The following is a 72,089-nucleotide window of genomic DNA, read 5'->3' on the forward strand; positions in this document are numbered from 1 at the left end:
ACCAGTCTTGCTCATTGGGTAACGCTTCGAAAAGTTTCTCGACAATCTCCTCCTGATCCTTTTTAATTCCAAATCTTTCCAGTTCAGCTTTCAGATGACAGAACCTCTCAATCATCTGTCGAACCTTCTCATTCTTCATACATACGAAAAAATCGAATTCTTTCTTCAGTAACGATTTCTTGCTCTTTATAATCTCTTCACCTCCTGTGCACTTTCTCTCCAAAGCAATCCACAACTCTTTCGCCGTATTGTTATCAATTAGGGAAGTAATGTCATCCCGTACTGATTGATGTAATAGTGCTATTGCCTTTTGCTCAGCAATGAACATTTCTTGCTCATCATCTTCCAAGTTTACATAATCAGTTACTGTAGACGTGTATCCGACTTGAACAAGTTTCCAACTCTCATATGCGAAAGCTCTTAGCCAGTTATCAAATCTTTTAGCCAATTGATTATAATCTTCAATTGCCATTAGCTTGGGAGGTTTATTGTATGTCCCATATGCATTATCAACACTGAGCAAATCCGAAATCGCTTTCGTTGCGGTTTTAGGGTTTCCCTCAGAAGACGTCGCTCCAGTGCTGTTGAAAGCATATGAATCAGAGAAAGGATTCAGAAATTCATCAGCCATGTTTGCAAGTACCTGAAAAATCAAACACAGTTAAATTTGGTTGAACACAAAATGAACACAAACACTGTTTGTCCGAATGACCAATCGTCCGGATGGTCAATAAACACAATCAATCGGATGAATGTGTTCGGATGGATGTGTCTGGATGGGATTTCGTCCGTATGGATGTGTCCGAATGAGACTTTCCGAATGGTCAAACGTTCGGATGGCTATCCGTCCGGATGGCAATCCGCTCGGATGGATAGTGAAGAACCAAGTTCAGAAACTTCAAACAGTAACAAATCTATCCGTCTAGATGGCTAATCGTCCGGATGGATGATGACGTCAGCAAAATGTGTACGAAAATTCACAGTTTTTCATAGATTTTGATATGATTTAGTTTGAATTGAGTTATGAAACTTTGTAGAATTGATTTTTTATACAAAACGCACAATATGTATGAATTTTAAGTGATTTTGCCCATGAAATCCGTGTCAATTTTGGATTTTTCTATGTGAAAGATAAGAAAACTAAGAAAGGAGTAGAAATCAGAGATGTAGATCTGAGAAATGGTAGAATCTCTGGTAAATCTGTTGTAAATCTCCTCCGAATCCGACCTCCATGCTCTGATACCACTTGTGAGGACCGGGAGTTCGGTTTGCTCAAACATGCTCAGGTCAGATTAGCAGCAACACGATCGTGCGGAATCCGAAAGTGAAGTAGGAAAGAGATATACAACATAGACACCATTAAACACATTCATTCTCATTGATGTTGATGATTCGTACAAAGATCCAGAGAAAATTTCAGATGGGCTCCGCCAGAGGTGTCAAGTCAAGTCTCAAATGAGGAGCCAAGACCCTCTATTTATAGGCGAACACATCCGGGAGAAAGCAACTAACCCATCCGTCCGGATGGGACTATGTCCATCCGTCCGGTGGACTTACAAAACATCCTAACTTTCCGTTTTCATCCGGATTTGATACAAAACATATAATAAACTGTACATTGACCACAAACAGGTAAATATAGACTCAATACAGATGAAAGCTACAGACATATGCATCTACAAGTTTGCATCAAAGTGACCGGATTTAAAGATCCGGAGATTACTTAACTATTTAAACAAGGATAATTGTCAATATTAAAATTGGTAAAGTGAGAGTAATCATTACAACATTAAAACATAAAAGGTGCATATCCCAAGATATTGAATATGTCCACCTACGTCATTCATCTTCATCAAAAATCGAAGGTGCATACCCCAAGGAGCTGGGCATGTCCACCTCGAAACTTCACTTATCTTCAACATTTTCTTCCTTGAAAATCAAAGCCTCCTGAATACAGGGAAGAGGCTCATCAACCAGGTTTGGAAGGCTATTAATCAAAGAGAAACTGAGAGTGTCAAAGCAAGCAATGGCGGTATTCAGCTCTGCTTCAACGTTCCTGTTCAAAAGGGGGACTTGACCATATGGAGTTTTGTTCTTCAGAGCATGCACGTACCCCTCATGGACACCGGAGTTAACACCAATGGCACTCATCGCATTGTTAACTGCGACAACCGCCTGGGTCATCTCCTGTCCCTTGTGGATGTGTTTTGCCAGAAGTTGCGCACCTTCGTTTAGCAACCATACTTTCGTCAATTGCAGCTCCTCCACCCTTTTGCTCAAATCAGCATTCTCCAATTTCAAATCTTTGACCTCGGCTTCATGATCCTTCTTCATGATCTCCATTCGTGCCTTCCGATCAGCTTCGCCTATTCTATGCATATCTTTCTCTATAAAACATGTTCGAAAAATACAAGGCAAAAATAAGACGAATTAGGAATGAGACCGAACATGCAAGCATCCGGTCATAAGCGGTACGAGCCTGAGTCAGCGACTCTTCCACCTTAGCAAGAACGTTTTTATGCTCCTCATCCTTCTCTTTCATGGAAGTTTTATCTCTCTCTTCGGAGGCAGAAGCAACCGCGACTTGGGCAGATTGGTTTAAAGCAGTTAAAGATTTTACCTTCTCACTCTGAGCGGTCAGATCTTGGGTAAGCTGGGCAAGCTTCTTCCGATATTCGGAGTCCTTTGCAACTTGCATTTCATAGAAAGGACTTCTTTCTCTAAGTTCTCCTTCACCGATTCGGCCTCCACCCATCTCCACTATAGCTCCACCACGTATACATTTAATTGGACCTGATTAGCCAACATCGCCATACCCAGATCCTGGCTCTTCATCCTTCGACTCCGAGAGTGGTCCACCGGAGTATTTAGGCTGAACATAAACATTTTGGCTATGAGAGCATCCATCATCAAATCCTTATTTTTTATATCCCAATCCGGGACAACTTCTCCTCGACCGTCGCCGGATCAACTTCCATCTCATCGGAGAACACATCTGCATACCGGAAAAGGTCATTACTTTAGGTCCGAACCACGATGAAGGAAGAGAGGAAACCTGATCCTCATCATCCTCCAAAAAGCAATCTGGACCTAAAGAAGAACCTAAAATAGTACCTGAAAAACTCACAACCTTTCCTTTTCCCATAACCTTCCCTTCGCCCTTACTTGTAACCCCTGCCTCCTCCGTCTCCATGACTTCCACTTCATCCACCAAAAGATAGCCACCAGAAAAAGGTCATGGATGGACCAGATCGGGCCCTCGCAGCCTCCACCCTAGAGGATTTCCCTCCGGAAAGATGCTCCTAGTGGTCTACCAAAACATTGTCAGAAGAAGATGAAGGGGTCTTTTTTGCTTTCTTAATCAACTTCGGAAGGGGGAGAGGATCCTTGGATCTGATTTGAAGGGTTTCAACTTTCCCTTCTTATGAACCAACCCCTTTAGCTCCAAGCTGGATGAGTACCAGTGCCTTTACCAATCGCTGCGGAGGATGGGTAAAGCAGCTCTTTATTTAAATCTCTTATCTCCGGATCACTATCTTCGGTCATCTCCTGAGGATCCTCTCTAACCTGAATACCTGAGGACCCTGCCGCCTCCGCTTTGGATTCCGGTTCGGACGGAATGATCGAAGCAGCTTTCGGATCAACCGGAGGTCGGATCACTTGAGCAGTTGAAGATATCTGCTTTATAAACGGCTCTTCACCCTCCGCAGCTTCGTCAAAATCGAAATCCAAGGTAGAAAAGTTAGGCACCTTTAATGCATCCCTGAGCTACATCTTGTCTCCTGCAAATCAAAAGAAAAAATATAAGCAAAGCACAAAAATTGCGAGGCACCGAAGGGAAGAAAATGGGTTGCGTTACTTACTTTCACCAATCTTACGGATGACCGGCCATTCATTATCCCCTCGACCCCAAAAGTGGCATACTTGGCCTAAAAGTAATATGTGCTCTGGAAGAGGACGGATTGGTCTCCGGTTGTCTATTAAGTCCCGGGCCGTGTTCTGATTGAAAACAAAATTTTCCCCAAGATCGAAGTCTATAGACTGATCTTTGAACCTCCATGCCATGTCGACCGGAAGGCAAAGATCATCCAACCAGAAGAAATGATCCTTCCAGTTCTTCAGGCTAGACTTCTCATCTCTGGCTGGACTAGGAACACCCTTCCGGTGAGCAAAGGTGTACCAGTCTTTGGCTGTTATAAACTCGTAAAAATATCTGAACACATTTAGGTCCTGCAGGAAATTTCGAAGTGGTTAACCCGGCTGAAGCCAAATGGGTTAACCTGACACAGATGAACTCGGAAAAAACTTGAGGACTTTCATCAGAAACTTCGTAAAAGGGACTCGATAATTGGCAAAGTTACAAACACGGGTATAAAAGGGAAACTTCCCCAGAAAGAAAAGGGTATATCGGTAGTCACTCTTACCTGGGAACTCTTGGGGTGAGTGTCCACTTATAGGCTAAAGCATGTCTTCACGATACATTATAAAGACCCATTTACATTGATTAGTCATTGTGTGTCGTTTGTTTGTTTTAAGTAACGAACAAATGACCACCATCCTTATGCTTCGTCAATATTTTAACATCTCATTTTGATTATCCAATATCATCTCACTCACTTTCTCTCATAAAACTCTTTTAGAATGCCTTCTCGTCGAAATGCTACTCAAGCAGATAACTGTTGTGCTACCAAATCTTGTGAATCAATTAAACCAAGCCAACAATAACAATGCACTTACTCCGTGCAACTTCAAACAATTTAATTCGGCTAAACCACTCAAGTTTAGTGGTTCTGAGGGAGCAACTGGGCTCCTACAGTGGTTCGAGAGTCTTGAGAGTACATTCCGCTATGTCCAGTGTCCAAATGAGCACAAAGTAGAATTTGCATCGAGCGTGTTCCAAAAGAGGGCGCTCACGTGGTGGAACGGAGTGGTGAGAGATAAGGGTGCTGATGTAGCGATAACTTAGACGTGGGAAGAGCTTTGAGCTCTTATGATGAAGGAATTCTGCCCACGTCACGAGCAAAGGGAACTTGAGAACGAATTCCATAATCTTAAATAATATAGTGGAAAACATCGTGCCTACACCGACCGTTATGATGAGTTGAGCTTGTTATGTCCTACCATGGTTATGCCTTTGGATAAGGCGATTGAGAAGTACATAGATGGCCTTCCTGACCTAGTTAAGGATATTGTCACTGGTAGCAACCCTGCTACGGTTAGACAGGCTATTGAGTTGGCTGCGACCCTAACTGGCTCACAGGTCAAGAAGGGTAAATTTCATCGCAGAGGCGACAAGAAAACATCTGTCAAGACCACACAAGAGAAATAAAAGGGAAACAAGGTTGAAACCTCCAGGAAGTCTAGGAAGCGTAAGGCTTCCAAGAACTTCATTATTGTTGCACAACCCAACCAAGCTGCTCCTAATCAGCCAGCACAACTTTCCGCCAAGAAACCATATGCTGGTATAGCACCTATGTGTAACAAGTGCAATTGTCATCACCAACCCCATCAACAGTGACGTCATTGTACCAACTGTGGAAGAGCTGGCCGTTTGGCCAACACTTGTCGCTCTGCTCCTGCTCCGAATCAAGTTGTTCAAAACCCCATTCAACAGCAAGAAAATCCTGCACGACCCCATTAATGTTAACGAGGCTCGTGCCGACAACGAAGTGGTGAACGGTACGTTCTTTGTTAACAACCATCCAGCTTCTGTTCTTTTTGATTCAAGTGCCGATAGAAGCTTCGTATCCCTAGCCTTTGAACCTTTGCTTTCAATGCCTAAAACTAAACTAGGAAATCCCTTTACAGTAGAGATAGCTAGCGGTGAACCCCTTGTACTCGATTCTGTCAATCGAAATTTCCATTTAAACCTCAATAACCACCTTTTTCTCATTGACCTCACGCCAATGCAACTCGGGAGCTTTGACGTTATAGTAGGAATGGATTGGTTAACCAAATACCATGCAGAGGTGGTCTGTTTTGAGAAGATTGTTTGTGTGCCTCTTTCGACTGTTGAAATCCTAGAGGTTCATGGAGAGAAACCCTCTAGTAACCTCAAACTCATTACATGTACCCAAGTCTAAAAATATTTACGAAATAACTATGTGGCCTTCTTGGCACATATCGTAGAGGAGAAAGGTAAGGGTAAGACTGTTCAAGACATTCCCATTGTTCGGGATTATCCTGAGGTGGTTCCGAAAAAGCTACTTGGTTTACCCCCAACACGTCAAGTTGAGTTTCGTATTGACCCTTTACATGTTGCCAACCCTATTGCCAAATCTGTTGGATCTGAGTTTGATTTTGATTGTATTTTGTGTTTGCAATTAAAGTGAAGATGGATGAGTGTGCAGCGGAATTAAGATGAAAACAAACTTTGCATACAATCAAACGAGAGTAATACTTTGATCAAACATCTTTGCACAGTGAACCGAAAGATTGAATTTATTTCAATAACGATTACAATGATTGATGAATGAATGCAAACTCCCCCTCAGCCAGAGCTCAGTTGTTTGTTCGTGCAAAGAAGACGATTGTGCAAAAGAGCTAATAGAACAGTACAAAGTACTGAACTATTTATAGGTACTTGCAAACTACTGAGCATTTTAGCTGACGTCACCATGAAAGTGACATCTAACCTCCTAACAAACTCTAACCTCTGATCTATACAAACACTGCTGTGTTAACTACTGCTACTACATTACATTACAAAACAGACTATTGATCAGCTGCTGCAACCTTCTACTGCTGTGAACCCAGCAGTCCTTGTCCGGATCAGCAGAGCTTGACTCAATGCAGTAGATTGAATCAGCAGGGCTTTAGTCTTTCATCAGGTCTTTACTTGAGCAGCAGTTGTAGGTCAGCATTTAGCAAGATCAGTAGATAGGAGGTCAGCAGATGTTGAATTCACTTTCAAGGGGAGAGATTTGTATGTAAACATCTGCTTATTCTGGTTCCACTGCTCTGATCCAGTTTTGGCTTTAATTATCTGTTCCTCTGATAGGGTTCAATCCCAACAATCTCCCCCTGGAACAGATAATGCCAAAACTCTTCATTATTGTGGATAATTATTGCCTCATCAACAGTTCCCTTATTTGACCTTTAAACTGTAGTTCAAAGTTAAGGGCATCTGTGTCTTCATCATCCCTGCTAAGTGGAAGATCAAGGAGATCCTGCAAATCTTCAAGACTCAGGCCAAGAGCTTGTTCCCTTGATATTTTCTCCACTTCTCCACCAGACATGAGCAAAGTCAATACGCAGGTCTGTTTGTCAGTTTTCCACTTTTATATTTTTGAGCCTGGGGGGTTTCTTGGGAGATGCTTATTTGCAGAAGTATTTGGTGAGGCTGGCCTGTTCATCACTGGCTGAGCAGCTTTAGCAGAGTTCTCCAGTTCAGATTCTTCTTTTAACTTTATCAACAAGCCTTCTTTCACAATGGCATTTCCAGTAAGAATCTCTTGAACTGTTTCAAATCCTAACTGGCTTTGTTTTCTTCTTTTGTAGAAGGCAGTACCTGCAGGGGCAGTGGCTCTCCTGAATTACAGCTTTGTTGGTCTTTTTGAAACCTCTGCTTCAGGATAGTCAGGCTTTTGAGGAACCTTTGGGTCTTTCTTTCTTAATTCCTCCAACCTTTTGTAGGTTGTCCTGACCACATCTTCTTTCCATCTAGCAACTTGTCTTTTGTTCCCAAAATCAACAGCAACCAGTTCTTATTTCATTCTCCTCAGTTCTACCTGTTTGTCAGGTACATTCTTTCTGAACTTTGCCCAATCAGGAGGAGTGTGAGTGACTTTCCTGTTTATCATGTCTTGAATTCTTGCTGCTTCATTTTCAAGCTCAGGAACAGTCCACTCTTTGTACATATATCTCTCTCCTTTGTACTTCTTGTGAGCCATAATGCTTTCAATGTAGTCTTTCTTAATTTTCAGCTGCTCTTTCTGAAATTTGTTGACTGACATTTTTTGCAAATCATTCAAGGGAGCTGACTTGTGTGAGCAGATATTGATAGTATCTTGAAATTTCTTTGTCAGATTTCCCTTGTGTGTTTCTCTTTGAGATATCCTCTGCTTGCTTGGCCTTGATCTTCAGATATTCATCAACATTTTTAGGCCAGGGATATCCTTTTATTGATGGCAACCTTCTTTTGGCAGGGTCATCCTCATAATAAAAAGATTTTATTTCTTCTCTGACAGCTTCTAGTTCAAGAGGAAATTGAACACCTGCGGGAGGTAAGGGCTTGTGCATTGGAACTGAAGAAAGAGGGACTGGTTTTGGTATTGTGACAAGAGCTAAAGATTTTGAAGATGTTTGGGATGGTGAAGTGTCATCATCTTTGAGAATTAGCCTTCTCTTCTTTGGTTGAGAAGGGACTGATGATGTTTTGGATGGAACAGTGGATGTAGTGGCAGTGGTTTGTGATAGACTAACAGTTGTTGAAACAGCTGGTGTTCCAACCACTGTTGTCTTTACAGCAGATGTTATAACAGCTATTGTCTTCTGCCTTTTGGCAGGAGGTGATTTTGTTTTTGGTGGTGATGGTGGTAAGGCAGTGGATGTAGTGTGTGTTGAAGTGGTGTATGTTGAAATGGTAGCAGATGTTGAAACCACTGAGGTACCAACAGTAGTGGATACAACAGGAGTTACAACAGCTGTTTTAGGTGGTGGTTTTGGAGCAGACTTTGAACGTCTGGTTGGAATGGATTTGGGTAGCCTTATTCTTCTTGTAGGGTTCTTCTTTTCATCAATAAGATTTTCATCATCTCTTGACCCTGAAGTACCCTGATCCGGATAATCCACCCTAGCTTTCCTTTTGGCCTCTCTATCCCTTTTTACACTTGCAACTGCTTCTGCCAGTGCATTTGTGGTCACATCAATTTTCTTGCTTCCATCTGGCAGAGGGATCTGTTTGGTCATATTTGAATTTTCTGGTGCAATGTAGAGACCATCCTCTATTCCCTTCCTTCTCCATTCCTGAATTTTCTCCCCCTTTTTGGCATTATCTTCGGGAAGTTGATCAATGAAGAAAACTGGTGGAGGAGCAGTGCCAGTGGTGTGTAGGATCTGAGTTTTGAGAGCCTTTAGATCAGCCTGAGTGTTCTTGAACCTTGACTCCATTGCATTTCGCAGCTGTTGAACATGTTTTTCATGTTGCTGATCTGCTAGTTGTGCTTGATGATGGAGAAAAGGTTGAAATAGATTCCAGAGCTCATTTGTAGCAGATGCCTGTGGTGGAGCAGGTGCTTGAGGTGGAACAGCAGTGGATGGTACCTTTTGTACTTGTAACAACTGTTGTAGCATATCTTTGAGTTCTGCAACAGAGTTATCAAGTTTTTCAACACGAGCCGTCAATTTCTGGTACTTTAAACCATCACCCAAATGAATGGGATCATCTGATTTCCCACTAGCAGTGGTTTTACCAGTGGTAGAAGTAGGGAGTTTACTCCAAACATTAACCGCTGATGCCCCTCTTTCTTGGTATTGGGGTCTTCTTCCTTCAACACTTGACAACCTTTTGATGTTGCCAGTAGGATAAATAAATCCACTGGTGGTTGGAAGAGGTGCTATAAAAGGAATTGCCTCCAAGGAAGTCTTATTGATGTAACCACTGTCCAACTGTAAACCAGTGGGTTCAACAGTTGTAGTGGCTGCTTCACTTGGATTACCACCAAGAGTTACTTGTAACTCAAGGGGTGTAACCTCCTCAGGTTGTGTTGGTGGGTTAGCAAGGAATAATACATCAGGCTCAGTCAGTTGTTGAGGCATATTCTCATTAACAGGTGATTGAGAAGGACTGAGTAATGCCTGGTTCAAATCGATTGCATCCAACAGAAGTTGTGTTTTTGGTGGAATTATGGATGTGATGGTGGGTGTAGAAAGAGGATTTGCCCCAGGCATTAGGCTGTGGATGATGGAAACGAGTGCTTCCAGAGCATCATAATGTGGTGGCCCTTTGTGTACAACCTGTTCTTTTTGTGAAGAAGCAGGAGGAGTTGTGGTTATGGTTGAGATATTTGTACCAACTGCTGTGAGGAAGTAGCAGCAGTGGTTTCTTGTGACATTTGTGTTGTCACAGGCAGTAGCGGTGCTAACATTCTTGAAAAAGTTTCAGATGTTAGGTTGTTTATTTGAGTAGTCTCACCTTGGTTTATTATAGCTAAATCATCCTTACTGAATTTCTTTGCAAAATAGTAACTTAAAAACCTTGGAAACAGTAAGAATGATTTTGTTTCAACATTATTAACCAAATCTTTAAAGATTTCCCGAGAATAGTTAAAATTTTCTTCTTGAAGAATTGCATATCCCAGATTTTGAATCTTTAAAGGGATTTCATTGAAAGAAGTGGTTTTGTTTGAAACACATAGTAGGAGGGTATGAAATAAAAATCTGGTTGCTAAAGGAAAATAACCTTTTTGTAAGGTAAGTTTCTTCATCATTGTGGCTTCATACCCTCTTTCAATGAAGTCAGTTTGTAACTCGTTTTTAGTGAAAGAAGTTTTACCTTCCTGGTCACCGAGTTGAAAGACCTCTGAAATGGATTGTGGCATGATTTGGACTTCTTTCCCTTTTATAGAAGAGTGTATGGTGGTTGCAGTGTCTCCTTGTTTGTCAAGGGTTGCATTCTTCCAGAACTCCCTTTGGGTCTCCAAATAGATTGGTGCATTGGCGGTGAACAAAGTTTTGTACTTTGATTTTGCCATGATGTTGATGATGGAATCGAAAACATCGGTGGTTCCTGGTTTTGTTAGAAGACCCAGGAGATTGTGAGATGATTTGTATGGAATTTCAGTGGAGATTGCCTTTTGAGAGGCTGCTTTCGACGATGATTTGGATGTGGGTTTTGCAGACTTCGATTTTGTCATTTTGAGTAGAGTGATCGAAGAAATTTGTGAAAGATGAGATGAAAAACTGCTTTGAGAAGAGAATTTTTGAAGAATTCAATTCGACAGTAAAACCCTGTTTTGGTGGTGAGTGGGGAATTTTATAGGGAAGAAAGTGAGTGCTGACGTGGCAGCCGTTACAAAAGGTCTGAGCACTATGTACTGCCCACGTGACAACCCCTGGTAAAAGTGAAGGACAGTACTTTGATGTAAGTGAGAGATGAAAGCAGTGGTAAGGAAGCAGTGGATGATTTTTACTATCAGTGGATAGCATATCAGTGGATAAGACACTGCTTTTGAACAACAGAGTTTATCAAAGGAATGAGAGAACAGGGGTTGACTTTCAGCAGTGGACAGACTTTTGAAGTAGAGCAGACTTTTGAACAATCAGTGGTTATGGCAGACTTTTAAGGATTTTAATGAAAATTTCATTTTTAGCTATTTTTAAGGATGGATTTTTGATTTTCTGAAAACATTTTGTTGCTTTTATTCACAGAAAAACAAGATGTTGCTTGTTATTCCATGTTCAGCATCCCAATTCTAGAGACCAAGCTTTCAAAAGTGGCTGTATCAAGTGCTTTTGTGAGCACATCTGCCAGCTGGTCTTTAGTTGGGACATGATGCAGAGAAATCAAACCTTTTTCATAGCAATCCCTCACAAAGTGATGTCTAATGTCGATGTGTTTGGTGGTAGAGTGAGAAACTGGATTTTTGATGATATTTTCTGCTGCCTGGCTGTCCAACATGAGTGGTGTTTTTAAGGCAGTGATACCAAAATCCAGTAACTGATTTTGAAGCCACAGGAGTTGGGTTGTACAGCTTGCAGCAGCAATATATTCAGCCTCAGCAGTGGATGTTGAAACTGCTGCTTGCTTTTTGCTTTGCCAAGAAACTAAGCAATCACCTAGAAACTGGCACCCTCCTGAAGTGGACTTCCTTGTGGTGTGACATCCAGCAAAGTCACTGTCTGAGAAACCTGAAAGCTTGATATTCCCATTAGCTGGATACCAGATACCAAGTGTGGGAGCACCTTTTATGTATCTGAAGATCCTTTTTACAGCAATGAGATTTGATTTTCTGGGAGCTGATTGACTTCTTGCACAGACACATGTTGCAAACATGATGTCTGGTCTAGATGCAGTTAGGTACAATAAAGACCCAATCATGCTTCTATAGAGTGTTTGGTCAATCAGCTCATCCTTTTCATCAGACATGACCAGCTTATTTGTTGCCATGGGTGTGCTGCATGGTTTACAATCATTCATATCAAATTTGGTTAAAAGTTCTTTAGCATATTTGCTTTGATGAATGAAAGTTCCATTTTGCATTTGCTGTACTTGGAGACCAAGAAAGCATTGCAGCTCACCCATTGCACTCATTTCAAACTCAGCTGTCATGAGTTCTCTAAACTCTTCACACATTTTGTTACATGTGCTTCCAAAAATAATGTCATCCACATAAATTTGGACAATCATTAAATCCTTCCCTCTCCATTTAAGAAACAGTGTTTTATCAATGGTACCTCTTTTGAAACCATTTGAGAGTAAGAAGTTGGAAAGAGTTTCATACCAGGCCCTTGGTGCTTGTTTCAGGCCATACAAGGCTTTGTTTAGCCTGTAGACATGATCAGGATAAAATGGATCCTCAAAACCTGGAGGTTGACATACATACACCTCTTCTTGAATTGTACCATAGAGGAAAGCACTTTTGATATTCATTTGAAACACCTTCATGTTGTGGTTGACAGCAAAGGCCAGGAACAGTCTAATGGCTTCCAATCTTGCAACAGGGGCAAATGTTTCATCATAATCAATCCCCTCTTCCTGTCTGTAACCTTGAACCACAAGCCTGGCTTTATTCTTGACAACAATGCCCCTTTCATCAGTTTTGTTCTTGAAGACCCACTTTGTGCCAATGGGACTAACCTCTTTTGGCAGTGGTACAAGCTCCCATACTTGTTGTCTTTTAAACTATTGGAGCTCTTCTTGCATGGCTTCTACCCAGCTGTTGTCTTTCAGTGCCTCTTGGTACTTGACTGGCTGATGGAGTGATAGAAATCCAACAAAAAGACAGATGTTTTGGGTTTGGCTTCTTGTGAGCACCCCTTCATTGATGTTGCCAATGATTTGATCAGGTGGATGAGATCTCAAGAAGATTAAATCTCCTTGGTATGGTATGATGGCATTTGTTGGTGAAGGCTGCAAATGTGTATCATCTGAGCTAACCACTACTGGTGACTTTAATGACCCAGCCGTGGCTTCAAAAGGTGGTGGAATAGGAGGTAATGAAGTGGACAACTGCTGACTTTTATCCACTGTTTGAGGACTTTTGTCAGCAGTGTTTGAGGATGTGGAAGCAGTGATGGATGGGCTACTTTGGTCAACAACTGTTGAGGTAGCAGTGGTTGAGCTTTGACAACTGTTTTGAACAGCTGGTGCTTTTCCCTTTATGGCAGACCTTTGAGGGATGATGATTTCATACCCATAGTCTGGTGTTGTATCCTCTGATGGACCTGCACTGTTAGTCTTGACAGCAGTATTTTCAAAAGTAAAATTTTCAAGATCAAACAGATCAGCAGGATTTGTTGGGATTTTCATTGAGGAAAGTTCATTGAACTTTACATTCAAAGTCTCCTCCACTGCCTTGGTCCGTGTACTGAACACTTTGTAGGCCTTGGCAGTGGCTGAGTATCCTAGATGATAACCACAATCAATTTTGGCTGCAAATTTTGAAATGGAGTCTTTTAAGTTCAAAATAAAGCATGGGCAGCCAAATACCTTGAAGTATGAGATCAGTGGTTTGATTTTATACAGAATTTCATAAGCAGTCTTTTTGTGCCTGGGGTTTATTAAAACTCTGTTCTGGACATAGCAAGCAGTGTTTACTGCCTCTGCCCAGAAAGTTAGTGGCAAACCTGAATCTGCAAGCATGGTTCTGGCAGCCTCAATCAAAGTTCTGTTCTTTCTTTCAACAACCCCATTTTGCTCTGGTGTTCTAGGGATGCTGTACTGCCTTACAATCCCTTTCTTCACACAGAAGGCATCCAACTCCTTATTTTTAAATTATGTGCCATTGTCACTCCTGAAGCTTTTCACTGGAAGGTCAAATTGCTTTTCAACCTGTGTCACAAAGTCTTGCAAAATGCCTGCAGTTTCATCTTTGGAGTGCAAAAAGAAAGTCCATGTAAACCTAGAAAAGTCATCAACAATAACCAAACAATATCTTTTCTTTTTGAGGCTCATGACTTGAACTGGGCCAAACAAATCCATGTGTAGCATTTGCAAACACTGGGTTGTTTTGGACTCTTCAATGGACTTGTAAGAACTTTTATGTTGTTTTCCTTTTAAACAGAAAATGCAATGTTCAGGACATGAAAACAATTTTTGTGGTAGGCCTCTCACCAAACCATTTTTTTGAGATTTCACTGATTGTCTTAAGATTTGTGTGCCCCAGCCTTTTGTGCCAAAGTTCTGTCTCTTTGTTAGAGGCAGCTGAGAACAGACAGGCATCAGCTCTAGGACACTCTTTTGACATATCAACAACATAAACATTGCCACTTCTTTGAGCAACAAGTTTAGTGTGACCAGTTTTGATTATTGCTTCAATCTTTTTGACCATTTCTGGTCCAACAATCCTACAACAATCTTTTGTGAAGAATGACCCAAACCCTTTGTCACTCATTTGTGATACACTCAGAAGGTTGAATTTTAGATTGTCTATGAGATTGACATTTTCAAATTTTACATTTCCAGATTGCACTGTGCCAGACCCTAGAACTTTCCCTTTACTATTATTCCCAAAGGATATATCACCCCCTCCATGGATTTTAAAGTCTTTGAGGAGGGCTTTACATCCTGTCATGTGCCTGGAGCCTCCACTATCTACATACCAAAGACTATCAAAGCATGCAGAAGCTCCCTGCACATGAAGTAAAAGGATTAGTTCATTAAGGGCTCCAAAGCCAACAGGGCTTTGGATGGGGATTCAGCAGTGTCTGGTATGGATGCAGAGTGATGGACAGTGGTTAGGTCAGGGGTTTGGACAGTTTTAGTACTGTTTCTTGCTAACCACTGTTGAGGGTCTTGACCAATCACCTGCTGATAACCAAAAGGATGCCTATTCACTTTAGGTTTAGAGGGCCTTTTGTAGGCCTCATAAACGTGTGGAATCCTTTGGTAAGACTGTTTTTCCTTGCCTTTTCTGAACTGATTGGCAGGGGGTGCATCAGTAACCTGAACATCTCTTTTGACAGATGTTTGGTTCAGCTGTTTTGTGACAGCTGTTTGAACTGGTACAAACAGTGGTTGTTTTTTGGTGAATTTGACAGGTGATGATGCTGATGGACTCAAGGCTGTTTTAGCAAGGTACTCATTCTTTTTCACATCAAAGTTTTTGAGATACACACATGCTTGAGTTTTGTGGTTTGTTTTACCACAAACAATGCAACTTTCAGCTGGAACTATGACACTTGTTCTGTTTATATCATAAGCTTTTAAGTGGAAACTATCTTTTGTTAGATGGTTCCTTTTCTCACAGAATTCACAAAACAAGTTATCAATTTTTTCTTTCTTCTTTCTCTTTTCAGACTCCTTTGCAGCAGAGGTTTTAACCACTGCTGGAATGTCCTTGAGAGGTATGACTTTAGCTTTTGGAGCTTTGACACCATCAGTTGATGTAAAGTCCATTGGCTTGAAATTTTCAAGAATATCACACTCATCAGACCATTTAGGTTTAAACTGATGATTTTCAAGCTCCTCAAAAGTAGAGGATCCCATTGGTCTGTCAAGTGTGATTTTGTTACCAAGTTTGTTAGTGATTTTCACTTCTTGGCCATTCTTGTTTGTGGGGATGAACTCAGTGGTTACATCAGTGGTTGAAACAGATTTTTCAAAAGCAGTGTTTTCATCATCATGTTTTCTATAACCAACCCCAAATTTCACATTGCTTTTTATCTGTTTTTCAAGCATAACCTCATACCCTTTGCATGATTCCACCCATCTCTCACATGTGATCTGGGTGGACTCTAACTCCTTTTTGCAAACTTGGTATTTTTCTACCAAAGTTTGGAGTTGGGTTTTGGTTATGCTCTGCTCTTCTTTCAAGCTGCTAATCTCTTTGTCCTTTTCAGTCAATTTGTTTTTAAGTTCTTTTAGAGATCTTTCAAATTTGACTTCATCAGTTAAGATTTTATCCCGAAGGTTTTCGTTCACCTCTTTGATGTTAGCAAAAGCAATAATGCAATTGTCAGAACACAGTTTTTCAAGAACTTGAGGTGTTACCTTGGCAGCAGCCATCATTGCACAATCACATTGAGGATTTTCTTCATCTTCAGCTCTTTCTTCTTTCTCACCTGCTTTTTCTTCTCTCTTTTCTTCCTTGTTCTCTTCTGACCATGGGTCTGTCAGTGGTTCAATCAGGGTACCTGAACTTTCTCCCAACAGTACTTCATTAGCCACAGCAGTAACCACTGCTTCAATCACCTCATCCACTGTTTTCAGAACCCAGCTGTTCCTCTTCAGATTCAACACCCTCCTGTATTGACTCTAAAGCCATCAAACAAAATTCATCATGAGAAGAAACATTGGTAGCATAGAGTGCAAAATTTTCATCACTGAGGTCTTCAGGCATACTGCTCCAGTCAACAAACCCTTGAGTGAAAAAACTTTGTTGATCTGGTTGTACTGCTGCTGGAGCAGTGGTTTGAGGTGCAGGTTGCACTTGTGCCTGAGGGACAAGGGTTTGAACATATTGGATATGTGGAACAGTGGTTTGGACATAATGCACTGGCACAGGGGCAGCAGCATAGTGAGCAGTGTTCACTTGAGCTGCTGGGGCATATTGGGCATAGTGCACAGTGCCTTGATTTTGAGGTCTAGGATTTGAGCTAGGATGAGTGATTATGGGACCAGTAGTTTGACTCCTACACTCCCTAGCGAAGTGTCCCAACCTATTACACTTGTAGCACTTGATTTTCGATTTATCCAGCCCAACCCTTAGATTCCCATGCAAGCCTGGGAACTTTCGCCCTGTTTTTTTATAAAATTTGCTAGTTCTAACACTTAGCAAGGCCAGTTGATGCAGGATGTCCATTTCCTCTAAATCAGTGGGGTCAAAATGCTGTAGATCATTGAGTTCAAAGCTTAGATTGTCTGACATCTGGTTTTCGTTTGCAGTGAATGCATAACTTGTAGAGTGAGGTTCAGGGTTGTTAAAATTTGCACCAGCAGTTATGTCAATGAAGTGATCATAACCCTGATCCTTACCACTACTCCCAGATTCTTCTTGACCCAGAAGAGCAGTGTTACCGAATGTATAATCATCAATGGTTTTTCCTGACTCTTGTAACTTCCTTTCCTTTTCTGGTTTAACTCCCTTTCGTAGGTCAGGAGTCGACCATGGAATTGGGTCAAGGTCAGATCCTTGAACTCAGGTGAATTTCGGGTGACAAAAGCTATGGTGTCCCATTTTTCTGGCAGTGACCTGAGGAACCTGCTATTTTGAGTTGAGTTTGTAAAAGTGGTTTTAACAAGCCTCAGTTCACCGATGAGACAACTGAAACGCTCAAATTGTTGCGTCAGTGATTCACCTTTAACATGACAAAAAGTTTCATACTGTTGGTTCAGGATTTCCCTATTGTTTTCTATGACTTCTTCGGTACCCCCAAACTGTTCCTTAAGCGCGTCCCACAATTCTTTGGCACTGTTACAGTGTAACAGTCCAGCATATATTTCATTGGGCAGCGCTGAAGCTATGATGCTAAACGCTTTAGCATCTAGTTCGATCTTTTGAAAGTCGGTTTCGGTATAGTTTTCAACTGGTTTTGGAACGAACTTTTTAGTATCTTCAGCGCTTGGCACTGTAGGAACATGGGGATCAAAGACGATAGACCTCCAACAACCTGTGCTTTGTTGAGCGAGGATGTGACCCATCCTCCTCTGCCAGATGTTGCACTCATTTCTTTTTAGCATAGGTGGTTTAAAAAGAGAGCCGATGTTTTTATCATCCTGAGATTGTGACGTCATTCTTGTTGTTTTACAGACACTGAGAAATCAACTTTAATGGTGATTAATCCTTGCTCTGTTTTTCAACAAACGAACAAACGATCAGTATCAACTGTTATGAGCTGAACTATTTACGTCAAAATGATTGTTAAATCAAATTTGACTGTCCAAGCTCTGATACCAATTGTTGGATCTGAGTGTGATTTTGATTGTATTTTGTGTTTGCAATTAAAGTGAAGATGGATGAGTGTGCAGCGGAATTAAGATGAAAACAAACTTTGCATACAATCAAACGAGAGTAATACTTTGATCAAACATCTTTACACAATGAACCGAAAGATTGAATTTATTTCAATAACGATTACAATGATTGATGAATGAATGCAAACTCCCCCTCAGCCAGAGCTCAGTTGTTTGTTCGTGCAAAGAAGATGATTGTGCAAAAGAGCTAATAGAACAGTACAAAGTACTGAACTATTTATAGGCACTTGCAAACTACTGAGCATCTTAGCTGACGTCACCATGAAAGTGACATCTAACCTCCTAACAAACTCTAACCTCTGATCTATACAAACACTGATGTGTTAACTACTGCTACTACATTACATTACAAAACAGACTATTGATCAGCTGCTGCAACCTTCTACTGCTGTGAACCCAGCAGTACTTGTCCGGATCAGCAGAGCTTGACTCAAGGTAGTAGATTGAATCAGCAGGGCTTTAGTCTTTCATCAGGTCTTTACTTGAGCAGCAGTTGTATGTCAGCATTTAGCAAGATCAGTAGATAGGAGGTCAGCAGATGTTGAATTCACTTTCAAGGGGAGAGATTTGTATGTAAACATCTGCTTATTCTGGTTCCACTGCTCTGATCCAGTTTTGGCTTTAATTATCTGTTCCTCTGATAGGGTTCAATCCCAACAAATCCCCTTACCGTCTTGCATCGTCTGAGATGCAAGAATTATCGAAACAGCTTCAGGAACTTTCAGACAAAGGATTTATTTGTCCGAGCTTTTTCACCTTGGGGCGCTCTTGTCCTATTTGTGAAGAAGAAGAATGGATCTTTCCGTATGTGTATCAATAATCGTGAGCTCAACAAACTCACGATCAAAAATCAATATCCCCTACCTCGCATTGATGATCTCTTTGATCAGCTACAAGGCGCTACCTGCTTTTCGAAGATTGATCTACGTTCTGGGTATCACCAGCTTCGTGTACTCGAAAAAGATATTCCCAAGACTGCTTTTCACACACGATACGACCATTACGAGTTCACTATCATGCCCTTCGGTTTGACGAATGCTCCTGCCGTCTTCATGGACTTGATAAATAGGGTTTGTAAACCTTGTTTGGACAAGTTCATCATTGTTTTCATTAATGACATTTGGATCTATTCAAGAACCAGAGCTGACCATGAACAGCATCTCCGTCTAACGATGGATCTCCTAAAGAAGGAACAACTTTTTGCCAAGTTCTCCAAGTGTGAATTTTGGCTTAAGGAAGTTCAGTTCTTGGGACACATTGTAAACGAACAAGGTATACATGTAGATCCCGCCAAAATCAGTGCGATTAGGTATTGGAGTATACCTATAACTCCTACCGAAGTTCATTAATTTCTTGGTCTTGCGGGCTATTACCGTCGCTTTATCGCAAACTTCTCCAAGATTGCGGTTCCTCTCACAGCTTTAACTCAAAAGAACAAACCTTTTGAATTGGGACCCAAACTGGAAGAAGCTTTCCAGACCCTGAAACAAAAGCTCTGTGATGCACCAATTTTGTTCTTAAATGATGGCAACGACAACTTTGTCGTATATTGTGATGCATCAAACTTAGGCCTTGACTGTGTTCTAATGCAAAGAGACAAAGTCATAGCCTATACATCAAGACAGTTGAAGATCCATGAAAAGAACTACACCACTCATGATCTTGAGTTAGGTGTTGTTGTTTTCGCCCTCAAAATTTGGAGACACTACCTTTACGGTACTAATGTGTGGTTTTCACTGACCACAAAAGTCTCCAACACATCTTCAATCAGAAAGAACTAAACATGAGACAACGACGTTGGGTCGAACTTCTGAACGACTACGACTACGAGATTCACTACAATCCTAGTAAGTCAAATGTCGTAGCTGTTGCTCTTAGTCGTAAGGAACGTGTCAAACTACATTGTGTTCAAGATCGATCTAATATCCAGACACGCATTTTTGAAGCCCAACACACTTGTGTAACCCAAGGTTTGTTGAAAAACGAACTACCCCATTGTCTTGAGTTTCAGCTGGAGACAAAGGAAAATGGATTATACTACTACATGAATCGTTTATGTGTTCCAAGTCAAGATAATCTCCGCACCTTATTGATGGACGAAGATCACAAGTCTTGTTATTCAGTCCATCCTGGTACAGAAAAAATGTACACGGACCTTCGTGCCCAGTTTGGTGGCCGGGTATGAAGAAGGACATTGCCTTGTACGTGTCTAAATGCCTAACTTGTCTTAAAGTTAAGGCAGAACATCAACATCCATCTGGTTTGCTGGAGCAACTAGAGATTTCGGTTTAGAAATGGGAAAACATTGCTATGATCTCATCACCAAACTACCACGCACACCTAGAGGTCATGACGCCATTTGGGTAGTCATTGGTCGCCTAAGAAAGTCAGCACACTTTTTGCCAATTCATGAGGATCTATCTGATGACAAACTTACCAAGATCTACGTAGATGAGATTGTATCTCGACATGGTGTTCCTTTGAACATCATATCGGACCGTGATGCTCGTTTCTCATCGCATTTTTGGAAGACCATGCAATCTACCATGGGAACCAAACTCACCCTGAGAACTGCTTATCATCCTTAAACGTATGGACAATTCGAAAGAACAATCCAAACACTGGAGGATATGCTTAGATTCTGTGTGATCGACTTTGGTGGTAGTTGGGATTCGCATCTACCGTTTATCGGATTCTCCTACAACAATAGTTATCACCCCCAGCATCAACATGGCTCCTTTTAAAGCTCTATACGGTCGAAAATGTCATTCACCTGTCTGCTGGAATTAGGTTGGTGAAGCTCAGCTCATCGGACCTGAACTCATTCTGGAAACAACAGACAAAGTCAAAAAATACGCGATAACCTTCTGACAGCTAAAAACCGTCAAAAGAGTTATGCGGACCAATGATGCAAGCCCTTGGATTTTATCGGTAAGAAAGCAAAAATGTCTATCGTTGCACAATTTCGGTCATTTTCGTGTTTGATAAAGTTTTATACTTTATTGTGAAACGTGTAACTATACAACCAAACGAACCGATATCCATGACATTTTCGGACAAAATCCAAGTTACACAAGCGTTAACACCTTTATATAACCTAAAAATTGGGTTAAAAGTGACAAAACGCAATAATACAAGTCCATGGGGCCAAATCTGCCAAAAAGCAAAATTTGGCCCTCAAGATGCTTGACGGACCGCAAGAGACACCCCTTACGGTCCGTAAGGGGTGCCCGGACAGAAACAATTTGCAGCCACTTGTTTCCTTCCTTGCTCCCAAGCACACGGAATTTCCAAGTTTGTGTCACTATTTGACAAGCGTTATGACCTCCCTCTGATCATAACACCTCATGGACACTTGGAATGATTCTAGAGCATGTTAAACACCATAAATAACAAGTGAATTCAACCATTTTCACTTGCTCATTTCATATTTCTTTCTCCCGTCTCTTTGGAGCTTGCTTCCAGACTGAGTTCTTAAGTGTTCCTCAACACAAGTAAGTACTCACTCCTAGTCTATTTCATTTATTTTAACTATTTTGAGCTAAAAGTCAAACAGTTTGACTTTCTGTTTGACTTTCGGTTCTGACCATTTTTGGTAAAGTTAAAGTTCAATTGAACTTTGCAACGTGATCGTAATCACGAAGGTTATAATCCCTTGAGATTGCACCTTCTAATTACAACATTTACTAGGCGAATTGACGAGTCAAAGTTTTATTTATTAAAAGTCAAAGATGCGCATTAGTGTATTTTACGCCGAAACTGTTTTCGGGTTTTAAAACTCAAAGTTTTGACACCAAATCAGCTTTAAAACTTAATTAGACATGTTCCAACATGTCTAACTCGTCATGTCTAGTTTAGTGCTTTTATTTGGGTCGTAAGTCGAGCGGTTTGACTACCGCTTTGACTTTCGAATCTGACCCCTTTGGTTGATCTTAGAATTCGACCAAGCGTATTTTTGTGACCATAGTTGTATAGGGAATAACCCTCTGAGGTTATACCTTATGGTCATGTTGTTTGATTAGTTATATGATGAGTTGATATTTATGTACTTAAAAAATGACCAAAACGCCCTTTTTGCGCATAAATTGGTTTTAAGCATATGTAACCAAACTTTTGACATCTAAACTGATGTTATAACAAAATCAAATATGTTTTGGCATATAAGACTCATCATAGGACATATTTAACCATCTGATCATATAATTACGCTAATAATCCGTTAAAGTGGCATAAACCAGTTTAACGAGTCATAACGGGTTAAAAGCACTTAGGATCTCATCTAAATCAGAATGTTAAGTTTATTAAACCATATCATATGAGTCCCAACACTCATTTGGTTTATAAGACTTCATTCTATCCAATCCTCCGATTAAAGTCCCGACACATTAACATAGTTATCCGATATTAGGAAACCATTGAACTCTTGATCCTTTGAGCTTTGTTTGATCACTTGAACAAGACATATACACAATCCTAAGTGAGTACATAGACCCCTCTTTTACGTTTTCAAATGTTTTTTTGGAGTGATTCAAATGTGCCTATCACTACTTTCTTGTTCTCATGACATTATACATGGTTTGTTTACTTAGCATACCTAGTACATGACTTCAAAGAAATTTTTGCTTCGTATGTTGACTTAGCATACCTAGTACATGATTTCAAAGACATTTTTGCTTCGTACGTTGACTTAACATACCTAGTACATGATTTCAAATACATTTATGTTTGGTATGTTGACTTAGCATACCTAGTACATGATATTAAAGACATTTTTGCTTCGTTTGTTGACTTGGCATACCTAGTACATGATTTCAAAGATATTTTGCTTGGTATATTGACTTAATATGCCAAGTACATGATTTCAAAGACATTTTGCTTGGTATATTGACTTAGTATGCCAAGTACTTGGTTTCAAAACATTTTCATGACATGCTTACATTGTACAAGAAATATTGATGCGTTGAATATACAATGATATATTCATTAACATTGATCGCGCCGACCAGTAGTATGTAACGGTACCATAGGATTGACAATCCCATTCCCGCTTCCTAGGTTTGTTTGGAAGTGACCTTAGGGAATGACAGAATCCGATGAACATTTGATAGACCTTTGTCTTTATAAGGGTCTATCCGACAGTCAACAAGGCTTGAATGTATTCGCCAACAATCCTAATATATGTTTTCACAATAAAAGCAATAATTTTATAAGAAAAAACCTTTGACTAAACAAGACCTTTCTTCATTCAAAAACATTGTTTTATACAAGACATTTTATTATATTACATATTGTAGCGTTATCTAAACCACTTCAAACAAAGACAAGACAAGACATGACATGACATTTCATTCTATTATTTAAAAGACATATTTTGGTTATTGAGTTAACCATGCATCATTCTTTTAAATCGTTTGATTTTCATATGATTTCATAAAAGAAACATTTTTTTTTGTAAAGGTTCATGGCTTCTTTTGTAATAGTTAAACATTTCTTTTAACATTCAAAGCCATAAATCATCATCACAAAACCTATGTTACTCTATATGTTTCAGGAGAGAATGTTTGATTTTGAGCATGCTACACATAGGATGGACTCGGGCCTTAGTGATTTTAAAACTTGAAAGACAATTATTTTACATTGTTATTCCATTGTGGAAAACAGAATTTTTTCTGAAGAATTCGCCATGATATATCTGATCCATGCATAATATCATGAGTTTATTTCCAAGACAATGTAAACAATTAATTGAATAATACAAAACTTTATGTACCATGTGTTGTGAAACAATAGTTTTGTGACATGACTCCTCGACGTTTCCACCGCGGTTTGTTATTTTACGTGGTCGGGGTGTTACAAAACCCTTGAGCTTTAACAGTGAAACCCATCTTGTGTTTGTGTGTTCTTTGCTTCGATTTGCATACTAACAAGGATTCCACACTTGTTTGTATGTTAACCAACAAAGAATAGGTTTTCTAGATCCTCCTTTAGGGACCTACAGTCTAAACATCTGATTTCCGAACAAGCAGATACTGCCACATGAAACGCGAGTGATGGTCAACACACTATAAAAAGAAGCGATGTCCATCAAGAGACATAGTAGGTAAAGGTCCCCAAACATCACAATAAATTAAATCCAAAATGTTAGGACTTTGAAAAGTAGAATTATGCAAGGTAAGTTTGGAGGATTTCCCCAAAATTGACAAGTAGTACATAAAGAAGAACAAAATTTTGTAGAAACGGGTAAGGAATTATTTGAAATAATCATACGAAAAACATTCATGATGATGATGGCCAAGACGTTGATGCCATATGGTAGAGGAAGCACGTTCCAGGGAAAGCCAAAGGTCCCTGGATGTAGTGCCCTACACATGTTGAAAGGAAGCCTCAGAGATGGAGGACAGAATAAGCATGCAAACATGCGCATCATTGGCAATCCACTGGAGGTGATTAGGGTTGTCAGTGGTGGAGGCTTCGCCATCTTTGGATGGTTCAATTGGGATTTTAGGATCAGTGACATAATCATACAAGTTGTTGATGATTAAAAAAGGTTCCTACATTGCTTTCCGGTGCCCATAATTTGTGGGGGTAAGAGTGAAGGGAAACTTGTGGCTGTTGTGACTAGCTTTCTCAGCAGAAGTGAAGGTGGCAAGTTGCGCCATGGTTAATTGAGAGAGAGAGAGAGAGAGAGAGAGAGAGGCTCTGATAGCACAATGAACAATATAGGGTTCTGTAATTGTTGTGTATTGTGTATTGTGTTGTTGATCAAAAGAGGATACAAAGGAGTCCATTATATAGGGCTAGAAGTTACAATTTAGACCCCTCTAGAATAATAAATATAAGACTCTTGGACTGACATTAATCCTGACTATAAGATTCTTAGTCTAACAAAGAAACGTATCATTTGTAACATTTAGATGAAGTCAAGTACTTTCAAAATTCATGTTTCAATAGAAAATATAGTGAAGATTATTCACTTAGTTACAATATGGATTCACATTTTTTCTAATTGGACATATGATGATGCACAATGGCTTGACTTGCAAATTTTACCTTTTCTGGAAGTTGAGTTTTGAGATGCAAAATGCAAATAGAGAAGCAAGAAGGATAGGATATAGTGCAAGAATAACAAAGGTGAGTGGTAATAGGTTATGATGATACCCAAAGTACTCTTTTATGAAAGCTTCCACAGATTTAGCTTCCCCAAAGACTAAGATATTAGTCTTCACATCACCATACTGAGAAGTAAGCATTGCATTAAGTGACCATGATGTAGGAGTTAGATAGTACAGCCAAATCCACCAATTAGGAATTTTCTGCAAAAAAGAAAAAGTAAAATAAAATAAAATAAAATAATAAAAACCTCATTCCCTTCTAGGAGATGTCCCATTGGTTTCTTCCTTAACCCCTTAAAGACCACCCATCTGCGTAATTTGCGCTTTATGTGGTCCGACTGAGGATATCGGTGGATCCCTGTTCCCTACGGGTTCTCATGGTTACTTAAAAAAATACCAAAATCCAGGTACTTACCGGTTTAGGGATTAAAAATCCAGCAAACAAGTTAAACATCGTGTAAAATGCAGACTCTAGAATGGCAGCTTCTGGAATGCTTGGCGTGACAGCAACAAATAGCATTCCCAAATAGGTAAAGTACAACAATGTGCACAAGAATGTATAAAAGTAGCAGAAAACCTTGTATGCTGACCAATAATACCCGATCATAGGATACGTGATGCACAGAAATGCAAGTGACTGGGCAAAGATATATGGGAACTCGATTGTCACCTAGAAGATAACAGAAACATTTTTTTTTACATAAAAGAATCATATAAATATTAAAAAGGAAAACGATAACTTCACTTATTCTAATCTCTTTTAGAATTGAAAGACTTTATTGATACCTGTGCAAGAGCATAAGCCCATGATGCATACATCCCAGAAAACCTTTCTCGATGCAGAACAGTCCGCTCCATGGAAACATATGGTATGGCTGAAGACGAGTTGTTTATGCCACAGGTAATTACAGCGGTGTACATTGAACCAAGAACATTGAATAAACTCTGCTGGTTATGTCTGTCACTCACACGCAAGAATATCATATTATAGGAATGGTAACAATCGAACGTTTTGGTATTCAATTTAATTTCTAGGATTTCAAGCAAACTAAAGATGAATGATTGTTACACAATGATGAACTCTTCAACTTTAAAACGCCCTTCATACATCCTTGAGTTCTAAATCCTTTTTTTATGATATATTTGTTGGTGTAAATGAAAAAATGTGCATTTGAAACATGTAGATTGTTCATTAGAATGGTTTTTCAGTGATTACAATCAAAATTATTGTGCCCAAGAGTATCTGTGTAAAAACAATGGCGGGTACCTCAAGGAGTGGTTGTTGGACAAACATGAACAAGTTTTCATATTATCATTGTTTGTGTTTGTGGAAGAGTTTACAAATTACGAAATTCCGGCGACTTTTCAACCATTCTCTAGATTGTCTTGCAATATCAAAAAACCAACAAGGAAAACTAACTAAGTGGTAGGATCATATACAAACTCTATTTTTTGTAAAAACAATAGGAACCATTCATAATCCGCCACATGTCATCCCTCTAATTTATGTATCAAGGGCATTTTTGTATTTTAGCTTAGAGTTGGTTTCTAAGAATTCCTAAAATCATGGAAGTAGTTTTAAGTTGATGTGTTGATTATACAATTGATGTGTTGTTCATATATATGTGCTGGTTATAATTATATATATATATGTATGTGCTGGTTATACAACCTCATGTGTTGCTTATATAAATTATGTGTTAGTTATAATTGTGTATGTATGTGCTAGTATATGTGCTCATTATAATTATATATGTATGTGTTGATTATATAAATTCATGTGTTGTATGTCTATGTGCTGGATTATCATCACCTTTATAAAACACTATTTCGTAACCTTTTTTAAAGAGTTAAATGCCATTTTAGTCCTTGTGGTTTGGGTCATTTTGCCAGTTTAGTCCAAAGGTTTGAAACGTTGCCATTTTAGTCCAAATAGTTTTAAACGTTGTCATTTTTGTCCAGTGGGTTAACTTCATCCCTTTATTTTGTTAACTAGAAGGGTATTTCGGTCACTTTAAATGTAATTATATTAACTAGAAGGGCAATTCGACCATATAAAATGATTGAATTACCCTTCTAGCTAACTTAAAAAATGGACGGAGTTAACCCAGTGGACTAAAATGGAAACGCTTGAAACTATTTGGACTAAAATGACAACATTTCAAACCTTTGGACTAAACTGGTAAAATGACCCAAACCACAGCACTAAAATGACATTTAACTCTTTTAAAAATGTCATTTTAATATATATATATATATATATATATATATCTCGGAATGAGAACCACCACGAGTTGTGAGAACCATGAGAACTCTTACTTCCCGCACGAGTTGGGCCACAATTTTTTGCACAAACATAGATGAAAATATTATAAACACGTCTGTAAAAAAACATAAAAAATTGTCGAGTAGGTAGTTTGCCTGATGTAAGTTTTGTTTACACGCTGATGTAAATTTTGGTACGACGATAAATATATTTTTTACACCCCATGAAAACTTGTGTATGCGGCATTTAAAAAAATTTGTTGCTGAAAAAGTGAAATTTTTAAGATTTTTGAGAATTTTTTTTTTTGGAAAAACCTTTTCGATGGCCTAGTTCTCATAGTTCTCACAACTCAAGGTGGTTCTCATTTTAACCTAAGCATATATATATGGAAAATGTAAAATACAATATCCCTTAACGTACATTGGGTACAAGATGAAATTACGCATGTTGAAAACATAATTACGCATGTTGAAAAACCATAATTACGCATGTTGAAAATCATAACCATGCGTAATTATGTTTTTTTTTCAAAAATGCATGATTTATGTTTTTTCAACATGCGGGTAATTAGGGTTTTGTGTGTTTATAACGTGTGTAATTTCATCTCGCACCCAATGTACGTTTTGGAATATTGTACGTTAACTGACCCCTATATATATATATATATATAGATAAATAGAGAGAGAGAGTGAGAAAAAGTGTATCGTACAAAATGACTTAACGTACAAAGCGTACGCTTTGGCAAGTTCACATCTTATAACCCTAGAAAGGAAATCTCGCATGGACCAAAGATCACATGTTAAAAAAAATTGCATGTTGATACTGCATCTCGTACGCAGCATACGTTAAGGGAATTTGTACAATAACTGCCTATATATATATATATATATATATATATATATATATATATATATAGCAATATTTTACTCAGTTAAGGGGGTGTTTGGCCTAGCTTTTTTATCTAAGCTTATAGCTTTTTTTAGCTTATTTTTACAAAATAAGCACTAGTGGGTGTTTGTTTTAGCTTTTTAAGCTTATGCTTATTAGCTTATATAAGCTAATTTCAATAAGCTTATGGGTTGATGGTTTTTTAGCTTATTTGAATAAGCTTATTTGAACAAGATGATTTTTTACTCATTTGCCCTCAAATGGTGGATTAACTCATTTGAATATGATACACACAATGGTATTATACCCATTCCCATAATACACAATGGATTAACTCAACTTGTAGAATATAAGCTAATCCAAACACTTAAAAATAGCTTATCAAATAAAAGAAAATAAGCACAAGCTACTTTAAAATATAAGCATAAGCTACTTTAAAATATAAGCATAAGCCAAAAAAATAAAAGCTAGGCCAAACACCCCCTAAAAGATAAAAACATTCTTGATTTTATGGTATAATCTATTTAATAAAATATCAAAGTATATAAAAGTTATTTTAGTTTTAAAAGCCGGGTGGAAAAAAATCCTAAGATCATGGAAGTAGTTAATAGAAAAATGAGAAAATGACTAACACACCCTTGAATTAGTTATTATTAATAATGATTTGTAATCGATCTTAGCCCTTAATTCAATTAATCAACGCTCAAGATTTGTTCTCACTGTTTATGATTAAATAAGGTTTGTATGGGATCTTAACTCTCCTAACATTCGTGAATAGCATCCATGCTTATGTGCTCTATCCAGCCCAAAATGTGACAATCTATAGCACATATTTCAAAATACATTAAAGAGCTAGGTTTTAAAAAGTGAGGCACCGAGGCGTTTAGGTCATAAAAGCAGAGGCGCGATGCGTGAGGTGAGAGCTTCATGTATGAGAGGCAGAACTCTATGTACAACCAAAATAAGCCTAATTGTGTACAACCAAAATCACTTCATCCTTTTGATCATTTTTACATACCATCCTCTTCCAGCCCCATGTACATGGCCCTGAGGTGCTCTTCTGGTCACCTCGTTCAAGGTGCGTTTATAAAACTAAGTTCAAGTGCAATAACTAAACCTAGAATTAGTTACCCAAAATGAATGCAAGGAAGACACGAAATGCGTGAGTACTTTTAACTTACATTTTCCTCCCTTGGTCCCAGAAGAGTAACCCGAAAATAAGCGCGGAAAAGAGCATATGCATGGAGCGCAACAAGTTGTATGTGGGACTTCTCCAATAAGACATGTGTTGTTTCCACAGGCAGGCCTTGAACTGACCCCAACCATTTTGTGGGAAACGTGTTGGAAAGTACAAGTCTTTTGAACCAGCAGGTGGTTTACTCAATGTGCTTACAAGTTCTTTATTGCTCCTGTTGTAATAATAAAAAATAGTAGTCAGGACAAAAACAAAATGCTCAAAGCAGACAAATGCAAGTTAAGAGTTTAAACGGAACAATGATCCATCTCCAGCAGAACTCATTAACCTTTACTCGTAAAGTAGAAGTTAGGAAAATAATTTATTGTATTGATCATATGCAATAACACATTCTGTTCTAATTAATGGGAACAGGTTGGCTACTAACGCAAGTAGCTAAAACCTTACTTTTCCGCACACATATGCATTGACCCACGTTTGTATATGTGCAGAGAGTGAAGTAGTTGTTATAGCAGCTGAGTTGCCCCAATATGATATCCTTGCACAATCATTACAAAAGAAAATGAAGTAGCTATCATTATCTTATGATAGAAATACTTTTTCACGGCACAACGGCATTTAACTTAGAAAAGAAGGGAGTAAACAAAGAGCTTTACACCTGCCAATATGTTGGGTTCTGTAAATTCAGTATTATCAGAAACTACACCAATTCTCACAAAGATGAGGAGATTAAAGGCGCAACTTACTCGTATAAAGTTGAAGTAGAATAGATTTGTCCAAAATCAAGTCCAATTTCAGCTTCCACTGAAGATGAAGTAACCTCTAACATCCATGTTGCTGGATTATAGTTGTCTCTAATCTTTGGCACCCCAGAGATGCTCTGGTTCAAAGATATTTCATGTAACTAGTTATGACACATGAAATTTTAATACTAGAAGCAAAAGGAAAAAAGCAAATCAAGCTTAAAAGAAGAGGGATTATGTATATCTAATATGTGCATCTGTTATGAGGTCAATGATACGTGCTTAAAAGTCTGTTAGTAGTTGTTAGAAAGTTAGTTACGAGTTAATTGGTTGTTTAGTCAATAATAGTCAAACTTGTAAAGGGTATAAGTGACATTGAGCTGGTAGTTGTAATACACTTTTGAAATCAGTAACAACTTTTCTCCATTCTTCTTCAATCCAATACCTAACTGACTCTCGAGAACTCTTCTTTTCCAAGTTCTCCTGACCAGTTAAATTGATTCAACCATTGTTTCAATCTTGAATCACATATCATTTTGAAACCATATCATTGGTATCAGAGCTGTCAATCCTTGGACGCTCTCAATTTCAAGCCCTAATTCGTTCAATTTGGGGCAAATTGCTGTTCGATTCAAAACTCTTGAATTTGGTCAATTGTTCGATCAAATTCCGTTCAATTCTTGTGCGATTCATTTCAATTCCGTAATTGATCATCCTTCGATCAATTCCAACTTAAAAATGCCAAGAAGACAGGGAAATCAAGATGGAGATGAAGCTGAAAGCAGTCAACAGCTTCAAATGAATAATAGAATAGAAGAGAATGCTAAAGCCTTGGAGGAAATGAGAAATATGATGACAGGACTGTCGATTCAATTGACACAAATAGTCAACAATCAGAGTACAACCAGAAATGTTGGTTACCAAAGGCAGGAAGTACAGAATGAAGGTGAAGGGTACAATTACGCAGCCAGGCTTACGAAAATTGAATTTCCAAAATTCAGAGGAGATGAATTATCTTCTTGGTTGTTCAAAGCAGAACAGTTCTTTCAATTGGATAAAATTTCAGATGCCACTAAGGTGAGGTTGGCTGCAATACACTTCGAAGATAAAGCGTTGCAGTGGTATCAATCTTTTACCAGTCAAAGAGACGAGGGCACAATTCTGAGTTGGGGGGAATTGGTGGAAGCTCTTAAAACAAGATTTGGTAAGTTGTTTGATGATCCTATGACTGAATTAAAAAATTTGAAACAATCGACTTCTGTTCAAGAATATCATGATGCTTTTGATGCAATTATAAGTAGATTACAATTGCCTGTTGCTTATGCATTGAGTTGTTTTCTTGCGGGGTTAGAAGAGGAAATACAGTTACAGGTTAGAATGTTTAATCCAAAGAATATTCAAGAAGCATTTTGCTTAGCAAAATTACAAGAAGCTACGATTAAGGCTAAGAAAACTAGGTTTGGGTATAAAGCACCTATTCTTCCAAATCCGAATGTTAATACTAGCAAAGCAATGGTGCCTTATATTAAACCAAGTGTTCATGAACCTAAAAAGAATATTAATAGGAGAACATTGACTAGAAGTGAGATGGATGAAAGGAGATCGAAAGGATTGTGTTTTAATTGTGATGAGAGATATTCTCAAGATCATGTGTGTAAGGGAAAACGGCCTCAGCTCTATCATATAGAAATAGAATGGATGGATGAGGTGTTAGAACAAGAGGAAGATAATCAGATAGAGTTGGAGTGCGCTCAAATTTCTGTTAATGCAATGGAAGGAAGTGACATGTATAAATCCATAAGAGTAACGGGATATTTTGGAAAATATGAATTACAAATTCTGATGGATACTGGTAGTTCGCACAATTTCTTAGATTTAACATTGGCTAGACAATTAGGGTGCAAGCTGGTTCAAGGACCTGCTATGTTAGTCAAAGTAGCTAATGGTCATGAAGAGGTATGTGATAAGATGGTAAGAGGGTTCACTTGGAAGATGCAAGGTCTCCAATTTGTAGCTGATGTATATGTGATGCCTTTAGGGGGTTGTGACATAGTTTTGGGGGTTCAATGGTTTACAACTTTGGGGTGTATCAAGATGAATTACAAAGATAGGACTATAGCATTTAAGTTCAATGGTCAAAAGGTGGTTCTAAGGGGTCAGCAATCTAAGAAGTTAAGTCAGCTTGCCAAGGGGAATTTAAGGAAAATAACACAACAAAGGGGTGAGTTAGCAATGTTACAGGTTTATGCCATAGAGGGACAGCCTACATCCACTTCTGTGATTTTACAAAATTATGATCAGCCGGCCGATCAAAGTCAGGATCTGCAACAGTTGTTGAAAGAGTATGAAGATGTTTTTATGGACCTGCAAACTTTACCACCCTCAAGAGCTTACTTTGATCATAGGATTCCCTTGAAGCAAGGAACAAATGGAATCAATCTAAGGCCATACAGGTATCCGGTATTGCAAAAAGATGTAATTGAAAAGATGACTAACGAATTACTGGAACAGGGTGTTATTAGGCCTAGTAATAGCTCTTTTGCATCACCTGTGGTGTTAGTAAAAAAAAAAGATGGTAGTTGGAGAATGTGTATCGACTATAGGAAGCTAAATCAGGCTACTATTCCTGATAGGTTCCCTATACCCTTGGTAGAAGATCTGATGGATGAGTTGTATGGTACGAAATTTTTCTCTAAACTGGACTTGAAGTCTGGATATTATCAGATTAGAATGGATCCTGCTGATGTTAATAAAACTGCCTTTAAGACCCATCATGGCCACTTTGAGTTTTTAGTAATGCCATTTGGTCTTACTAATGCTCCTTCCACTTTCCAGGGTCTAATGAATCATGTCTTTAAACAATTTTTGAGAAAATATGTTCTGGTCTTCTTTGATGATATACTAGTATACAGTCCTAATTGGCAAGATCATATGAGTCATTTGAGGGAAGTATTAGCATTACTGAGACAACACAAATTGGTTGCTAAAAAGAGTAAGTGTGTTTTTGGGGCCAAAGAGTTGGAATATTTGGGCCATATAATTTCTCAAGAAGGAGTTTCTACAGATCCTTCTAAAGTATCAGCAATACAGAAATGGCCTACTCCTGCAAATGTGAAAGAATTAAGAGGGTTTTTGGGTCTTACCGGGTACTACAGAAGGTTTGTTCAGAATTATGGTTCTATTGCTAAGCCGCTCACTCAATTGCTTAAAAAAGATTCTTTCCAATGGTCCAGCGAAGCTCAAGAGGCATTTGAATTGTTGAAAGCAGCCATGATACAACCTCCTGTTTTAGCACTTCCTAATTTTGAAGACACCTTCATTATTGAAACCGATGCATCGGGTTATGGCATTGGGGCGGTTCTTATGCAAAAAGGGCATCCAATAGCCTATATTAGCAAGGCTTTATCTTCGAGACACATGTCTCTTTCCACTTATGAAAGGGAACTATTGGCCATTATACATGCTGTTCAAAAGTGGCAACCTTACTTAGCCCATAAACACTTCATCATTAAGACTGATCAGCATAGTTTGAAGTACTTATTGGATAGCAAGATTACCACTCCTTTTCAACAGAAATGGCTATCTAAATTGATGGGTTTTAGTTTTGAAATAACGTATAAGAAAGGGGTAGAAAACAAGGTGGCTGATGCGTTGTCTAGGGTACATCATGGAGAATTATTACAGTTGGCGGCCTCCACTTCTCATACGGATCTATGGGTAGCAATCAAAGAATCATGGCAGCAAGATCCTAAATTGGTGAATCTTATTCACGAAATACAACATAATTCTTCTCCTCACAATCAATATAGCTGGAATAATGAGGAATTAAGAAGAAGGGGCAAATTGGTCATTGGTAATTCTGCAACTTTGAAACACCAGATTTTACACTGGATGCATGACTCAGCACAAGGTGGTCACTCTGGCATTCATGCTACATGCCAAAGGATATCTAGACTCTTTTATTGGCCTAAATTGAAAAGGGATGTTGTTGCATACATTAAACAGTGTTTGGTTTGTCAGCAATGCAAATCTGATAATGCAGCCTACCCTGGGTTATTGCAGCCTTTACCTATTCCCAAGGGTGTATGGGATGACATTTCTATGGATTTCATAGAGGGATTGCCTATGTCCTATCACAAAGATGTCATTTTAGTGGTAGTGGATAGATTAAGTAAAGGAGCTCACTTTATTGCTCTTAAACATCCTTTTACTGCTGTGGAAGTGGCACAAGTATACCTAGATCAAATATATCGGTTACATGGGTCTCCTAGGTCCATTGTTTCTGATAGAGACAAAGTTTTCACTAGTAGCTTTTGGCGAGAGTTACTGTCTTTGCAAGGAGTGGATCAAAAGTTATCAAGTTCCTACCATCCTCAAACAGATGGCCAGACTGAAGTTCTTAACAGATGTTTGGAAAGTTATCTGAGGTGTATGTGTTTTACTAAACCAAATGAGTGGGTTAAGTGGCTACCTCTTGCAGAATTTTGGTATAATACAACTTACCAATCAGCTATTAAATGTACTCCGTTTGAAGTGATCTATGGCCAACCTCCACCTGTCCATCTACCCTATCTTCCAGGAGAAAGTAATAATGAAGCTGTGGACAGAAGTCTCATCATGAGGGAAGAAGTAATCAATATTCTTAAAGCTAACCTACAAAAAGCACAGCAACGTATGAAACAATTGGCAGACTCACATAGATCTGAAAGAATTTTTCAAGTTGGGGATTTGGTATATTTGAAGTTACAACCATACCGTCAGTTTTCTGTTGCTCACAGGTCTAATCAAAAGTTAGCTGTCAAGTATCATGGCCCTTATCTTATACTGTCTAAAGTAGGGGAGGTTGCTTATACGCTACAATTACCTGTTGGATCTACTATACATCCTACTGTACACGTGTCTTTACTTAAAAAGTATCATGGTCCTTTACCAGCTACGACAACCGACACTACTGTTTTTCAGTCTTCACCAAAGGAACCAGAGAGTGTGATTGAGACGCGTGTTTATAAAAGGGCTAATAGGATGGCGATACAGTGGTTAATCAAGTGGAAACATGCAGGATCAGAGGAGGCTACCTGGGAGGATGCACAAGTAATGGCTCAACAGTTTCCTACATTTGATCCTTGGGGTCAAGGATCATCTTAATGGGGGAGTATTGATACGTGCTTAAAAGTCTGTTAGTAGTTGTTAGAAAGTTAGTTACGAGTTAATTGGTTGTTTAGTCAATAATAGTCAAACTTGTAAAGGGTATAAGTGACATTGAGCTGGTAGTTGTAATACACTTTTGAAATCAGTAACAACTTTTCTCCATTCTTCTTCAATCCAATACCTAACTGACTCTCGAGAACTCTTCTTTTCCAAGTTCTCCTGACCAGTTAAATTGATTCAACCATTGTTTCAATCTTGAATCACATATCATTTTGAAACCATATCAGTCAACTAACCTCAAAGTATTCAATGACCCTACTTGACTCGCGCCCCAGGGGTCCACAGTAGATCATACGTCCACCATTTTTCAATAGGATTAACTGCAGGAACATGGATGGGGAAAGATATGAGATCTATTATGTCAAACTAGATGAAGAAATTAGTCTCCAATGGTCCAAGAATATTTAAGTATCTCTGTTCTACCTCGTCAAAGGCCTCAAAAATGTCAATGCTCGGTTGGTGAATGGTACAGACAATTGTTCTTCCTGTATCAACAATATTCTTTACAGCTCGCATAACAATGGCCGCTGATCGGGCATCCAGTCCGGTTGTAGGTTCATCCATGAATATAATGGAGGGATTAGCAACAACTTCAACAGCTATTGTAAGCCGCTTACGCTGTTCTGTTGATAGACCACTAACCCCAGGAATTCCAACCAAGGAGTCTTTTAAGGCATAAAGCTCTACTGTTTCCAAGATTTCTTCTATGAATTTCTGTACATGCCAACAGGAGTGTTTATGTCAAGTTACCAAAAGTAATTAGTCAAAAGATTTCTCTGTAAGCAATTCATGAAGATATCTCATACATTTTTAGTTTTAGAATCAAGGTCAGGATGAAGACGGAGCCATGCAGAAAATATGACAGACTCTTGAACTGTAATTTGGGGAGAATGTACATCAGATTGTTCACAGTAACCTGAAACCCTTGCAAAGGTATCTTGAACTTTTGGATATCCCCCAATCCTAATCTCTCCTTCAACAATGCCTGTAGTTTTCCTTCCAGCAAGAACGTCAAGAAGTGTTGTTTTTCCAGCACCACTTACACCCATTAATGCTGTAAGAACACCGGGTCTAAAAGACCCAGTAACATCACAAAGTAATTGAAGTCTTTTCTCAGTGAAGCCATGCTTTCTCATTTCCTGACAGAACAATCACCTATGGCATAATCTGACCCAAAAATATTTGATATTTAAGATTTTGATAAGAAATTTTTGACCAATTACCGGTGGAGGCTCAACATAATATTGTAGATCTTGAAAGGTAATCGTTAGTGGTTCAAAAGGTAACACCATCTTTCCTGTAAGATAAGTGGATGATGGATAAATATCTACTGATGCACATCAGACCCAAAACTAGATTAAGCTTGTCAACAAACTGTTATAGCATACCCATTAGGGTACAATTATAAATTAAGATGGCAAGTTCTAGAAACCGAATCTAGCTACTAACCATGAACCAAAACAGTGTTGGACAAAGGAAAATATACCCAACCTTCATAAGGCTCTGAGACATTAATATTGGAACTTTTAGTTGTTTCATTGTTGTGAGTTTGTTGTTTAGATCCTTCACCTCCATCTACTTGAGATATCTTTTCCATGGAAATAATGGCACGAGTACCAGGAGCTGTAATTGTAAATAAGGCAGATTAATTAATGATAAAAGAGCACTCTAAATTTAAAATTGATTTGATATTTAATAAGATGAAGCTACCCTTTAAGTAGCTTAAAGCCAAGACGAAGCCTATGTTGAATAGCAGTGCAAAACCAAACAATGCACCAAGTGATATCCAGTAATAGTATCCCTCAAAGTCTAGACCACGGCTTTTAAGTGTTTGCAGCCCTATGGTTGTGTTTGTATGAGTCACCTGTTTGAAAATTCAATCAATATGCTGTTGAAAAAACATGTTGAAGAAGCAGAGTCTAGAGTTTCTGAGTCTTTAGGAAGATCAAATTCCAAGGTAGTAGTGCCAGGAATACTATACTGATTGTTTGTCACGTTCTGTTTGTTATCATTTCTAGTTGTACGTTGCTCTACTATTTAAATCCATAGGCTGTGATGAACAAAAAGTCAGTCGCTTCCAATTATCTTGAAGTGCATTACTTTGATACTCCAACATTGTGAGAGCATCAGCTTACGGTACAGGGCAAATCAGACGCTTTCAATGAACCATACTCCACTTTGTGTACTCCGTTAATTGGAAGATACAAAGAAAATAAAAATTCAAATGGGAAACAAGAAGAGTATACTACTGGTACAGGGAAAAGGAAACATGAAGCTTGATGTAGCACCTGGAAAACACAAGGCCCTTGATGAAGTCCAATATGCACATGATTTGGGCTATGATCTGCTGAGTGTAGACTAACTCATGCATGTATGCACCTCTTGTTTGATGATGGAGCATGCACTATCAGATGGAAATGAACGGGTGAAACAATATACAAGTTAATGATGCCTAAAAATAAGATTTTTCCATCAACGAGCATGCACTATCACTAGGGAGCTCACGGCTTCTTACTCTCCCAAGCAAAACAGAGTAGAAAGAAGAATAGAACAGTTGTCGAAATGGCAAGGGGTATGTTGCATAAGAAACAGTTAAGCAACAAGTTTTGGAGAAAAGCAGTGGCAAATTTTGTGTACTTGTTAAACCTGCCACCATGCAGTTGCTGACAAAACACAATATGAGATGTGGTATGTTAAATAATATGAATAAATGTCCTAGTTGTCCCTTTTAGAAGCCCACTTGTTAACATCAGGAGATAAGATTTCTTATCTCCTCACAAGTTGCTAGTTTACTTTCTCTCTCTTTCTTTCTATAAATAGCAAGCATTGTATCTATTCCTATTTGCGTAATACCATTATTCTCCATAACAATTGGAGTTTTTCTTTGAGTGTTCACCATTAGTTTTCAATTTATAACTACTCTCAGTTTGTTACATGGTACAACCGTAAGCCATCAGTAAGTCACTTAAAAGTTTTTCGATGTGTCCCCTATGGCCTTAAGCATGCTTGGTATAAAAGAAACTAGACTCCAATTGGTTATTTTTGTAACTCTAAGGCCTATCAGTTGCATTATACTATACAAAAAAGGTATTTATATTAGCAGTGGAATAAATTATAAAGAACAAGTTGTGCGAAAACTTGATATGCGGATGATGAATGTGAAGGCTTTGGTAACTTTGATCTATTTGACTAAGAAAAAAATGATAGAAACTGAACCAAACACATTAAACAACAATGAAGCCAGTTGAAACAGCTACAATCACCGAGCCTCAGGTAGTGGACTCTGCCGATACAAAGACCTTTAAGTGAAAAGTAAGCGCAAGCAGTCCATCTAATGCCAATATATTGAGCTGCAAAAAGAGTATTAAGATATATAGTTGGTACTGTATGGTGAGAGAAGATGCATGATGTGAATAGAAGGCAATATAGATAGCGACCGGCAAGTTCTCATGAAGATCGGAAGAGCATTTTAGCTAATATATTCTCACTGAGATGGGGAGCTGTGTCATGGAGCTCTGAGAAGCAGCAGGTGGTTGCTTTATCCACAACTGAAGCAGAATTTATTGTTGCTAGTGCAGCAGCTTCTCAAGCTGTCTGGTTGCGAAAATTACTACAAGATCTCGCACATGAGCAAAAGGTGGCAATGACAATTCTCTGTGATAACAAATTGGTAGTATCCTTAACCAAGAACCAGACGCTCCACAGTCATGGTAAAAACATAGACATCAAGTTTCACTACATCAGGAACTTGAATGAAGACAAGCAAGTTGAGAATAAATCATGCCACACTCAAGAGCAGGTTGCAGATGTGTTACTAAGGCATTGGGAAGAGGAACAATTCATTTGCTTAGTTTGCATTGTTCTACTATTTAAAGCCGTAGGCTATGATGAATAAATTTAGTCGATTCCAATTATCTTAGGTGTATTACTTTGATGCCCCCAACATATATTACTTTATGCAAAGTCAGCTAACCAAGATAAAATTTGAAATAAGTTCAGAATTATATGACCAAGCGTAACTTCTCAGAAATCAAGTAAGGATTCTAGTGATTCACCTTGTTCCATCTGGGAGAAAGAAACTCATTCACTGCAAGGCCTATTTCACCATATGAAATTGGAGAAAACCAAAATCCCCATTTTAACCAAGCTGGCATTGAAGCTGCAATCAGTTCACATACCTTTAGTTCAATCTATAAATCTTTATACGGCTACATATAAAAATAATAAAGAATAAAATACAGGGAACCTACTGTGTGGTATGATGAAGCCACCAAATGTTTGCAGAAGTAATAATGATATACTGCCTGCAGTTGTAGAGGCAACCATGGTTTGAAACGTCGATGCAAGGAACCGGAACATGGATACCGAAGAGAAATGGATCCCAAAATGTAGAAATAGCTGGCGGAAGAACCTATACAAGAGTGGAAGTAAAATCAAAACTTTTGATATATGTTTAGAATATGGTTTATGTGATGCTCACCTTCCTGGTTCAGGACTGTAACCAATAACATAATAAGTGAGACATGTCCAAATAGTGGATTGCAAAAATGAAATGGGAATCTTAAGAATGAATGCAGGAATTGCGTAAGCCCATGCAGGGTAGAAGTACATATCTCTCTGTTTATAGAAAACTGGAAGTCTTGATACTGTCAGAAACGATTCTAGGAACCCATCAACTTGAAGAGTCACAAGTGCAAAAAAGAGTGAACCAAGATAATAATTCGCGTTAAAGATATCAGGCTTCAATCTAGTTCTCCAAAACACGGTCATGGTGATTACTGCAATTATGATGAGCTGCACACAAGTAATAGAAAGAAACAAGTTTTTACATGAACACAGAGTTGATGCCAAATATTGATTAATACCTGGACTGTTTTGAAGATGTAAAGAAAAGAACTTCTTTTCATGAGAACAATCTCTCTGGACATGCAAGCTTTAAAAAGAGCCCATTTAGAAAGAGAATACACATGGAAAGAAATGGCATCTTCATGGTTTTGCAATCTCGTGAAGGGTTTGGATATATCATCGTCAATTTCTCTACCCAAATAAGATTCCTTAAATCTCATGGATAAGGTGTGAACAGAGACATAATTATATGCTTCTGAGGTCCGGCACCAGTACGTTGCTTGATCTTTCCTTGACACAACCTGTGAATATGCTGTTAACTTATTAATCAACTACATTGTCTCATTTGGAGAGATTATTTCCAACTATTCAACATAGATATGATAGTACCTCTTGGAGGAAGTCAGCTATGCCTTTTCTCTCGGGGCACTTAAAACCAAGACCCTCAAAATACTCTAAAACATTACTGCAGGGACCATGATACACAATTTTACCTTCTGCCATTACCATAATTTCATCGAAGAGATCAAATGCTTCTGGTGATGGCTGAAGAAGTGAAATGAGTATAGAAGCATCTGTTACATGTGCCAACTGCTGAAGACAAGTGATTATCTGGTATGTAGTGGAACTGTCTAATCCATTTGATATTTCGTCCATAAATAAAGCTTTTGTGGGACCGACAATCATCTCCCCTAAAAACAGCCATGCAAGTTAAACTATATTTGCATGGAGGAGGCAGTTGGGTTGTACTCATTGACAATGTAGACTAAATTCTTGCCTATAAGAGGCAACGGGGCGGTTACGTGATGCTATAACGGGAAAATTTATAACGCGTGGAACAATCAAATTCCGATCCCGCCTCCTTGCTATAACGCGTTATAGCATCACGCGATTCCATTTTCGTTATTTTTTCAACGCGTTATTCTTTTGTTTTGTGAGTGTAATTGTTGGTTGGGGGGAAATTGTTGGGTGTGGTGGTGAGTGATGACCACCCCCACTAAAAAAGGGTGTGAGTGATGGAAAAATGGTCGATGACATGGCGGAATTTGATTGGTGCTTGTGAGTGATAGAATTCTATCACTAGTGACCACCCCCCCTCCCCTAACTATGAACGAAAAAAAAAGATTTCAAAATTAAGGGAAGATATAAATATCCAAGATCAAGATGATTTATCTCCCAAGTAATAGCTATTATGTAAAGTTTAACTTCAGTATGTATCAGTTTGGTCTGTTTGAGTTTGCATTAGATCACTAGGATTGGTTTGATTATCTTTTGGTTGGTATAAATAGGAGTCGAAGTAAGCCATTTGTCTTTGTCGAGTTAAATATATAGGAAAGAGTCTTGAGGTTGGGGTTAACCTCAAAGTCATTGAGTTCGGTGTTTTTGTCTGCTCAATATTGATTGTGTTCCAACATAAATATAGTTGATACAGTTCATCAAATAGGGAAGCAAATGCAGAAGTTACCTGTAGTCAATCTTTTCTTTTGACCACCTGAGATTCCTCTCCTCATGGCATCTCCAAACATTGTATCAGCACAAATATCAAGTCCTAGAATCTGAAATAACATGATAATGGCAAGAATATTAACATACTGTGCATATCCATATATGAAAAAGTATATATTACGCTCACTTCAGCTAAAAGAATTACCTTCAGTATGTAGTTTGTGTGAAGAGTTGTCTTTTGTCCTTCAATGGAAATTGCCTGATGAAATTAAACATGTTCTTTTCAAAAACTTCTAGTCAAATTAGATGAAAGGATATCTTGTGCACAACTAAAAGCAATCTAATACACAAACAATAAGCATCAGCATGTTACCTTCATAAAAATGTCTGTATCTGGATCTGGAATAATCCCTCCTACTTTCTCCCTTCTGTTAACCTCCATCATAATCTCTGTTCAAGAATAAACCGATTTTGAATTAGTTCTTAAACAATCGTCCCTTGGAATGGAATACAAAGTATGTAGTATTTGTTTTGTGTGCATGAAGTGATTAGTCATACCTGCACGGCTTCCAGTACCCTGACAACGAGATGAGAAATCAAGTGTTTCCCTGACGGTCATCTCAGAAATGTGCAAATCATTTTGGCTTATATAGACAGCAGTTCTTTGAGGAACAAATTCTTCTAGTTTATATCCATTGTAAGAAACATCACCACTAATCTGTATTAATGAATGAAATACCATTACCAGTGAAAGCAGTTCACAGGTAATGCCTCTTCACAGTAGGACAGAATGATCATACCATCAAATGTGGTCTGTTTAACCCATTTCGGTCCTAGGCAACTTACCATCCAAACTTTAGGGTCAATGAGTCAATCACACATATCTCTCTCTCTCTCTCTCTCTAGTGAAAGCGTAAAATACAATATTCCTTAACATACGATGCGTAAGATAGAAAATTATAACGTGCGTAATTACTTTTATAACATGCGTGATTAGGGTTTACCCCATTCGTCATTACTGATTTTGTATATACATGATTATGTTCATGCATGATTTCTGATTTTGTTCATGCATGATTATGTATTTTTATAACATCCGTGAATTAATATTGTACGCACGTTAAGGAATATTGTACGTTAACCTTCTCCTATATATAAACTACTATTTGCAAGGATACGTATCATGCTTATAAACTCATGAAAATATTGTTTAAAACCTTAAGAGACTTGTCTAGGTTCCCTGAGAGTGCTTTCAACAATGTTGTTTTCCCACATCCTGGAGGACCAAGAAGCAAAGTCATCCTGAAAAATAAAATTTAACAACCAGATTTATAATAAAGACTTATTCATTTGTGCAACTTATTCGCAAGCCAAAAGTGATTAAACTAACTGCAAGATTTCAAGTAAGTCATGCTTCATCTCAGTGATATGAGAAGGGCACACCAAACCATTATCCACCACAATCAATCATATCTTTATAGACAGATACCATTCGGTATTAATTCTCCCCATTAGTGATCCATCAACAAATTAGGATATCTACAGATCTTAATATAGTATTGTAGCCAAGAAGAGCATCTTTCATCAGTTGAACTCTATATTACTGTAGACTGCAGAAAGCGTGAATTGAAGTCGTACTCTTACCTTCCTGGCTTAATAACACCACTGAAATCATTTAAGATTGTTATCTTCGCCCTATTAGACTTCAGACCAGGTATCATGACAATGTCCTGTCAGAGAAAAAGAAAGCATTCATTTCGATCTTAGATAGCAAATCAAAGAAGATATCACCAAAAGTCGGTACATGAGGACCAAATCACCTGATTGTGCACAGATCATGTTTGGTTCTTTGTAACCATTTACATTTCAATTGGTTTAATGTTATAACACGTCATTCTGGGCCATGAGAGCACCATAATAGTAACCCATTCGGAGCAAAGGATAACAACAGGGGTGGAGCTTTAAAGGGGCAAGGGGGTGCATCCGCCCCGCCAATGTTTCGGTTAGTAGTATAATTTTTGCGATTTTTCATCCAAATTTTTTAAAATTATATAGGTTCGCCCCCGCCAAATATTTTGCCTAAAAACTCTCTGCCCCTACCAAGTCTATTGTCCAAAAAATTTATACATATTTTCATATTGAGTTAAAAAACGTTAATAATAGGGCTATTAGTAATTTTTTATAATTATTTTTAAACTTGCAGTGAGTTTAAGTAAAGTCTGAAAGTAGTTTTTATATAAATGAAACTTGAGGGTTCAAAGTTAGTTTTTTATGTGTAAGAATGGTTCCTTTAATTGAATGAAGATTATTTATTTTATTTGAAGTTATTATTGTTTGACCCGATCCAAATCAAATAGCCGACCCGAACATATAACCCAAAACATAGCGATAGGAAAAAACAGATTTGGGTCCCATGACTTTCCGCCCCAGCGGAACTTTTGGTCAAGCTCCGCCACTGGGTAACACTGAAAAATATGCAGTAAGCTTTTTATCAAGATGAAAAGTAATAATTTTGTACTACACGCTTTAATTAAGCTTGTTCTCTGGTTAATTGGTAATTCGGTGAACTGGATATCAACTTTGAACTAACAACATATTACAGTTTGTTAATTAACATCAGTTATGCCTACAAAATCGAGTAACAGTCAAAGTTAGATACTTACAGAAAGCAAACTTTGAAAAGAATTCCAGAGAGTTGGGAGGGGTTTGCCAGGAACTACTTCACACTCGGCTTCTACATGAAGATTCTTGTATCTCACCTCTACAGAGGGCAACTGGATACCAACTCTAACAAAAAAGATTTAACGGTAAGATAAGGCCTTATGGGTAAAATGTAGCGGAACTATTGCACCTAATTAAACAGAATATTGTATAATGAGGAAATTGAAACTGAAGTGTAAATTTAGTACCAAATGTTCAAACAGAAAAGGAAAACTTACTTGTCTGTTCTTTTTCTAAGTTTCTGCAACAATCGAAGATTGTCATGCTCAATGTGTTTAATGAGCTTCTCAATGAACATGTGTCTCTCAGGAGGGAGGAGTTCAGTGACGTCAACCACCTTCTTTCCATCTTCTTCATCATCGAACAAAGATGATCTCAACCGTTCAAATGTTGACAATCTATCGATTGCAGCCCATTGAAGAAGAGAATCTTCTGTCTCATCATTGTTGTTCACAGAACTTGTTTCTGAATTAGCACGCCTACTAGATGAATGACGACGAAAAGATGATCTTAAACTTCTTCCTATTTCTGATAGCTCGATTGTCAGTGACTCTTTTTCTTCAGAACCAACTAACTGAGCCATACTAAGTGGCTTCGTAGAGCTTTCTGCTTTCAGTGAGACCAATATACATAGGGAGTGCAATCATAAAGACATGTTCTATATATATACAGATATACATATACATATATATATGTACAAACAAATATATATTGCATATACAACAGGACTTATTCCTTCAAATGATGATATGTAATGCATCATATATTACACATTCATAACTTATAAGTTTTTTAATGGAAAAAAAATATTTTATAAGTGCATGTTGTGTGTGTGTGTGTAAGAGAGAGAGAGAGAGAGAGAGAGAGAGAGAGATGCTATGCTAGCTAACTATATTTCAATTGTTTTGCAGATGAATAAAGAAGAGACCACTTGTATTCATATCAATTATTAAATCACATTGATTTTATGTAAATTTCCACTTGCCACCGCCAACACTGGCAGTATCCACATTCATATATTCATTTAGCTCTAACTCCCATGGCAGCAGAAACCTTATTAACATGCCAAAAGAAATAATACAATTAGTTATGATTTGATTTTTATTTAAGAGTTGAATGCCATTTTAGTCCTCGTGGTTTGGGTCATTTTACCAGTTTAGTCGAAAGGTTTGAAATGTTGCTATTTTAGTCCAAACAGTTTTAAACGTTGCCATTTTAGTCCACTGGGTTAACTTCATTCAATTTTTTTGTTAACGAGAAGGGCAATTCGGTCATTTTATATGGCCGAATTGCCCTTCTAGTTAACAGAAAAAATGGATGGAGTTAACCAGTGGACTAAAATGGCAACGTTTGAAACTATTTGTACTAAAATGGCAACGTTTCAAACCTTTGGACCAAACTGGCAAAATGACGCAAACCACGGGAACTAAAATGGCATTTAACTCTTTATTTAATTTACAATAATTACAAAATAAGGGAACTCAATCCCACAAATATACGTTCTCTCATGTAAAGTACGATCAAGGGTCAAATTTGTCAATTGTCATCGTTGAGTAGCACCGACTCGCCGAGGATGGGAATGATGTTGCCAGCCCTGAGAAAACAAAGAAGCCATTAGCCTCGCCACGGGAAGCATTTCCAGGGACTCGACCCCACGTCATCTGTTACCCTATCAATTTCCACAGTTCTGAAATGGTGAATGCATGCTTACAGAAAGCAAGATTCTGTACTTTGAAATAACTTTAGCACGCTCTTTCTGAGAAAATAAGAATGTTGCGGAAGTGATTTACATATACATTCTGCTGGTTCACCCTGTTCTTTTCCCATTGATTTTCTGCAACATGGACTACCTTCTAAGCATAACCTTTTATTCAAATACTTTTTTATTAAAATATGTAAATAAAGTATCCATATGTCCAAAATAGTCAATTCATTTACTTTAAATATCCACAAAATATGCAACTTTTTCTTGGAAATTCTGAACTTGGTATGTGTTGGGGTGGCGGCCTGGCGGGTTGAGTTATGAACATCAAAATGACCCATATATTTATGCATGTGAAAGACATGAACCCTAACTGAAATGTGTAACCAAACCTATTTATTCTAATGTTAAACAGTAGACCGTTTAATTGAACAAGTAAAGCCTAACAATTCCCTTTTATCAAAGGGTCAAACTGGTGAACAAGAACTGTTGATAAAACGGAAACTCACTATTTTCTGGTGTTTCGGTGTTCATAAGTGACCTCATCTTAACCATCGGGTGTCAGCCCAATGGCCACCAGCCTGCATTCTAACCCGGAGGTGGCGGGTTCGAGTCTTGCTCGTTCCCAATGCCCTACGGTAGCGGATTTACCCCCAGACTCAGGCTTGCTAGCTGGCGGTCTGCGATGTGGGATCACCTTGGCGGTTGGGAGTACCGTGAATATCCCCCCCTAAGTGACCTCATCTTGTATTTTTTTTTTTTTTACAAAGTAATCATTTATTAATTGATACCAATCGTAAGAAGATAATCAGTAGTTTAGAAGGTTAAAAACTTAAAATTGAAACTGACATACCAATACAGATTATACGTTTCAGCAGATTATTGCTTCTCCGGGTGGGTTCTACTTTCGCCTCATTATCAAGCCGCTAATTAGCCGTTGATACCCAAATTTCAGGTCACATTGGATGGAATGGGCCGATTATTATGTTTGTTGGTTACTTCTGTTTTGATTTTCAAAGCGTATTTTTTTTCGTTCGCTTATAATTTTATATTTTTAAAATCTACTTTTACAATAATATTTTAAAATTTACTTTTACAATAATATATACACTACAGGCTGTCTGTGCGATTCCGTAAAATTTAAAATAGCAATACCATAATAAAATGTTTGTTTTTTTTCTGCGATTCAGTAAAAATTAAAATAGCAATACCTAATACAATGTTTGTTTTTGTCTGTGCGATTCAGTAAATATTAAAATAGCAATACCTTAATAAAATGCATGTTTTTAAAATGTAATTTAAAAGAAAAATATAACTTATAAAAAGGTACGTTGTTTAAACATTATGGGGTAATTGGTTTAAAAGTTAAACAAAAAAGTATAAATGTATACCTAATAAGTTTTTTTTATAGTTTAGCTATTAATGTCTAAAACAAACTAACGATAAAGAAAATTCAAAACAAATCCAGAAATCAAAGGAAAGTTTATACAATACCAAGTGGTACATCATGTATTCAATAAACGTGTCAACACTAATCCAATGCAAAAAAAGAGGTTTAATCGTGCACACACTAAATGAGGTACAAACATATGGCTCATGAAAAGGCATCCCAAATTATATACATATAATATTGTGTCAGATATATTTATACAAATCAAAGTACAGATATCAAATAAATAGTGTAGGTCCCGTTTTTCCGGTGGATCGATAACGAAAACCTATCCTTGTTTATCACAAACACGGTAACGGGTGCGGAATCCCCGTAATGATTCCAAACCAAACACAGTTAATAGGAACACGGTTTAACCAATGAAACACAATCTATTGATTAAACGGGATGAGAACCGAGAACAACTGATACACATACAGTTTTACAGAATAACTCTCTCCGGGTATTCTCTCATCTGATTTCAAAGTGAAACCAAAAAGCTGTTTATATAGTATCCTGGGCCTTAACTACGACGAAACACAAGAGGGCTTGACAAAACAACATTGGGCCAGACATTTGGGCCTGAAGAAACCCAACAGCCGACGAAACAGGGAGTTTCGTCATGCTTTTGTCTTGTAGCATGGTGAAACACTTTGTGTTTCATCATGGTTATGTCCTTATTGGGTGAAACACTTGTGTTTCATCGTGAGTTTGTCCTTATTGGATGAAACACTTTGTGTTTCATCATGTTTCGTCAGAGAGGTTTTGGCCCAAGGAAATCAAGGCCCAAAGAAGGTTTTGGCCCACATGAAGATTTGGCCCAGTGTACTAAATAAACACACAAACAAACAATACCCTAAATGCAACATGCATTGTTTGTTTACACATTACAAATTAAACGGAACAAACTTGTCGGACCCCAAGTTGGATAGGAGGATATCCGACTTGGTCTTCATTCCGTTAGAGGCTCGAACCGAACGTGCCGCGTCCACACAAAAATGTATCAACAAACTCCCCCTTGGACGCTGCTGTGATGGTTCGACTTCCATGTCTTTCATGTCGGAGGATCTTCAAAGTCTTCACGCGTCGTAAGAAGAAAGTGTATCAACAAACTCCCCATTTCTTTTAGAAAGTGTGTTAACAAACTCCCCCTTAGAATGAACTCTCCATTGAGTTATGCTCGTGAATCTTTTGATCTTCAATTCTTTAGATCCTTGTGGTGTTGATGAAGGGTCAGCGACAACTCTATCATCTTTATCCTTTGAGTGCCTTCACGTCGTGTCTTCATTCCGAAGCTTGTCATCGAACCTGTTCTCCTTGCCTTTAGCATCTGCACATGCAAGAAATCTAAACGCATAATGAGAACAACTGCTTGGAATATAGTCAAATTAAACAAACGACACATATGAGATCAATTCTCAATCAATCACCGACCGACAACAGTTTGAAAGTAAGAAAATGATCAATTTTAATCCTTTAACTTTCAAAACTTGTTAACTTCGACAGTTTATGAAGGTGCAATTGTTTTTCGGCTTAAAATCAGGATTTTGGGTAGGATAGACTCGAGTTCCAACATCGGTCAATCAAAAATAAACTAGAAGCAAATTTTTTTGGATTTTATAAAGTTTATATTAAAACGCACCTAAAATCTTTTTGGTATTTTTCATTTTTTAAATGTAAGGACGGAAAACAATAAATAAATATACACAGAGATGCAGAAACTGAAAGCAATAAATAAATATTTACAGACATTCTTTTTGCGAGTTTCGAGGGTAAGAGAATCATATCAGTGTATGGTCATGCCAAAACACTCTTGTTGTTCAGTTATTTAACATTTAGATAAGCATCCTATAACGATTATCGGTATTGTTGTCAACGTAAGCTCAACTTATCAGATGTAATCATGGCAAGGGATACGATTAGGTATGATTTATACTTACCGACCGGTGTTCATCCACACACGACACATTCTCGTATCACGGTATGCACGAGAGTTCATCTTACCGGTGAGTATACCGTTTATCATCTGTTTAACCGTATATGATGTGAGATTCTCACTTATTTTGATTTGAAAACAAGCCCTATGTGATAGAATCACTTATTGATGAGGAACTTGATTTTTGATGCATGAGGGCACAGGAGCAAGTCCATGAACAGGTCAGTACTTTCGTACAGCAGAGAGACGAACTTGATTCCCGGAAAGAATGTGATATTTTGTAACTTATTTGTTTGGACATGTGATTGTTGATCACTTATTGAGGTCGAATGCAATATGTACACGTATGTATAGTATCATGGAGGATCTAGACTTGCGTCCCCGTTATTTTTCGGTAAAAGATACAACCATGATACCCAGATGATAAGCAGCATAAAGACCGAATATATCAGAACCTCGGCAATCTCTCAAACGAAATTTCGGTACTAAGAATGAATGGTTCCCACCTGGTCTTCAGTCAATTAAGATTTATATCACCCTGCACACTTTAAAATGATTGTGAGCCTACCGATACATCTTATATAGAGCTGCTTATCGTTTTTCAGTTTAAGTTCAGTTTAAAGATGTTTCAACAGACCACTGATGTACTATCATTTTCTCTTTTTCTCGCCAGGAAACTCATTTTTGTTTTTCTATTGTTTTTGTGTTTTTTAAATTTTTTTTGATGTTTTTGGATTTTTTTAAAATTGGATTTACTCCCCCTAAAATCAACAAACTAAGATAAATTTAAAAGACACAAAGATATTTACAAAAATGATTTTCCGATGATGGTTAACTCATGTTTTACCTCAATGTCGTTTACCAAAAATAAGTTAATCAGAAATGATTTATCAAATTTTGGAAAAAATCAGTTGGCACGTCGGTAAGCGGTGTGGACCATGACAACATTGATGAGTTTCATAGTGAAACAATCACATGTGAGGTGATATTTGAGTTCAACGTGTCAGGCCAAAGAGTGTTGTACGAGATGATAATAATTCATAAAGCAGCTTAAATATCGACAAGTATAGGAGAGATTAGAAATTTAAAACTGTATCCTACAACTGCTTCGTGCATTGCCAGGAATCTGAGTGCTCTCCCAACTGGATATCCACCCGGTGTGGATTTCAAGGTCGATTTTTGTAGCTACTTCACTTAATCCGAGATAGCTCTACACAGCAACAAGATCATAAACCTTTGGTTCCGGCTGGTCTTCCAAATTGCACCAGCGAAGGTCTTTGTCTTTCTCTTTGAGAAGTAGTGTGCGGTTGTTCAATCCACGCCAAGGCATCCGCACACCCGGTTGGTTTGTTCAACAAACACATTTTCTTCAATCACACCGCGAAGAAATGTACACTGCACGTTCATTTTGTTGATTGTGAACTTCAAACGTGCTGTAGGTGCGTACATTTTGATTGAATCTATCCTGGGAACCCGATCAAAGACTTTAACAATCACACTTTTGGAATGATTTTTCATTTTGTCGAAGTCATCAATTTCTTTCGACAAACATTCTTGTCTTCTTTTTTTTCTTCTCTCCATCAAAGGCAACAATTTCTTTTGTCGTCGGCCTTGTGCATGAACATTCCACTATCAATAATCCTATGACTATCGAAAGTTCCTCCTGGAACATCCTACACACTCACTCAGATATTAGTTGGAGAGGGGGACCCAAGCCTTCATAGACTTGGGTTGCCCTTGAGAATCAAGAAATGTAATTTCAATTTCCTGATGATTTTCAAACACAGCACCTCCCCCTGAACTTTCACCCGTCTTAGGTTTCCAAGTTTGTTTTTGTTTACCAGTTTGATTCTTATAAAAGGATTTTGAGATTTCTGGTTTTGAAGATTGTGATGAACTTGGTTCCCTGTTAACAAATTTGACTTCAGATTTTAAAGCCTTTTCAACTGCTCTGACGTTTTGACGTCGTTGTTTTGTTTCTTGTTCTTTGACAGTTCTTTTATCATATTTTGGTGAAACGGAACGACGTTGAGGGTGAACTTTTTCAGGTGGTGCTTTCTCAACAAAACTTGGTTTGGGCGAGTTTGTGCAGTCTTTAATGATGTGCCGAAACTTCCCACATTTGAAACACGTTGTCGAACCTGTAGAACCTGAGGTACTTGCTCTTTCATCACACCCATCTGTATGTTGAGTGTAATTGTTTTGACTGCTACCTTTTAAAATCTTGATTTGTTGGATAAAATCGGTGTTTGATTTATTTTCAAAAGTCTCAATTTTATCAGTACCATTTGATGCTACAAATTTAACATCATTGCTTTTCTTATGATAACGAGCTCCTTTTGTTTCATATATTGATTGAGAAACATTAGGCTTTTGAGCTCGCCTTTCTGGTTGTTTACCCTTAGAAGCAATAGGTTGTTGCTTTGTTGGTGATTTTTGATTTCCGAATTGTTTCCTGATTTCAACTTTTGGAATTGGGTCACATTGAGTTACAATGACTCCTGGAATTGTCTTTCCCAAAAACTTGTTTGTATTATCTTCAAAAACTTTATCAATCGAAGATGGATTGACATTTTTAATTGGAAAATCGTGATCTTAATAGATTTTAGAATCACCAACCAAAGTGTACAACACATTATTACTCTTAATGGTAGACACAGATTTCTTGTCATCTTTGACATCCATGACAGGATCTATCACTTGCTTGGCAACAGGTTGCACTGCAGGAGTAGGAGGATCACAAAGAATATGATTCTCAATTGGAATTTCTACTCCTTTCGTCTCATCAAGTGATTCATCCTGGTCACTCACATCTGATTCATCATCTGAAGAATCATAGTCCTCAATGGTTGGAGGACTTTGATTTGAAGCACATGATGACTTTTCTTTGCTATCAGATGAGCCCTCCGATGAATTGTCCGTTTTGAAACCTAAACCAGTTGTAACATCCTCATAATCGAGAGGTACATATGGTTCAAAACGAGGCATATCCTCTTCATCGGGCATTTTGGTATAGTTGTGTCTCAAAGGAGGCGGACACGACTTATACCCAACGCCTTTCACATTACCTTTCAGTTTTTGAACGTCTATGATGTGATCGAGCACAAATCGGGAGTTAGAATAACTCTCCAACTTTTGCTTGATAGCATCATGCTCACATTTGGCAATGGCTAACTCCTTTTTGGTTTCCTCAACAATGTTAATGTAATCATTAATACTAACTTGTTTATGATAAACAACTTTGTTCACTTCGGAAACACTTTTCTTTAAGGTTTCAATTACAGATTTAAATTCCTTTTCGTTTTTAACTAAAGCCATATTTGCCTCTTTGCACTTTGACAGTTCAATAACCAAACTCTGATTGTGACTATGAACCGTTTCAGATTCACGTTTCAATTCAGCACATTTATGTTTCATATCAGCACAATCACTACAGATGCTAGGAGTTTCAGATTTTACCTGACTCGTAGAGGCTGAGACATTTTCCATAAAGGCAGTTTGACAAGAAAAAGATCCATCTTCAGAATTATAATCTCCTGCATTCGAGCCTTCTTCATCTGATCTGCCGCTATAACCCGAGCTATCATCACTTTTAGCAAATTCTTCTTTGTGAACATGCTTGATGTGGTTGATGATTTTTGCATAGCAAGCAGTTCCACCTCCTTGATTACCATCTCCAAATTGTACAGACCAATTACATCCTTCATCAGCTTGAACGGTCAATGCTCGATTGGTATTTGATGGTCCAGACTGGTTCTGGTTCTGGTTGGTGGTGTTGTTCACAGCTACTATCCCTTTTCCACGGTTATCTTGATTGGCATTGGAAGTACTTGTCTGATTTCTGAATGGATTCTGGTTGCCTTGTCTGCTTGGCCGAGTGCACTCACGTTTGAAGTGTCCCCTTTCGCCACAATTGAAACAAGTAACCGCATTGTTATCAAACCCGTACTTCGTATCATTCTTGCCTTCCAAGCTTGTTCTTCCAGTTCGAGCCATGAAGTCCTTTGCCCTTCTAACAGCACTTGCAAATGCCCACTTGATATCCATTAACTCCATTTCATCACGGTCTATCTACTGATAATCTTCATTGGTCATATTGATGTTTCCAATTTGACCTGCTACCAATCCGCAATAGGAACTGAACATTGTGTTGAGAAGTTCCAAATGTTCCTTTGCAACTTCTACACTGACTTTTGAAAGATTGGAAGTATCAACTCTGACAGTGTTGATGTTTTGGGGTGAAGGATTGTTGATATAATGTGCTTGTTTTTGTTGTGGTTGGGCTTGTGGTTGGGGTATGGATTGTGAAAGATAAGCACTTTGATTTCACTGTGGAAACGGTGATGAGCTTGTATTGGACATAAATGCCGTTTGAAGCTTCGGTTGCTGAATGGAACTAGAACTAGCTGAAGGACCAAAACCAGGCAAATACATTTCTGTGTTTTGAGGAGGTGCAATCATTTTAGCTTTCCGAATTTCCTCTTCGTTCTTGTGCTCCAACTTTTGAATGAATTCATAGAGAGTGCCATTGGTTGTATCCAAAGCGCCCGTATGCTTTAGAAGTTCAATGAATGGACTCCACTTAGGAGGCAGAGCATTAGCAAACCGTGCAATCATTTCCTGATGAGTTGCAGCAACATTATAAGAACACATTTCACTAATCAAATGATAAAAGAGAGAAGTCATATCATTTAGAGTTTCATTTTCCAAGAATCGAAATGATTCAAACTCTTTCTTCAATAAATCATCGCGTGTCTTTCTAGAAGCTGCATTCCCTTCTCCTCTCGCTACCAATGCATCCCATAACTCTTTCTTGGTCTTATAATAGGAGAATTGATGATAGATGTCTTTGTGAAGTGCTTGAGTGAGAATAGCATATGCCTTCTTCTCTAGATCATATGCCTTTTTGTCGTTTTCAGGCATATTAGTAAAACCCGCTGAAGTTGATGCTGCTACTTCGAGGGCAGGGTTGCATGCATTAATGAAACATGTCCAAAGTCCGCTGCTTTGCCCTTGAACGTATGTATGGAAACGACCCTTCCATGATGGATAGTCGTTCATGTGATTTAACTTTGGCGGCCGATTGTTGCTACTCGTCTCACTCTCACTAAGCAATAGATTTTGAATGCTTTGATTTTGATTCGTCACCAATGCCCATTGACTTGCACTTATTGACTGCTGTTGTCGAGGTATGGTATTCGCTAAATATTCGGCCATCGAAGTCGGTTTTTGAACTGGTTGTGAGTCCGTACTCCAATCCCATGGACTTGTACAACTCATGATTGATTTATAAAATTGAAAACCTGGTCACACACTTAATAGCACACTGTTAAAACACTTTTACAAGTCCTCGGTTAAAAATAACAAATGATTACGACGAAAATCGAAGTGCTTGTTATGCAACGAAACTGAATGATAAAAGGTGCGACAAAACTGGTGAGGCCCAATTCAGTTTGAGACCCAATTCAATGCACGACGAACCCCAGCTTGATATTAACTTAATTCTCGACGAAAATGGATGATGTACGATCAACAACGAAACACTATGATTGAAATCCTTTGACTAAACTCAGGTTGTTTTGACGTAACTTGCTCTTGAAGAATCCCTATGCTCGATGAAACCCTTTTTTAACCAATTAAATGTGACGAAAGCTTGTGATGGAATTTGATATGATTTTTAATGTGACTAAAACTTAAAGAATGACAAAACTATAGGGACTGATGGGGAAACTTTACTTTTGATAGACAACAAAAACCTTTTCTTTCAATTAATTCACATGCATATGTCAGATAAAGCTATTTGACCTTTCAAGGTTAATTGTTTGATAATCATGAATGTAGATACCATAAATGCTTTCAAGAAAAAAATATCGTGTGAACTGACTAAAATGAAATCTCATTGGACCGATGAAATTGTTTGGCACATGCAATGCAATCTAATCACTATTAAATGTAACAAAACTGAATCAAATTTAATGCAATCTGATCACTATTAAATGCAATCTGGTCACCGAACAATTTCCCACTCACAATCCATGTTATTGGACCGATATAAATTTTGTTTTATTCAGCCACTATCTCACGTGATGATGAGACTTGATTTAATAAATGACCGATGAAACTGAATGGATAAAGTCTGCGACGAAAATGAATGTATGTGTCGATGAAACTGAATGATCTCAGTGCGACGAAACTGATTTATATGACGACGAAACTGGATTGATAAGAATGATCTCGACGAAACCGATGGATATTTAGTTCGACGAAACTGGATTTTTAATGTGTGTTGACCCTGGTGATGAAACAGAATGATCTATGCAATCTCGGCAAAACTCTATGATTTTGTCTCTTGTGCGACGAACCATATGATGGTTGAGTTGATCAACAAAACGGAATGGATAAGGTTAGAGGATAAGGTTACAAGAGTTGGTGAGAATTTTCAACACAAGCCTTATCCTATTCTGACACAAAACATTCTTTTCAAACTTACAGCATGCTTATCACACCAACCAGTCAATCCACCATGCCTTCACAAATAATTTTTTTAATTCACAACAACTTGCACAGTGACTTGATAAAAGATCAAAAAGTAGTATTTTGAAGAACACTTTGAAGTTTTGTTGAAGATATGAAGTTTCCGGCGAAATTATGATGATTCCGGTCACCAAACAATATTCCGAAACACGATTTTGCTTAAAACTTTCAACAAAAACCAAAAGCTAACATGTAGAAATGCAAAATAATAAGGTTTTTGAACAAACTTTTAGCAAAACAACAAGATAGACACTGATTTTAGAGACTTTTTCCAGAAAATATATAAATTTTTAAAGAACAAAATCTGAAAAAAAAAATCACTAAAAACCACTTGATAAAAACCCAAACTTGTTTGGTTTTAAACAAGGATTAGAGCCAAAGCTCTGATACTAATTGTAGGTCCCGTTTTTCCGGTGGATCGATAACGAAAACCTATCCTTGTTTATCACAAACACGGTAACGGGTGCGGAATCCCCGTAACGATGCCAAACCAAACACAGTTAATAGGAACACGGTTTAACCAATGAAACACAATCTATTTATTAAACAGGATGAGAACCGAGAACAACTGATACACACACAGTTTTACAGAATAACTCTCTCCGGGTATTCTCTCATCTGATTTCAAAGTGAAACCAGAAAGCTGTTTATATAGTATCCTGGGCCTTAACTACGACGAAACACAAGAGGGCTTGACGAAACAACATTGGGCCAGACATTTGGGCCTGAAGAAACCCAACAGCCAACGAAACAGGGAGTTTCGTCATGCTTTTGTCTTGTAGCATGGTGAAACACTTTGTGTTTCATCATGGTTTTGTCCTTATTGGGTGAAACACTTGTGTTTCATCGTGAGTTTGTCCTTATTGGATGAAACACTTGTGTTTCATCGTGAGTTTGTCCTTATTGGATGAAACACTTTGTGTTTCATCATGTTTCGTCAGAGAGGTTTTGGCCCAAGGAAATCAAGGCCCAAAGAAGGTTTTGGCCCACATGAAGATTTGGCCCAGTGTACTAAATAAACACACAAACAATACCCTAAATGCAACATGCATTGTTTGTTACACATTACAAATTAAACGGAACAAACTTGTCGGACCCAAGTTGGATAGGAGGTATCCGACTTGGTCTTCATTCCGTTAGAGGCTCGAACCGAACGTGCCGCGTCCACACAAAAATGTATCAACAAATAGTTGATTTTTTTAAATATGGTAAGAAGAAATGTTGGCCTTTCATTTTTCAAATTAATGGTTAAGATGAAGTATAGAAAAAAAAGATGGTGTAAGGGTATTTTGTAATAACCTATTTGTTGATTTTTTTTACATGCAAGGCACATGCATATTATTTCATATTTTTTAAACATTTACAACTTTTTCATACCACATTATTTCAAACAAATTGCTCCATAAAATCAAGCATCTTTTTATCTTTAATTTGAGCAGCTATATAAAATATGAGATCTAAAAAAAACCTAAAAAAATTGTCTTAAATTTCTATGTTGTATAACATTTTTGTGCTAGATTTTTTTGTGTTGAATTTTTGTATAAGATTTTTTTGTGCTATATTTTTTAGATTAATTTTTTGTACTGAATTTTTTGTGCTACATTTTTTGTACTAGAATTTTTGTTCTAATTTTTTTGTACAATTGGGAAAACAAATGGGTAAAAGTTTGTGTTGTAGAACCAAAATACACCTTCATCCTACCAATAAGGAGTGTCACGTGTTATTTTCACAATTCTTCTCAAACTATTGAGGCAAAACCAACTTTTAGTGGATCCTTCTTGTTGGTGCATACATCTGTCGACTTCGTCTTGTATCGAGTCTTAGATTGCATTGTATAGATTAGGGCACGTTTTACGAGAAAATAAGAGAGTGTATGTGTATTAGTAGCTGATTTCGCTCCTATGTGTCTTAGAGGTGATTTCGCCCGAAATCACACCTTGTGATTTCGCTCCTAGCAGCCAGTGTAGTCTCGAGCGAAATCAGAGCCCTATATATGGGGTCTCCTGAGCGAAATCATGTAACATTGTCTTGTATTCCACGCCGAAGTGCTGCCGGTGTGAAGACTGAGTGTAATTGTTGTCATATCAATACAATCAGTAGTTAAAGAGAAGAATCAGCTGTTTCTAGCTTTGTTTCCTATTTTCCGCACCTGAAACAGAGTAAAATTCCTCTGAACGACTCATTTGGGTCAGAATCACGATCCTACAATTGGTATCAGAGCACAAGAGGAGGAGTTCTGCAGAGATTAGCTGGAATTCATCAAGTTTTCTTATTTCTACACCTTCTTTCTTCACCAGAACGAGATTTAACGGTCAAAACCTGCTCAAAATTTCACAGACTATAGATTATTGGACATTAACAAATTCCTGAAAGTTTGAGACCTAAATTCACAGTAAAAATGGACAAAATTGACATGCGAATTGATTTCGCTCGAACTGAACATCAGATTTCGCTCCTGGCATTACTCTGATTTCGCTCCAAATCGCCATAGCCTGTTGATTTCGCTCCTGAGAACATCCTGATTTCGCTCCAGAGTATAGATACTGAAGGATTTCGCTCCTGATAATCTCTTGATTTCGCTTCAGTGTGCAAAACAGGGATTTCGCTCCAAAAGCTTGTATCAGATTTCGCTCCAGGGGTGCTTAGATTCAGATTTCGCTCCAAAACTGATTATAGGTTAATTTCGCTCCAAAGTCACTGTTTTTGAACAACATGTTGACAAATCATGGATACCGAGTTCTATAACGTGTTTGCTACACCGTCTGCTCCAACTGTCATTGCACAAACCATGAACTTGGAAAATGAGACAGGAACTACCCAAAAACCCCCAAAACTGATGAGTATCGAAGAATACTACGGGTGGAAAGACATATCAAAAATTGGGTTCAGGCAAATCATCTTAGGTCATAGGAATGTATTCTTAAGAAATATGTGTTACCTCGAACAGAATTGCAGGTTACTAAAGATCTGTTAGAATTTACAAATGAAGAACGAAATATGTATAAAGCAGAGAAGATGATGATCAGTCTGCTTCAACAAGCAATCAAAGAAGACATCTTCATACTCCTATAGCATGACAAAACATCGAAATCGATCTGGGATGCACTTAAAGTCAAGTTTGAAGGAAGTGAGAATATGATTAAGAGCAAGAAGGCATTGCTCAAGGAAGAGTTTGATCTGTTTAGTAGTTTACCAGGAGAGGACACGAAGAAGTTGATTGAACGCTACTGCCACTTAGTGTAATCCATGTCAATGCTGAGTATTACAAAAGATCGTGAAGAGTGGGTAGACAAACTGGCAGATGCATTACCGCAGAAAGAGTGGGGAACGTATTTGATGATTCTGAAAAATACGGGTGTTTATGATGGACTAACAGTTTCTCAGTTTATTGAAAAGATCGAAAGTCAGGATCTGGAACAGCAGAAGATCGCTAGGATGAACAGTCTAAGTGGTCAACAGGACGTAAAAATGTACTACAAAGGTAGTGTTCCGGTTCCAGAATCTGAGAGAAGTCCTAAAATCCAGACTGCATTTAGTGTTGGGGATTCAACAGAAAAGGTTGATCATGGTTCTAACAACAGCAGCAGTGGATTCTCATCATTTCCGAGTGTTAATCCGAAAGAGTCAACTACAAGTTTCCATTCTCAGAGCACAAAGACAGGAAACGGTTATGTGATCCAGTGCAACATCGCTTTGAATCTTCCAGAGGGTCAAAGTTTTTCTAAAGAAACTGCTAAAGATCACATGGCATTACTTGGTCCTGTACTTCTTTCATATGAAGGTCTTGTTGCTGGTCGGATCGAGAATCCTATGCTTACAAAGGAGGATTACGATCAGATAGACGCCGAAGAGATGGAACTGATGGATATCAAATGGTGCCTAGCGAGTGTTCTCAGACGAGCTGAAAAGTTCAAGCTTATTACTGGGAGAAATGACTTTCTCGATGCACATGTTTCAATTTTAGGTTTTGAAAAATCTAAAGTTACTTGTTTTCGATGCAGGGAGAAAGGCCATTTCAAGCGAGAGTGCAAGAACAGGGAAGCTAGTGTGCTCAGAATCCATTTGGAAAAGATGATTACCACCGGAAAGCCATTTATCAACAGGTTGGTCAACAGCAAGAACCACAGGTGCCTCATGGTAGGAAGATTGAGGATTCAAAGAGAGCGTGTTTGGTAGACTTCAACTGGAACAATTACATATCACCTGAAAGCAAAGCATGTATAGTCGATCAAGATGATGAAAGACTACCTGAAGGCTTCAGCTAGGATATGTTTGTTGATGAAAAAGGAGAGTTCAAAGCTTTCATCGCTAAGATTGTTAGAGAACCAGATATGTTTGCCACATGGATGAAGTCTATTGGTGAGACTGTGAAGAGTGTGGAGGAAGAGTCTGTTGTTTCTGATGAAAGTTCATTAAGTGCTGATGAAAACTCACATAGTTCAGATAAGAGTGTACAAAATGATGTTAGCACATAAAAATTAGTTGTCTTTGATCAAACACCATCAGATTCTGGTTTATCAGATGCTAGTTCTGAAAAATCTGTACAGTTTGATCAGTCACCAACTGATGATAGCAGTAGTGATGATGAGGAGGAAAAACATATTAATATTGCAAAATCTCATCTATCTCCTGAAAGTTTTCATTTCTATTTTGCAGATCGTATGGAGAAGCTGAAAAAGAAACGATCTGCAAAAGAACAACAACAAATGAAATATGAAGATGTTGTTCTGAATGAGAATGTTGAAGGTACTGCTGAGGAGATTGCTGAAGCTGAGAAGGTGACTGAAGCAGAAAAAGTGGTTGAAGTGGTGAAAACAATAGAAGTTGAAAAGATTGTTGAAGTCGTCAAACCTTGCACGAAGTGTTTGGAAGCATGTAAAGAATGTGCAGCAAAAGATGATAAAATTGCTGAGTATGAGAAGAAGAAGGAGCAGTTGCTGTTCAACCTCAACTATGTGAAAGAATCTTATGATGTCTTGAACAAAACAGTAACTGGTCTTCAAAAGACAAATTCTGAGAGAGAACAAGCACTAACGATGATGAATGTTGTGATGATGTCAAAGCAGAAAGCTATCAACTTTTACATCGAGGAGAGTGCTAAGTGGAAGCAAGAGTTGGAGACAGAGAAGATTGAAAATGAGAGAATCAGACGCTTGTTGCAGAGTTATTCTAGTTCTGATTATCTTATTGATCGTATTTACCCGACTGTCGCAGGTATGGAAGCTTTTCAAGATGACAAGCCGAAGAAAAAGGATAATGGTAAGAAACCGACTGTTAGCTATAACAAGTGTCCACCTCCAATTTGGGAAGGGTATTCTCCTAGAAAACCGAACGAGGAGCAACTTGAAAAAGCAGTCAATATAAAGCTAAAAACCGACACAACTGATAAATTACCAGAAAACATTGATGTCACGTTCACCTCGTCTGACACTGATCATGAGTCTGAGTTAATCAAAAAGGTGGTCGATCAGGTGTTGGATACTGATGAGAAGTCTGAGTCAAAGTCTGAGTCTGGAGGGTCAAGTTCATCAGTCAATGGACCAAAGTCGTCGGTTAAACGGTCTTATAGTAAAGAATTTTTGTTATCAAAAGCAAATTTGGATGATGAAACATTTGAAGTTGCATACACTTTAAATGATTCTGACAAATTATACTCTGACAAAGAGTTTCCAATAAGAAGTGTTCGTTTTGACATGATCAAAAAGGTTTTCAAAATGACAGAAATTAATATTTCTGAAATAAAAGATTTAAATCTTACTGGAAAACCTAAAAAATACACTTCAAGAGTTCAACAACGGTTAAACAAGAAAAAGGGTTACAATTCTGGTTCTGTTTTTCAAAAGAAACCAAACCATAATCGTAGCTACAAAAAGAAAGGATTAGGTTTTATTCCATCAGAAAACCATAAAAATATGAAAAATTCTAAAACAAAAACAGAATTTATTTCAGGTGGAAGTTCAGAAGATGAACAGAAGAAACCGTTCTGGAGACAATCAAACCAGGAGTTTCTTGCTGAAAAGAAGAGGAATGGAACTGGAGTGTTTCATCCAAAGGAAACTCGAACTTGTTTCAAATGCAATGAAGCTGGTCACATTGCATGGAACTGTCCGAAAAATGCCAAAACAAAACAGGGAGTTTCTAAGAAATTGAAAGAAAAAGTTGTTGATGTTGAACCACCAATCGAGAAATTTAAAGTTTTTGAAAATTCAACTTATGAGATTGGTCAGTGTTCTAAAAAGAATTTTTACAAAGGTGGGTTGTTAAAAAGGTTGATGAGAAAGTCGGCGATGAATCTGGTTCCACAAAGCCAGAAGAGCCACAGGTTGAGGTGAAAAATTCAGTGAATGATGATGAGTTTCCATCACTGAAATTTGAAGAGGTTAAACAGAAAGTTGGTAAAATTGATATCTCGAATCAGTTTTATACCGAGAAAACTAAGTTTGATGTCGAGAAAACATTCAATGGGAATGTAAAGAAAATTTTTGGGAAAATGCTTAATGGGAAAGCAAAGGGGGTTAAGGATTTTTATGCAACTAAAAAGGCAACTTATAACCCTACTGCGCAAGAATTGAAAACCATCAAGTCTGAGAAGACTTGGATGGAAGTCTGTTTCCGTTGATGTCTTAGGACTATGCCGGAGATCCCAAGTTTATATCATGGATCAGGAATCGGCATCATTCATGTTTTATGAGGTTGAATGAATTTGAAAAATGTTTGAATTTTACAGGTTGAAGGACTACGCCGGAGCTTCCAGGTTGGTAAGTGTGAAGCAGGAATCGACATTCTGATTGGTAAAGTGATATATGTAGATGTGACATTCCTACAAGTGGTATTATTTTGGATATACTTACAATTGGTACAGAGGTTGCTTCATTGCAAAACGGTAAATCAGGGACATTAAGTTGTACTTGATTTACTACATATGGGTAAAGGACAGACATGATGAACCATATCCTCAAATCTATTCTTGTTGATCCCAGAATTGGTAAAAACAAACACATTTTCCGGAAAAATCATTTTGATTAAAACAAACTTAAGTGTTTTGAAATCTAAAGGGGGAGCTCGGATTGTTTATGCGTTAGTAGATGGCGAATTGATGCAATTCGATGTCAGTTGTCAAGTTTTTGTATGGTTTTAGAATTGGGTCATGAGCTTAGATGTTTTCAATTTTCTTTAATGTGTTTGCATTTTAGGGGGAGTAGAAAATTTTCAGAAAATCAAAAACATTAGAAAATTTGAAAAATACAAAAACATGATAAAATGAAAAATGAGTTTTGTTGTAAAAAAGAGGAAATGATAGTACATCAGTGGAGTGTCACAACATACTAAAAATTGTAAAGTTAAAATGTGATAAACAATCTCACTGCGGATATACCAGTAGGTTTTTACACATTTAGTAAATTGTGACGAGATATAAACGTAAAAATTCAAACTTGCTTGTCCTGTGGGTTAACAACTTCTTGGATATATAGGTAACCCCTGAAATTTTGTTTGAAAGGTCCCTTATTCTGAGATACTAGGTCTTTATGCTCAGTGATATCTGGGGTATTATCCCAGGACTTCAGCTGTATGGAAATACTGACCTAGTCCCCGGATAATGCTTTCCGCAAAAGCTTGAAACATAGCTACGCCCTCAGTATGTCGATGAAACAATAAAATTGATAGTCACTGCTGTTGTAATCAAAAGATCCTCTAAAGGGGACACACCAAAAGTCGAGCCGCCATCTCTCTGCTGAACAGAAGTTCTGACCTGAGCTCTCACGGTTTCGCATTTTAACCCCTGAACAGATATCATCTGTGGTATACTCACCTGTAAGACTGAATATTGGGATCTGGATATGGGAGTATATTCAAGTAGTGGGACATACGGATAAGTTCAAGTGTTTAAAACATTAACATCGTATCTCGGATCAATTGAAATTTGTGTGAAAATTTAAGTGGACAAATATACTGATAATCTACGTGAATTGTTTAAAACTTAAAATGAAATGCAGCTTAACGGTGTTCGTGACATGTCTCATAAACTGATATGATCCTCTTACACAAACTCACAAAAATATTGTCTGTAAATATTCAGTTTTTGCATTTACTTTCTTATTAGAAAAATCCAAAAAGATTTTGTGTGTGTTTTAGCATAAATTTTGAAAAAGTCAAAAATATTTTCGACAACTGAAGTTGGAGAGCTGATTTTCAAAGTCTAAAGTGCTAAACATGATGACATTGTTGTGAGGGGGAGTGTGTTTCGAATATCAAAATTTGTTTTTAAATCAACAATTGGTTCATCAAAGAGGAAGTTTTTATGAGAGGGAGTCGTTGTTGGTGCATACGTTTATATTCAAATTGTTAAATGTGTAAAACTTACTTTGAGGTAGAGCTTATGCAGGTTAAGATGAGTCAGGTTATTCGATCCTGTGTCCTGAGCAGAACGAGAGCCAAGTGACGATCTTGGAACATGAAGAGCCTAGATGATTGATACTGAGAAATTTATGTGTTTAGAAAGCCAGAGTTCGATACCTGAAGACTCTGTGGATAGAGCTTGAGTCAGGTTTCGATTCTGTGGTCAAAGCTAAAGCCAGGCAACCATCTTAGACCTGTGAAAGCCAGACAATGATCCTGAAGTAGATGTTGCTGAAGAACAAAGAAATGCCAGCACATTGTTAGGGGGAGTCTGTTGATGCTGTTAGTGAAAGAGAAGCCCAGAGACTGATCAAGAGTGATGTTTGTGAAGACTCGACACGTGCGACTCGTCAACATCTGAGGGGGAGTCTGTTGGTGCATACATCTGTCGACTTCGTCTTGTATCGAGTCTTAGATTGCATTGTATAGATTAGGGCACGTTTTACGAGAAAATAGGAGAGTGTATGTGTATTAGTAGCTGATTTCGCTCTTATGTGTCTTAGAGGTGATTTCGCCCGAAATCACACCTTGTGATTTCGCTCCTAGTAGCCAGTGTAGTATCGAGCGAAATCAGAGCCCTATATATAGGGTTTCCTGAGTGAAATCATGTAACATTGTCTTGTATTCCACGCCGAAGTGCTGCCGGTGTGAAGACTGAGTGTAATTGTTGTCATATCAATACAATCAGTAGTTAAAGTGAAGAATCAGCTGTTTCTAGCATTGTTTCCTGTTTTCCGCACCTGAAACAGAGTAAAATTCCTCTGAACGACTCATTTGGGTCAGAATCACGATCCTACACTTCTCCACAAAATACATATGACACGTTAATACAAATATTTTGTATCAAAATATAAATGTTATCCTGTAATCATATAACAAAATTTAGTTGTTGTGTATATATATATATATATATATATATATATATATATATATATATATATATATATATAGGGTTATGGTAAAATGAAAACTTATACAAGTTATGAGAACTTAGAAAACTCGGTCTTACTAAAGGTTTTTTCAAATTTTTTGTTTTTACCAAAAATCTTAAAAAAATCATCTTTTCCAAAAAAAAAAAAAAAAAAAAACTGTTTTTTTTTCAATTACGGCAACCGTAAATGCTGTAAAAAGTGATGTTATGCTTATGTCATCAGCTTTTTACGGTTGCAGTAAGGAGCCGAAAAACACCACTTCGAAATTCTTTTTTAATCTTTTTTTTACGGCATGCCTTCTAAACATTTTAATCTAGGGGTGTGAAAAAAATTGGGGCAAAACTCGAGCGGGAAGGCCGAGTTCTCTAAGTTTTTGCAATATAGTTGGTGGTGATAGTTTTTACCACCTGAGGTTTTTATGCCGACGATATACAGGATTTTTCCTCGTATAATTCTCTGTGTTCAATTGCATTTACAACCTTACATTCAGTCTCATCATTGTTAATCATCTAAGCACTGTACCTCACATTTCAGATTTGGTTACATTATCCTTAATCAGATTTTGACCAAAACAGTTAGTATGCATGTTCATTCACATCAACATTCATTTCCAGCTCTTAACTACATTGACTTTCATTGGTCGAATCATTAACATGCATAAGACATAAATTGACACAATTTAATTCTTCATCATACATAACACATCATTGGTCTAACATTCACGCAATTTTAATTCATTGTTCAACATTCACGCAATTTAATTCTTCATCATACATAACACATCATTGGTCTAACACGTATCATGTGATTATTCTTTAATCCTACAATCCTATTCATAAGTCAAACCATGCTATTCACATATTTGTTGACTTTTCAAAAAGTCAATGGTCAAGCATACAAACTTCCAACTTAGGATCATATGTCCATATTGATGTAATAGACCATACTAATGACACCATATACATTTCATACTCACGTTTTAAGACATAACTACCACATGATCACCTAGATTGCATGCACACACATAAATAACTTCCATTCATATTAGTATTCTCATATTTTAAATATAGGACCATAACCCATGATTAGCTAACCCAACTCATCATTCTAACATTGCTCCTTCCTAATATATTCATATTCTTCATAATCACATTTAAGGAATCAATCAAACACATGGTGTACATTGCATCATTCAAGCATAAGGTACCACTCCTAAAGCATATTTCTATCACATCATACTAACAAATCACATCCTCTACATGAACTATATCTAAAACACATTTCTCATGTTAGTTTACTATCAAATGAGTAAATTACAAAAATCGTCCTTTATGTATGCTACTTATTACAAATTGTGTCCTTTGTCTTTAATAAGTACAGTAACCATACTCAATGATTGCAAAAGCTAGCACTTTATGTCCTTTAACCCTAACTCAGTTAGTTTTTATGGTTAAATATGACTAGATGGACCCCACATGAGGGTGTTTTGGTCATTTTACCCTAAATACTAAAATAAATATCAAAAAAATTATATATATAACTATACAAACACACACCGGCCAGACCACCACCTGCTGTGTTCGATTTAGGTTTTCAGATCCGGGTCGTCGTCTTTTGGGTAGAGGAGTGAAAGGGTTTCTGTAGATCTCCATAGACACTAGCAGATTTTTGGTAGACGGGCGAGTTCTAGAGAGGTGGTAAAATGGTGGTAGTGATCGGTGGTTTTGATGGAGGAGAAGAAGTGGAAGGCGAAAGCAACAGCGGTGGAGACAGCGATGCAGGTGGTGAGGAGATGAGATCGTTGGTGGAAGGTTTTATCGCGGTGGTTTCGAATATCGGCCGATAGAAGTGAAGTAGATTGATTTGTTTGTGATTCTTCTTGCATCGGCACCGGTAAGGGCTTCACTGAATCTAATTTCATTTTATATGTATAAAGTTGTCACATATATGATTATGGTATTGGGGATTTTGTGATATGGATTTTTGTTGTTTGATAGAAATACTGGATTAAAAGTTTAAAAGATAATCAGGGATACTGGATTGTTCTGGTGAAGAAGATCGGAATATGTGCAAGTCCCAATAAATGTGGCGGCCTGCTGTTTTTGTGGTTTAAAGAGGTTTACAGTGTGAAGAAAATTAATTACGGCTAACAACAAGGAGCAAAAACAACAAGAAAATTAATTACGCCTAACAACAAGGAGAAAACTAAATGTGACAACAGTCGATGGTGGTCTGCGGTGGTGATGTATGCTGGTGTGAGGAGGTGGATGGTGGTTTCTTGGTCAGGGATTTCAATAGTCAGAGATAAAGGGGAAGAAGATTGGCTAGACAGTGGTTGTTTGATGGTGGGTTGGATAGGATGTGATCAATGGTTTTTTTTTTAATTAATTGAATATGTGAAATGACAAATCTACCCTAATGTGGATTCAATTAGTTAGATTTAACCATAAAACTAACTGGGTTTAGGCTAAAGGACGTAATGTGCAAGGGTTTGCAAACATCGAGTACGTTTTTTGTAATTTTTAAAGATAAAGGACATAGTTTGCAATCTGATGTCAACATAAAGGACGATTTTTGTAATTTACTCATCTCAAATACATCATTATCACTCCCTATACATATTTACCCATTGCTTGCACACAATGTCCTATATTATTGTCATTTAGACATTTCATCAAACACTTAGTGTGCGTACTACCTTCTAAGCATAATGTACAAATATGTTTTTCTTTCCACTTCTTGCTTTCATTCATCAACACAACAAAAAAACATTTGATTTCATAACATATTCAATCTAACTAACAAGATTCATCACATTCAACAATCCCTACCGATTTGTTGATTGCTTTCTTGTTCTTGAGAAGTTTTCACCTCTTCCCCCTTCCCATCTCTCTATCCATGACACAAACACACTTGCACTTTCTAGACTTCAAGTTTTTATAAAACTTAAACCCAATCCACCAAATTTAGTCCCTCATGTTTGCCATTCTTTCTCATTTGTCACAAACTTAAATCCCTACTATTTTAACTTACAATTTAACTAAGTTATTTAAAACTAGTTAACCTACCTCATGCCATATAACAAGGAAACATATTAGTGAATTAAAAATTCGAGTTTTGTGGCGTTACAATAATTTGGGGAGGGTTATCTTGAGAAAGCTAAATCTTACATACATACTATCATATATATATATATATATATATAGTAGGGTTTGCACGGAAAGTGTGTTTTCCTAGAAAGTCTAGGAAGCGATCTGGTCCATCCGATTGGTGTGTTTAAGGGTTGAGATTAAATCAATGGCAATCTTGTAATATTTGAGTTTAATTAATTGATTGTTTTAAATGAGTAGGGGCAATTTTGTCAATGGTCGTGTTTTAAATCAATTAGATAACCGCCCAGTTCCTAAATTCAAGCGATTTTCCCTCTCTCTCTCTCTCTCTCTCTCTCCAAACCCATCTTGGAAACCCCAATCCCTACCAAAAATAACTACAATCATGGAAGAAGATAACTTTAGAAACGACGGAGAGCACCGGATCAAATTAAAACACTTCTCCATCTCCACCATCTCCGAGTTCATCATCACCATTCAAATATTGTTCTTATCATCTCAATTTCTTGACGATGTGTTTTAACAGCAAGCAAATTAATACAGTTGTGTTTTAGCAGCAAGCAGATTCATACAGTTGTGGTTTAGCATCCAGATTCATACAGATGTGTTTTAACAGCAAGCAGATTCATACAGTTGTGTTTTAGCATTCAGATTCATACAGATGTGTTTTAACAGCAAACAGATTCATACAGTTGTGTTTTAACAGCAAGCAGATTCATACAGATGTGTTTTAACAGCAAGCAGATTCATACAGTTGTGTTTTAGCATTCAGATTCATACAGTTGTGTTTTAGCATCCAGATTCATACAGATGTGTTTTAACAGCAAGCAGATTCATACAGTTGTGTTTTAGCATTCAGATTCATACAGTTGTGTTTTAACAGCAAACAGATTCATACAGTTGTGTTTTAACAGCAAGCAGATTCATACACTTGTGCTTTAGCATTCAGATTCATACAGTTGTGTTTTAACAGCAATCAGATTCATACAGTTGTGTTTTAGCATTCAGATTCATACAGTTGTGTTTTAACAGCAATCAGATTCATACCCTGTGTTTTACCATCTTTATATTGTGGGATCTATAAAAAAATTGACTTTAGCCCTGTAAACTGTTAAAACACAACACCAAGAACATGCTGATAAATTCCAGTAATCTTCTGAACAATGGAATATGCGATGTAATGTGACATGGAATTTTAGTTAATGAACACATTGACTTCCAGATTTGAATTCGAAAATAATAAAAATTCCGAAAATCATGGAATTTTAGTTAATGAAGATACATTCCAAAAATAAAATTAAAATGTGAAATTACATGATAACCCTTCTACTTGAAATCCCTCAGTGACACATGTCCAATTCTTATTCCTTCCTAGACTTTCTAGGAAAAATAGACTTTCCACCCAACTCCTACTATATATATATATATATATACAGGAGAAGGATCCGTTAGGAACCACCCTCTATTGCGAGAACCGCGAGAACCAGTGTGAACACAAACAGTAATACCTAAAAAAAAATCTAAAAAACACCCCAAATTCTTTTTTTAATATTTTTTTTGGAAAAATCGCTATATTTCATTGATAATAAAAAAAATTTCAAAAAAAAAAAATTTGCGAGTAACAGTTATCCATGCACATGTGCATATGTATCATTTATTTGACAAATTCCGTAATTCATTACAAATATTTGACAATTGCACTTTCATTTACACTACCACGTGTAATACACTACTTTTTACGTTAACAATATTAGAAATGCACATGTGCATCTATAAGTATCAACATGAAATAAGGTGTTTTGGTACACTACTTTGAATACACTTTCTCTTTCATCGATCATTCCATCCATAATACACAAACATGCACATGTGCATTTCTGTCATTTCTTTGACAAATTCCGTAATTCATTACAAATATTAGACAATTGCATTTTCATTTACACTACCATATGTAATACACTACTTTTTACGTTACCAATATTAGAAATGCACATGTGCATCTATATGTATCAACATGAAATAAGGTGTTTTGGTGCACTGCTTTGAATACACTTTCCCTTTCATCTATCATACCATCCATAATACACTACCATTACCTCCTACCATCCATAATACAATACCATTACCTCCTACCATCCATAATACAATATCATTACCAATATTTTCACTTTATTACATGTATATAAACACCATTTATACCATCCAATTAACATATTACATCATAAATTAACAACTGTAACCAAACCATCAACCACTAGATATAACTAACCAAAAAACATGTACATGGGCCTACTTCTCCATTCAAAATCACAAACTTTTTGAACCAAAACACATTATATCATGGTTATACCTAATGATGCACATTTGCATTTTGAATATTGGTAATGTAAAAAGTAGTGTATTACGGATGGTATTGTAAATTAAAGTGCACTTGTTTATTACTGATAACGTATTACGGAATTTGTCGAAGTAATGATACATATGCACATGTGCATGGATAATTGTTACTCGAAAAAAAAGTTTTTTTTTTGTAACGAAATATAGCGATTTTTTTTAAAATATTAAAAAAAGAATTTTTTGAGTGCTTTTTTTTTTGGATTTTATTTTGTGTTCACATTGGTTCTCACGGTTCTCGCAATAAGGTTGGTTCTCAAATGAACCTTACCCTATATATATATATATAGGGAAAAGTTTAAATGAGAAAACTAAATATTGTGAGAACTATGGGAATGAATGGAAAAACCGCGAGAACTTGGTCAAAAACAATTCAAATTTAAATTTTTTACACTTATCATTATTATTCAATACAATGTCAGAAATTAAATTTATAGGTTTACATTTACATGTATTCGTAATTATTGAAAATTTACACATGTGTAAGTTTCTCATTTACACATGTGTAAATTTGTTGTATTTAACAAATTTACACATGTGTAAAATTTTTAATAAGAGTGATTTTGAGAGGATAAATGAATTATTTGATGTTGTATTTAATTACACTGAGGTTTTTATTAAAAAATGGTTTTGATTGGTTTTCTCATTCGTTCTCTCGGTTCTTACAATATTTAGCGTTCTCAAGATAACCCTCCTATATATAGTGTATTTGTGAACTGAGTGAACAAATTCTATGTGACAATCGGCAAAATTCCGGTTATTCCGTACAACCTGAACAACTATTTCAACTATTTTCGCGTGTTTGACTTGATTTTAATTAAATACGTCTTAAAAGTCTAGGAACTATAAAAATCATAATGAATTATGATAGCAAATCCGTTGCGATTGGAAACAATATCCTAGACTGACGATAAGAACGCGAATAAACAATACTTGTCAGTACTAGTCATGGTACAGTCTGACACGATAAAACAAGACATACGGATATGTCTAGACAAATATTATATAAAATCTTAGTCTAAAATAATGTGCCTTATTATTTAGAAAATTTCAATTAAAAACCAAATTGTCCAAGTCCGCAGAAAAATACAGTAA

General features: G+C 37.5%; 1 protein-coding gene across 1 annotated transcript; it reads right to left on the bottom strand.

Annotated features, from left to right (window-relative positions):
* Positions 1-25,015: 25,015 nt before the first annotated feature.
* LOC110890466 (pleiotropic drug resistance protein 3) lies at positions 25,016-45,143 on the bottom strand. Its single transcript, XM_022138077.2, has 24 exons — positions 44,779-45,143; positions 44,503-44,626; positions 43,484-43,569; positions 43,057-43,141; positions 42,398-42,557; positions 42,213-42,289; positions 42,045-42,098; positions 41,859-41,949; positions 40,784-41,085; positions 40,414-40,695; positions 40,029-40,342; positions 39,799-39,959; positions 39,604-39,707; positions 37,259-37,412; positions 37,040-37,171; positions 36,772-36,845; positions 36,355-36,687; positions 35,972-36,262; positions 35,785-35,868; positions 30,344-30,477; positions 29,584-29,811; positions 26,035-26,206; positions 25,664-25,918; positions 25,016-25,449 (listed from the first exon to the last, which is right to left on the bottom strand). The coding sequence occupies exons 1-24, from the start codon at positions 45,141-45,143 to the stop codon at positions 25,183-25,185; spliced, it is 4,329 nt and encodes a 1,442-aa protein (XP_021993769.1). The 3' UTR covers positions 25,016-25,182.
* Positions 45,144-72,089: the final 26,946 nt, after the last annotated feature.

Source organism: Helianthus annuus, chromosome 11, assembly GCF_002127325.2.
Source record: "Helianthus annuus cultivar XRQ/B chromosome 11, HanXRQr2.0-SUNRISE, whole genome shotgun sequence".
NCBI classification, from domain to species: Eukaryota; Viridiplantae; Streptophyta; class Magnoliopsida; order Asterales; family Asteraceae; genus Helianthus; species Helianthus annuus.

Excerpts from the sequence above, each read along its gene's own strand:
- LOC110890466 (XM_022138077.2), bottom strand. The coding sequence starts at position 45,143 with ATGGCTCAGTTAGTTGGTTCTGAAGAAAAAGAGTCACTGACAATCGAG. Across the intron at positions 42,099-42,212 it reads ATACAGACATTTTTATGAAG|GCAATTTCCATTGAAGGACA; the intron begins GTAACATGCTGA and ends TAATTTCATCAG. Across the intron at positions 37,172-37,258 it reads GGCTTTAAGCTACTTAAAGG|CTCCTGGTACTCGTGCCATT; the intron begins GTAGCTTCATCT and ends TTACAATTACAG.